At 45.4% G+C, this 64748-nt stretch overlaps 1 protein-coding gene, 1 long non-coding RNA gene and 1 pseudogene across 2 annotated transcripts; 2 read left to right on the top strand and 1 right to left on the bottom strand.

Annotated features, from left to right (window-relative positions):
* Positions 1 to 10641: 10641 nt before the first annotated feature.
* Positions 10642 to 24651, bottom strand: Etv3 (ETS variant transcription factor 3). Its single transcript, XM_038311098.1, has 5 exons — positions 24571 to 24651; positions 22963 to 23018; positions 22179 to 22416; positions 20732 to 20847; positions 10642 to 15286 (listed from the first exon to the last, which is right to left on the bottom strand). The coding sequence occupies exons 2-5, from the start codon at positions 23006 to 23008 to the stop codon at positions 14148 to 14150; spliced, it is 1539 nt and encodes a 512-aa protein (XP_038167026.1). The 5' UTR covers positions 23009 to 23018; positions 24571 to 24651; the 3' UTR covers positions 10642 to 14147.
* Positions 24652 to 24718: 67 nt separating this feature from the next.
* LOC119800814 lies at positions 24719 to 51707 on the top strand. The gene is made up of 3 exons (XR_005283094.1): positions 24719 to 24929; positions 27636 to 27835; positions 51631 to 51707. It is a non-coding gene; the product is annotated as an uncharacterized LOC119800814 (long non-coding RNA).
* On the top strand, positions 41118 to 42532 carry LOC119800813 (annotated as a pseudogene).
* Positions 51708 to 64748: the final 13041 nt, after the last annotated feature.

Genomic DNA, 64748 nt, shown 5'->3' with positions numbered 1-64748 from the left:
ACACAGAGACACATACAGACACATAGAGGCATACACAGACACATACACACAGAAACACACACAGATGCATACACACTGATACACAGAGAGCAACACAACACATACACTCATTGATGCATTCAAACAGACACACACACAGAGGCACACACAGACACATACATACAGAAACACACAGACACACATAGACACAGATACAGACACATACTCAAAGGCACACATAGACAGACACATGGACATACAGACAGACACATTTAGACACACACACATGTAGAGATACACACATACATACACACATGCTGGCATTTGAGCATATATGTATGTAGAAACATACAGTGAAAATAATTTTGAAGTGCTGGATGGGTAGCTCACACTTGTGAACACAGCAGTTGAAAGGCAGAGACAGGAGGTTTGTCCCAAGTTCAAAGCCAGCCTGAGCTACTAAAGAGAGTCTTAGGCCAGTAAAGGTGCCATAGGCAGGCTGTGCCTCAAACAAAACAAATCAATAAAAGTTATACAAAGGAAGTCACACTGTCATTGGAACCTTCGAAGCTGGGGCCAGTTGGCCAGATGGAATGGACAAAACCTGGGCCTTTTGGTGCTCACTGAGTCAGCAGAGAGAGGCCTGTGGGTCAGCAAAGCCACAGGAAGTGGAGAGAGACAGACCATAAGCCTGAAGGAGCCAGGCAGAGAGCTGGATCCTGGATAGTGAGGTCCAGAGTAGGACCCAGGGGCCAGAAGGGCAAGAGAGAGATGAGACCACAGGACAGTCATGGTGACAGCCAGCAGGAGAGACCTCAGAAATCTCAGAGGGCCCAGATATAGAATAGGCTGCTGGTTCCCTCGAGAAAGTTCCCATGATTGGGAACCTCTAATATGCCCCTGGATCTTAGCAGGTAGGATGTGGCAGCTGGGGAGCAGCCAGCTTCCCTTTGCATCTCTCTGTCTCCTTTCCCTTCTGCCCTGGCTGAGGATACTTGGTATCCCCCTCCCTACCTTCTTTGGAAATGACAACTTCTGGGGAGACTCCCTCAACTCTACCCTCATGAGTCTTAGATCTCCACCTAGCCTCTGGTGGCAGCCCCACCCCTGTGGCCCACCCTGTGGCCCACTCATTCTACCCTCTTTAGGGGCAACAGAGTTGAATAAGTTTTGAATTTCAAACTCAGACATCCCATGACAGCTCCCATAGGGTTGATGGGAATGGGTATTTAAAGGTTGACAACAGACAAACAAACAAACAAAAACCCCACCCTCACAGATGCTTAGGAGACTGGGCCATGGCGTGGCTGTCACAGGCTTCAGTCTGGCCCCACCCCTCCTCTGACTTTCTCAGCTGTCTTCAGCCTACTTCTCTCCTCTTTTCCATCCAGCCTTCCTTCCCATGTGTGGCCTCCTCTCGTTGTGCTCTCCTCCTCTGCTCTCTGCTGTCTCTGGTCAACCCCTTCAGTCTTAGCACTCGTCTCTCCTGTGCTGTCTGACCTCGTCCCCTTTCTCACCCCTGCCTCTCAGAGGCTGTTTCTTTTCTACAGCCGCCCCCAGCATGCCTCTCTCCCCAGTGCTTGTCTCAGTCATCATAGCCCCATCGGTTGGGTCCTGGGGAGTCTCCTGAGGACCCCCACCCAATCCTGAAACCCCACCAAGAGCAAGAAATCCCCTGCAGCAGGCACCGAAGGAGCAGCGGGGCATGGCCAGCAGGAGACACAAGTCCGGCAAACAGCTGAGCTGAGTGAGCTGACCACAGCCCTGGGGTTGGGCGTCAGGCCAGCCAAAAAAATCAGGGCAGTAGCAGAGGCAGCAGGCAGCCTCCAGAGCTGAGGTTAGTGACATCTGTGACTCATCCCCTAGCCACCAAGCCCATGCCAACATCCAGTTCAGACCTCCAGCCCAAGATCTCCAGCTCCAAGCTCTTCACCTTCCCTCAGGCCTGCAGGCAGCTCAACTGCTACTGTGCCTGAGTGTCTATGCCCATGAGGCCCCCTGCTCTTGGGCAAAGCAGGGCCCACTCAGAAGGGTTTGGGGTGAGCTCAAGACTTTCTCCTGGCATCCTGCCTGCCTCTCTAACCCACGTCTGTGTTTACTACCATAGGGGTTCTCATACCCCAGGATTCTTAGTCCTAGTTCTTTGGGAAAGGGTCCTTGGGGTCTGAATAAGGAAGAGAGGCAGGTGGATGGGGCAGAATTCTCTTGCCCCAGTAGAGAGAGGCATGCAGACTCAGGAGGAGCACAGCTCCTCTGTCACCATCTTGGCACTCTCTGCTGAGTCTGTGAAACTCCAACTCATCTGCCTCTATCTGCTCCTCTGTGAGCCTCAAGGACTGCTCCCAGTGGCAGCCGTGAGCCGAGATGTGTCTCGTCTGGAGCCCTTGGCTAGCTGGATGAGGAGTTATCAGCTTACCATTTATCCCAGAGTCCGGTCTGTCCCCTACTGGCCCCCACCTGCAGAGAAGAACCCTTGCTACACTGGACTGGTGTGTCTCTGTGCAGTTTTCCCAGATGTCGGGGTGCTCTCTGCCCTGAGTCACAACTCCGGCTCTGTGCCATTCCTCTGGAGAAAGAAAAATCATGCCACTCTTGGGCCTTGGCTCCTCACTTCCCCCTTCCCAACTGCCCCATAATCAGGTGCACAAAGAGGAGCTCCTGTCAGATGCCAGGTCTTCTATGTGCATGCAGTCCATCTCCTTCCAGCTCAGTCATTGCCCTTGCTCAGCATGCCTTAGGGTTAAAAACGAGAGGGATCTCCAAGCTCCTGGGGAGTGGATGTGGTTTGCAGACAGTACCATTAACCCTTCGAGGGCCAGTGGCATGCCCACCCTGGTGCTCCCCCCCCCCCCCCATATACAACTTGCAGCAGAATAGAGCATCTTTCTATGGGCCAGCCAGCTCCTAAAGCACCTGATAGGGAGATTTCCTCTTTTCCGATTCTTCTAAAGGTTGCTGACCCACTGGGAAGTCCAGCCAGTTGTCTCACAGTCTCGTTCTTTCAGCCCCTTGCTTGTGTAGATTTCTGTGGAGATAGTTCAGACCTGAAGACTGACCTTGTACCTCCCAGACTGACCCCTACTGCGGCCTTTTCTCTGGCACACCAGTGACATACTGTCACAATCTTTAACTTTCCTCCTTTGGCTCAAATGAAATGATATAGATAACTTTACTCTTTAGCACTGAGAACATGGCTAGGCAAACCCTTCCATCACTGAGTCCCATCCCCCACATGACTGTCACTCAAGCTCCTTTTCAAAAGGTTTAAAGGCACTGTGACTATTCTCTTACAGTTCTAGAGATTTTTTAAAAAAATTTTTAGACTTTATTAATTTGGCTAGAAGTAAGACAGCAGAAAGAACTTCCAACTAAGGATTAAGCCAGCTAAGACACAGTGACTACAGGGACATCAGACTCCATGAGGAACAAGATAAAGGCTAGGATTCCCAGGACATCCTGGGGAGGAGATACCTAAGAAACAGGCTTTTCAGGACCTGGGGACCAAGTCACCCTGGAGCCTGTTCAGTTTTTCTGCCCTAAGCAGGGAGAGAAGTCTTAGATGATGGATGTAGGTGGACATCAGTATGGTCTCCTGTCTTCACTGACTCCGGGAGGCTATGTCCCCACCCCCAGCACCCCACCTCTTCTGGCTGATGGGAGATGGGATAGAAGGCATGGGATTAGATTCTGGCCTTGTTTTCTGGTTGAACTGACTGAAGCTAATGTGATGGACAGGTGGGAGAGAGAGGCTGATTGATAAAAGACAAGACTTTGGGCTTCAGGGAGGGAGGGTCCTGGGTTGGGGGCTCTTGGGATGGCAGAGCACAGGGATGGGCGAGGGGAGAGGGCTGTCCTGGTCGCAGGAGACTGGCCTGCCCCTTGCTCACCATCACCCACCCAGCTTCCTTCACTGAAGAGTTTAAAGTTTGGGCACAGGGCCTCCTGTCCACCGTGAGCACCCATGGTCAAGAGGCAGGAGACTCCTCTGCGGACCCCAGCTACTCAACCTCTGGGGCAAGGTCCCCTACGGGATCCCGGCCAAGACCAGGGAGTGGCTGGAGGCACTGACTGCTTCTATGTAGTTTCCACCTCTTTTCTCTTGCTCGGTCACCTCACTACCCTGGCATGCTTCCTCTTGCCATCCAGGGCACCTGGGAAGGCAGACCTCCTTGTTGCCGACTTCCAGCTTCCCCACCTTCCTGGCCCATGTTACTGTGCACAGGCTCGTCCAGGAACAGAGCTAGCAGTCAGGAACTGGGCTTGAAGGGATAGCTGTCTCCTCCACAAGATGGAAGCAAAGTGGGTGGAGCCCTGGGGCCATAGGCCCTGATCACTGAACAGGACCCAGGAGGTACCCATACACCTATCATACCCCACACTGAGCACCCAGCTCCTCACATAGCCTTGATACACAAGTTAATTCATTTTTAATTTTTAAGTTCTTGAGATAGGACCTCACTCTAGCTGAGGATCATCCTGCTGGCTTTGAATTCATGGCAACCCTCCTGGCTTCACATCCAGGGAGCAGTGAGATTTCAAGTGTGTACTATCACATCAGCTTAGTCCGGGTTTTGACGTGTTTTAATTTGTGTTGAGTGTGGTGATTTGTGCCTGTGATCCTAGCACTTTGGAAGCTGAGCCAGGAAGATCTCAAGTTCAAGGAAAGCCTGTACCACTTATCAAGATTCCGTCTCAAAATAAAAAAAGTAAAAATATGGCTGGGGTGGAGCCGTAGAGGATTTACCTCTACTACAAAACCTCCAAACTAAACAAGCTAGATCTGGTGGCCCACATTCATTATCATAGTCTTGAGATGACAGGGAGGTAAGTGGATCAGAAGTTCAAGGCCAGTCAAGTCTACATATTGAGTTTAAAGTCAAGCTAGGCTACACGAGAACCTGTCTGAAAAACAAAACAACCCTCCCCCAAACAAACAGTACATCAGTCAAAAGAAGGATGCCCATGTCCATGGCTCTTCAGATCCACTTTCCAGTCTTCTCAGCTGCTCTGGCCTGGTGGTACAACAAAGGCCTGTGCTGATTGCAGGGGTGGTAGAGAAGCCTGCCCTCTGTGTGGGTAAGACACACTCCTTCTGGTTTGAGGCTGGATGGCTCTGGGTGTCTCCCAGAGCCCACCTGGGCACAGGGAGATAAAGTGGATGGGAGAGGCACTTCCCTCCAGCCATGCTGGATCCCAAAGCTTGGAGTCCAAACTCAGGCAATGCAGGTGCACTGTCAGGGACATTCATGCCACCTCTACATGGTTCCAGCACTTCTGCATGTTTGCTTTGTTGTGGGCTTGGTAAAATCACTCCATGGAGGTAAGTCCTACATGGGCCCAGGCCTTAGGCAAGGCTTCTCCAGGGCTTGAGAACAGGGATTCAGGCCACACTTTCCTTCTCTGAGCAGGAAGGAGGCAAGACCCCTCCCCTGGTCTGGTCCAGGGAAGTTCTGAGGACCCATTGGGGCTCCTGAGGGGTTTATCAGGCCAGCCTAGTCATCTCAAAAGACACACAAGCACACCTTGGTCTAGCCATTTGAGAAAGAGGGGACCAGTTCACTGCCTTCTGTCCTGTATTCTGTCCTGTATCCATGATAGGAGACAAGAATGGCTGGAAGGTTGTGGCCTCAATGGATTCAGAGAGGAAGATCGGCTCTTGAAGAAGAATGCAGTCCCTAGGTGGCCAGAAATGGCCAAGGCTGAAGGTGCAGAAGAGAGGAGAGGCTGGGAGGCAAGAAAGGTGGGCAAGAGGGTGAGGGAAGCTGGTGCTGCAGGCCTGAGGTGTCCCAGAGACTGGAGACCCTTCAAGTCCCATTAGCAGCTATAGAAGTTGACAGGTAGGATCGATTCCAATCGAGGCAACATACTCCTAGTAATAAACCTATTTCACAGCACTGAGAGAGGTGGTCTTTCTCTGCTGTCTCAGAGGCTGCTGTGGTCAGGCCCTGCAGCACTGTTGGGGAATCCTATGAGTCTGCCCAGGCCCCTGCCTTCCCAGGGAACAGGGACAGGTCTGGAGTGTGTGGACTGGCTCCCCCTGGGCACAGGTGGATCCTCTTTGTGTTCTTGAGTCCGTAGGAGGAGGGCTAGTTCCAGTGTGGGTGTTTGAATTCAACTGTCTATCTCAGTCAGTCTGTGTCTCTGTGCTGAAACGAGGATACGTTCCTCTGTGGCTCTCTGCCTGGGGCTGATTGTGTGTGGGGGTGTCTGTGTCAGTTTTTGTTTTCAGCATCCGTGTACCTATCTGTCCACTGATGCCTGTTACATGTGGGTGTGTGCACTCCACATAAGCCGTGTGTGAATGAGAGTGTGAGGTCTGGGTTTCGGTGGCTGTCTGCGCGTGCTTTGTTTTGGACTGTGGGTGTTTGTGTAGCCACACGTTTGTGGTTGGCTTGTCTTTGTCTCTTGGACACTAGGGAAATTGCTACTGGTATTTCAGTGCTCACAGGAAAACCAGGTCAGTCGAGCAGAAGCCTGAAGAATACACAACCATTTCATTTTGCCAGGGCTAAGAGCTTCCCCGGTGCAGGATTTTCAGAAATCAGTCTCAGAAAAATCTTGCTACTTTCAGGCCTGGACTCAAGGAAGCTGAAGTGAATGGAAGTGCATGTGCTAGAGAAGGAAGGACAGGAGAGAGAGAGAGGCTAAGAGGGAAGGGAAAAGGCCAACGTGTTTGGAAGAACTGAAAGGCAGCGCAGTTGTACGAACTTCCCTAGGGCAGAGGGAGGAAGCAGAGAGGAGGAAAGTGGGACTGGTTGTCTCCACCCTGGAACACTGTAGATGGAAACTGAGCTGGGTCTCATGGGAGACAATGTCAGAGTGAGCATGCTTGCCTGCCAGTGAGGTGGCAGCAGATCCAGGGCCTGGTTAGGACTCCCACCACCCCCTCCTGCACATCTCACCTGACACTGTGCTCCTAGCCAGGTGTGTGTGGGGGGAGGGGCTGTCAGTTAGTCCACTTTCTGGCGCCTGGCTTCTAGTCTTTCCCCAACCCTGCCTGGCTGTTGGTTTCCTTTCTCAAAGGAGACAGGTCAGGGCCTGGAGGTCCTGAGTGAGGGCAGGGGGATGGAAAGGCGAGGCTCCGAGGAGGCACTGCAGGTTCCTGATCTCCAGGAAGCTTCCTTGAACTAGGAGGGTCTGGGCAGTTGCACTATGTTCCCTATGGACCTCTGGTCCCCACAGCGTCAGTTCCTGGTATGCTGTGGGGCCCAGGGTAGAGCCAGTGCTGTGTCTTGCTCTCCAGCACTTGGGAACCAGATCTCAGCATGTAGGACCAGGAATTTGTGTTCCTCCCACTCCTTGCCTCTTGAGAGCTGAGACTGTAGGCTTGCACCCCTGGCCCTGCTGTCCCAACACTTTCGATGCTGTCTGGGGTGGGGGCAAGAAAGAGGCCTTAGTTCTCTCGCCTTGTCTCTCTGCTCCTCCCCACTCCTTGCTTCTCTAGGACTGTGCTACACCTGGCCTCATGGGGAACAGCACAGGGAGACTGCAGAAGTCTTTGGAAGGCTCAGACAGGAGCGTCCAGCCTCTGCTGTCTCGACTGCAGTGTGTATGCTAGAACCTGAGGCCTCAGCAGAACCCCAGTTCTCAGGTGGGACCATCAGTGTTCCCCTGGGGCATGCAGAGGTGGGTAGGTGTAAGGTGTAAGATCGCCTGCTCCTCTGCATTCTGGGAATGCTTTGATATGTGCTTTTTCTTCATCCTCCAGTCTCCCAGGCTCTAGAGCCTATGGGAGGGAAACCTCCGCAGGTGCTGGCCATTTCAGCAGCATTCTTGCTAAGGCTTCAACTCCAGCCTGGAACACCTGGCCTGACATCTGAAGAAAATTCAAGGCTAGCTTGCCTAGCACATTCTGATTGTTGATTCTTGGCTGATGGGAGGGAGGAAGTGTCTGCAGAAGGTAAAGTGTGACAGTATGAGTTCTGGAGCCAAGAAGCCTTGGCAGGGGTCCTGCCATCACTGTGAATGTGCTATTCATGTGTGTGTGTGCGCGTGTGTGCGTGTTTCACAGTGTATGTGCACATTTCTGTCTGTAAAAAAAGCTGGCACTATCCACCTCCTCTTGAGCAGTGTCAAGCCTACAGCACAAAGCTCCACAGAAGGATCTGTGAGGTCAGGCTGCTCCATTTGAACTCTTGTGCATCCCTTACCATCATAGCACCACTCCGAACAGGGAAAAAGAGGCTCACAGAGCTTGACACTGCCCAAGGTGCCTGAGCTGTTAGGGTGGCAGGGGCAGGAGAGGGTTGGAGGACCCGGGGTAGGGTCTCCTGCACATGCCACTTTTCTCTGCACATGGAGGCAGAGAGGGTGTGAACCAGAAAACCACAAAGGAAGACGAAGCAAATGAGCAGTGCAGACCTGCAGGTGCTGAGGCAGGAGCAAGTTCAGTTCCTATTTTTTTTTCTTGCTTACATTTTTATCTGAATAAATGAAAATCCAGGGATGGGAAATTGGCTTAATCAGCAAACTGTATGCTATGTTGCCACGAGGACCTGAGTTTGGATCTCCAGACCCATATAAAAGTGCCTGCAATCCAGTACCGGGGAGGTGTAGACAGGAATTGCTGGCCAACGGTCTAGTCAAAGGGTTCAGTGAGACCCTATCTCAAAATAAAATTTGGAAGGTGACAAAAATAAATCTGATACTGGCCATACACGGAGGCAGGAGAGGATGGGGAGGGGCATCAATCCAGCAACCATGCTCCATGGAAGGTGGGAACAGGTACAGGTGCAGGAGAGTCAGAAAACAGGCAAAGGAGCACATGAGGGACCTGGAGTAGAAGAAGGTTCTGCTAGAGTGGAAGCCACAAGTCTGAACTTTCATACGGCCTTACTCAAAGGCCTGGAAGTTAGAGCACAGCCATGCCTGCACCCGCTCTGCCTCATCCCTTTGCCTATTTTTGAGTCCTATGCACATCTGTGATTTCTATCCCAACAGTAAAAAATGTCAGTTCATCAGCATTTTGTCAAGCATCCTTAGGTCCTGGTGCTGGGTGCTGGAGACAGGAATATAGATGAATTATAAACCTTGTGTTGGACCTTAGTTTATTAACTGTTCACAGAGAAGCCAGCCAGCCAGCCAGCCAGGCTGAGTACTAAACATGGGCTATGACATGTACAGATGTGCTCCTTACCTGCCTGTGAAGGGCCAGAGCTGAAAATTCTAGAGAAGATACCTGGCCAGAGGTAGGGCAAGAAGGTGCTCAGGTAGGGTGGGCTGTGCAGAGCACCAGCACCCAGGAGCTCTCTGTTGGGACAAAGCTGTCATGGAGACCAAGTTGGCACAGGCAGTCCCTACAGAGATCAGCATGTGCTAAGCGCTTCACTGGCTCTGACGCCTAAGCATTTGGCCTGTGTCTGTGGGCATGGACCATGGAGAAGCCAGGTTAAGATCTTCCAGACTACCCTAAGACTATTACAGACTCCACGGAAGGCTTTCTCCTGGCTGACCAGCCATGAGGGGTCACGATCACTCCCACCTCTTCATTCAGAATCCAGGACTTGCCATCCCATCCTAATGGTAAGCGTAGGCTGACCGAGCGAGTCTGCTGCTTCAGATTCGGATCTCTGTGCAGCTTGTTCCTAAAATGAGTCTCTCTTCTGTCAGCAGTGAGGGAGCTGTGAGGGAGCAGCTCGTTCGCAGCCTCCTGACCTGCCAGTCTATCACCTTCCACTCAGGGTAGCTCCCCAGGCCCAGTGCTCCTCACTCCTAACACACCAAGGCTCCAGCCGGCACCTGGTGTTTGTCTTTTTCACTGCACCTGCCTGCCACTCAACAGCACTTAACACTTGGTTTCTCTCTGTCCCCATGGGCAAAATGAGGTTGTCCGTCATTTTCCTTAAAAGGTTATACGGCATTCAGAAATCAAAATTCCCCTTTCCAATTCTTTTTTTTTTTTTTTTTTTTTTTTTTTTTTTTTCGAGACAGGGTTTCTCTGCAGCTTTTTTTTTTTTTTTTTAGAGCCTGTCCTGGAACTAGCTCTTGTAGACCAGGCTGGCCTCGAACTCACAGAGATCCGCCTGCCTCTGCCTCCCGAGTGCTGGGATTAAAGGTGTGCGCCACCACCGCCCGGCGTCCCCTTTCCAATTCTTGTCTTCCGCTGGGAATTATACTGGCTTGGCATGCACTTAAAAAAAAAAAAAAAAAAAAAAACCCTAGCTGGGCGGTGGTGGCGCACACCGTTAATCCCAGTACTTGGGAGGCAGAGGCAGGTGGATCTCTGTGAGTTTGAAACCAGTCTGATCTACAGAGTGAGCCTACAGGACAGGCTCAAAGAAACCCTGTCTTGGAAAACAAAACAAAACAAAAAAACCCCAAAAAACTAAAGAAACTGTAGGCCATTAGCAGCCACCTCTACTACTCTGGCAATCTATGGATCTGGCTGGCTGACATTTTCCCACAGCCGACCATGTGGTAAAGAATCCTCACTACAACTACAATCAGCGTGCAGGACTTTCTCCCAACCCACTCTCCTTGCTTTAGCGTCTTTTGTTCACTCCCTGCAGGAAACACAGGCTTCAGCACTGTGGATAAGCCTACCCTCACTCTTCTGACCCCTGCAGGAACTGCAGAGTGCGGTGAGCTAGTAGGAAGCCTGCAGACTTTGGCACAGTCTGCAAGGAACAATAAAATCAATGCTCAGAAAACATCTAAGTACTCTTTGTTTTTAAATTTAACTTTAATTTTTGAGGTAAAATACTTTTTTTCTTTCGACTTCCATAACAAAATACAGAGCTATCAGATACCCCTGGAAAAAATATGTATATTATACATATATTTCTGTAACATTACATCATATATATAATATATATGCAAAAATTTGAAGACTTTAGAAAGCAGAACATCTAAAAGGCACTGCACAATGGTGTTCAGGTTCCTTATAATTTATGTACATATACACATCTTATTCTGCTTACACAGATGTCTGGTGAAGTCATCTTCACACGTGAATGTCTCATTCACAAATCCCTGCATTGCAAGTTTATAATTCAAAGAATGCCTAAATATGTTGAAACAAATTAACACATAACTTTTTCCAAGAAGGAACTAATTGGAACAGTTCTTTGAAGATTGAAGTATCTCTAAAGCCACATAAAAACATATGCCTCACTACTGTTTACACAAGAAAAAGCACAAACATAATTATAGAATAAATAAAAAACAAGGACAAACAGCTAAATGACTACCCACTTGGCAGTGGAATATAACTTTTTTCTTTTCTTTTTTTTTTTCTTCTTCTTCTTCTTCTTTTTTTTTTTAATGCTTCTGGAAGTTACCTGGCTTCTGGGTCACTAGGGTTCCCTGTATTGCTGAGCTGGGTTTGCTGCAGAACAGCCTGACACCTAGGGGAGACAGACTATACATGTCTCTGTTTCACTTCAGAAAAAGGCAAGCTCAGCAATGCCGATGCCCCTGAGAATTTGCTACTCTTTTTCTATGGCTAAAAAAGCAAACTGTTTAAATGAACAAGCTCTTGATTAGTGAAATTTCAATAGATTCACACCTACAAAGTTTTACACATTTGGCACAACAAAATTTAGAAGGAAAAAAAATGGGAGAGGAAGTATATCCAGCTTCTAACCCCTTTCTCTCTACTGTTGGACAAGGATGTGCTCACAGAAGGCGACCACCTTCTTTCACACCAGGCTAGAGGCAGGAAGTGCCAGGAGGGGGCTGGGGAGAGAACAAATTCTCATTCCTTTGCTCCAGTAAGTATATCAATGATCGCTCCATTTCCCGAGCAAGCCCAAGTTCTGCTATTTAGACAGACCCTTCCCCAGATCCAAACTCCAACTGTTTGCAGTGCCAACCAACCAACAAATTACGGGTGGAATGGCAATCAAAGGAAACAGCATAGTTTAGTAAAAGTCCAAAAGCATTTTTCATTGAGTTCAACATTTCTGAATGTTTTCAAATGTAAAAGCAGTGAATTTATTCAAATGAAAGCAGCATCTAGGGATTAATTCTGGCACTTGGGTTTTAGGGGATAACAGGTATGCATCATGGATTTTCCTCCTCTCATTTTAAAGGCCCCACGTTTCTATTCCTGAGTTCACACGGACACTTGCTGGCAAGCCCTTCTAGCAGACACTGGTGGCCACCTGGCCTCCCTGATTTGATGGGCAACACCAAGCAGAGAGCCTTCCTCTAGTCGCTGGGCTTGTTTTAGATTCAGAGGTAAGTCAGGGTGAGAGAAGGAAGCAGATCAAACACAGCCACAAGGACAGCAGGAGCGGTGAGTCCTTTGTGGCCTGACCAAAGAAAGCCTGGGTCACCAGAAACCTCTCAGTCCCTTTCCTGGGGAAAGACAGTTGCTCATGTATGGGATCTGGACCAAGCGACAAGACACTCATCAAGAAAGAGCAATGATGGCCTCAAGTCATCCTGAGCCGGCTGCTGTCTCCTGAGCTCCTTTTGTGCATGCGCTTCAGTTAAAGAAAAACCAAACACCCCACCATCAAAAGATAACGCTCAAGTATTACCTGGTATACAGAGTTTTCAACCAGGTTAAGGTGGTGGAATCAGGAATCACTGATGCCCAATGCCATCCCATGCCTCAGCAGATATGGAATGACTTCTCCCCGCTGCCCTGAGCCACCCCAGGCACCAGTGTACACAGAGGACGTTGGCTGCTGCTGCTTTCTCTCTGCCCCTCTGCTAGCATTTCATTTCACAGAAGATCAGTATCTTCCCATTTCTTTGAAATTTTGTAAGGGAATTTCCCACACAGAAATGGCTCCCGTCTGTGACCTGCATTTTGTGAATAGTCAACTGAGCAGAACAGTCTGGGCAATGGGGATCACAAGAATGGTAACACCGCCACAGGGCCTTGTGGCATCTGGTAACTTGTGGTTAACAGGCCCCTGGTTACCACCTTCCTGCCTCTTCCTCCAGTTTCAACACTTGTTCCCAGCTACTCTGCACTTAGTCGTTCCTACAATCCTGCCCTTTGCACCCAGCCTGGTAATGTCAGGGAATAGCTATCAGCTAGGAATTCGACTATGCCTCAACATTCCTGGGCTATCTCAACAGTGTTCATGCCCTTTACAGGTTTATGCTGACAGACCCGTATCATCTTAATGCATGTTCATAGTTAAGGCTTCACTTAAGAAACAGTAAGACAACCAGACACAACAGAAAAGCATCTTCAATGGTACTATCCTGCTCCTCATAAAACTTGTTCAGTTACACTTGGCATGGTTTCCCAAACAAATAATGTAAAAAGAAAAACAAAGACTGACTCTGTCATCTGTTTTGTTTTTAAAGGCATCGGGTTACCTCCTCCTGCCCTCTTCTTTCTTCCCTGATCAAGAGTTTACAACTCCGCATGGCTTTTTAACAGGTGAAGCAGGAGACAGTCAAGGAGCTTGCAGCAGGGCTTCCTCCCACCTCAGCTCTGAAGCTGAGGGGCCAGGTGCTCCTGTGCTCTCCCTGCCCATTTTAACTGCAGTACACTCAAGTCTTGAAAACATTTTCTAAGAAGGGGAAAAAGCCAAATGTGTGAGTGTACGTGTGTGTGTATGTGTGTGTGTGTGGGGGCGTGTGTGTGTGTGTGTGTGTGTGTGTGTGAGAGAGAGAGAGAGAGAGAGAGAGAGAGAGAGAGAGAGAGAGAGAGAGAGAGCACACATACATGTGCTTCAGCAAGGAAAACGGGGAAAGGAGGGAAGAACATCTAAATGTCCCCACTTCTGGAAGACTGCAATTACATTTTCTCTCTCCTGAAATAAATACCTTAGTTAACATGCTGTTAACTGCTCCTTACCACCCAGCATCCCAGCCTTTTCCTTTATTTCTCTCTCTCTCAAAGCAAGATATACCATTATTGGCTTTCTCTATTATAAATAGAAAAAACTCTGGGTCCTGAACTGTAACGGGCTACAAAGTGGGCTCTTATGGAGCTTGTCAGGCAGAAAATGAGTCTTAAATAGGAAACAAGCTCCTTCCCCCACAGTTCAATACCCTCCCTACATCCTACTCACCAAGAAAAAACAGTGTGTTTATACCCCACTTAATGTACAACACAAGATAGTCATCCCCAACAGAAAAGTACAAGTCCATGCCCCAGAATTATCAAACCAGCTTAACCCCGCCTCCCACCCCAGAATCTTGCTACATAAATACGTGTATCTGATTGTAATATGAACAGCTTCCCTTCCACTGTGGTTTTAAGCATCAGCAGCAGCAGTGGCTGCTGCAGCCAGGCCCTGGGGTCCTGCCCCATTCCAGAGGAACTTGCCCGTCTTACTGAGCTCCCAGGCTTCAGGGTCGTCATTCCACCGCCTCTTCAGTCGGAGCTTGGGGGGCATCAGTGCATCTTCTTTCTTCTCAGGAACACTGGGCTCCTTGCCAGACCTGTCCTCATTGTCTTCAGTCCCCTCTAGGGTTTCATCACTGGGGATGCTAACGGGGACAGAGGGCCAGGTGGGTGAGGGGTGGGCGAACACTGTGCCTTTCCCCTCTTCAATGGTCCTGGTCCGCACAGTGTCCACTTCTTGGGAGTGTTCTTTCTTTCCTTGGGTTGACTGCCTGAGGCTCTCGGGATCCTTCTCAGAGGTGGGCTCTACCTTGATTCGAGAGGGACTAGGCGCACTGGTTGGGGCAGAGCCGTGTGTTGACTCCTCATTGTTTTCTACCCTTTCTCGGTTCTTCCGTCCAGCTGGTGGGGGCTGCAGCTTGATCGAGAACTGGGACGACTCCTCAGGATGTATTTGGCACTGCAGCGGTGGAACCATGAGCCCTGGGTAGCGGGGAAAAGTCCGAGGACTCAGATGGTAGTTGAACACAGAACAGGCTTGAGAATGAAGGTAGTGTTTCATTTCCTCTGGGTTGAAAGAGAAGCAACTGGTGCTGGTGAAGGGGCTCAGGCCTGGTGAGGGACTATAGGAGAACACGGTGGGCGTCAGGGACAGGGCTGGTGAAATGGGGACATTTAGGACACCTCCACGGCCAGGAACTGGAGAGACAGCGAAGGGACTGTGGGGGTCAGGGTATACTGCTGGCCGAGTGAAGAGAGGAAGCACTATGTCAGGCTTACGTTTCTGGTGGCCAATCCCTCCTCCACTAAGAGCATTTCGAGAGGGTATAAAATCCATGGCCCGGTGCCAGTCAGAGGCTGCGCCATCTTCTAGGTTCAAAGGCTCCACCTTTCTATCAGTGGTACCACCTGACTCAGGGCCAGAAGCACTTAGGGAGCTAGCAGAGAAGCGCCCTGGCGGCACAGCACTGGGAGAGTGTGTGTCTAGGGGTGGGAAATGGAAGCGGGAGGAGGCTGTTGGCACTGGTGGTGCACTCTGAGGAACCACACCTGTGATGGAAGAAAGATGTCTGTTAGCCACCTGGTCATTCACTATCACAGCATCACTTTACCTACACTAGCTAAGCACACAATGTTAAGTGACAACAGGAAACACACTTATCTAGCCTGAGTCTTTTTAAAACTATTGCTCAGGCTGGGTATAGTGGTACACGCTTGTAATCCCAGCACTCAGAAGGAGGAGGGAGGAGGCCTGACTCTCTAAAGACATCCTATATTGCTCAGCTTTCTCCATTCAGCCTAGCTTCCATGATCCCCTGGCCTCTTACCTTACTGTCCAGGTGGTCCTCCTTCCTACCCGCAATGTCATTCAATATTTGACTTAAAACTATATCCCAACATTTTAGGGGTAAGAGTTAGCAGGTGCCCACTAGATATTAGTTGAAGAACGAATGGGATCTCTTTAGGTTTTTTTTTTTTTTTTTTTTTTTTTTTTACAGCAACTAAGAGTCTATTATTTTATTTTTTTGACTCTTGACTTATTAAGCCTTATCTAACTAAGGGCTCTAAAAATGGCTCAGTGGTTAAGAGCACCTGCTAGTCTTGTAGAAGCCCTGAGTTTGGTTCCCAGCACCCACACTACAGCTCACAACTCCAGTTCCGGGAGATCTAAAACCCTCTTCTGACCTTCACAGATATTAGACACATGTGGTGCATACACACACATACATACATACAAATAAGCAAAACATGTACACATAAAAGTATTTAAAAGAAGTTATTAGTCAAAAGTGAAAAACTGTAATCTGAAATGCAGAATATAATGTAAGGCTAATGTGGAGAGGGAAAAAAAGTCCTATTTCCTATGCAAGTCAGAAATGCTTGCTTAAGTAAATTAGTTTTGTTTCTATTCTTAATAGAGTCTACCACTTTGGCCTTTATCCTAAGGCACACTGCACACCTGTAAAGAGTTATTTCCACATACATTCACACAGGACAAAGAAAGGTAAGACTAGGGCAGTGTACGGAAGGTGGCTGCTGATTCCCTCCCCTTTATATATAATACGTTGAGGTGTCAAATCTAAGGTTCTATTTGAAAAACAAACAAGCAAGCAAGCAAACAAACAAAAAAACCCTGCTGTTAAGTGTCAATATGATTACTTGAAAGAGGAGTGCAGCAATACATGTAACAGAAAATCTAAACCTCAGTCTCGTACCAATCTGCTAACTAGTGTAAGTAACACGCCGAGTTCTTGGTGCTCCCTTTGAAGGACAATGCAAATAAGTTCTCTGCTTAGGTTCAAACCCTAACCCTACCCAAGAGTTTCTGAAAAAGTTACTTTCTGGCCCAGTTTTCATAAGTAGGAAGTAATAAGACCAATCGTAATGTTAGAGAAACAGTTAACATCTGTGAGGCTTTTGGACTAGTAACCGTGCACAGCAGGTCACATATTGTTAGAATAAATTGTGTTTGCTCTTTTTGAGGCAGCATCTTATGGAGTCCTGGTTGGCCTAGAACTTGCTCCTAGGCAGCCCAGGCTGGCTTCAAACTCATGGAGACCCAACTGCCCCTGCCCTCCAAGGGCTTGGTTTATCAGCATGAGCCACTATGCCCTGCTTAATTTTAATGATTAAAAAAAAGTTAAAATTAAAAATTTAAATTAAAAAGCCTTAAGTACTGTTTACATATGGGTCATATTATATTATTAGAGCAGCACTAAACTTTCTGGGTGTGGTAGTGTCATTGCAATTACAGAAAAGAACATCCTTATTCCTGAGAGAAAAGCCATGGTTCCAGCATGTTAATCTCCAGATGCAAAAAAATATCTGTAAATAGAGATGAATTACATGTGGCAATGCTGTGAACCACAGTGAGTCAGGGGAGGACGTACGAGTGCTTGGTATGAGTTCAATCCTTTGTTAGGTCTTGCAAAAGAAGTGTTAAACTCAGGGTGATGGGGGGATGATGTAAGACACAGACTTAGCCTGCCCTTCCCCACCTGCTGAGAGTGAACCATTTTTAACCAGGAATTCTCTATCTTTCTAATGTTTCTTAGACATGTGCATGCGTGCGCGCGCGCGCATACACACACACACACACACACGTATAAAAAAAGAGTATAAAGTGCTTGGGTAATCAGTGTGAGTCACTATTCCTGGCTTATTATTTAAAAATTTATTTATTTTTATTGTACATGCATGGGTGTTTTGCCATGGTCAGGCCCTTTGGAATTGGAGTTCCAGAGAGTTGTGAGCTGCCATGTGGGTGCTGGGAATTGAACCTGGGTCCTCTGGAAGAGCAGTCAGTGCTCTTAACTGCTGAGCCATCTTTCCAGTCCTGCCTGGGTTAATTTTTAATGGTTAAAAAAAAAATCAAAATTATAAAAATTTTAAATTAAAACAGTTTATATGTAGGTCATATTATATATGCTACACACATACACACACACACATAAAAAGATACTGCATATACATATACTTTTTTGAGATATAAACTTACTATGTGGCTAATGTCAGCTACCTTAGCCTTCTACATGCTGGAACTATAGGGGTGCACCATTATGCTTAGTTTCAAGAAGTATTCTACTATTGAGTACTCTACCCTAAAGTGTCTTTTGGGGTTTTGAGACATGGTGTCAGAGTAGCCCAGGTTATCCTTGAAGTCAATACACAGCCCAGGGTGTCCTTGAGCTCCAGACCCTTTGACTGTCTATCTTCCAAGTGCTAGGAAGCCATGCCAAGCTCCACCTTAAACTATTAACAGTGACTAGGAAAAACATGGAGGGAAAAAGCAATATTCACACTTACATGTTTTTATATTTGACATATATTTCTACTTAAAAATACAACACCAGAATAGTTGCATACATTGACCAACCTACAGAGAGAATCTGGCCTCCAGAGTTTAAGTGGGTATTTTCCAGAGCTTTTATTACATCCCACCATACAAACCTAGAATTTCCTTTAAACTTCTATTTTTTTCTCGCATACATTATATTCCAACCTCAGTTTTCCCTCTCTACAACTCCTACCAGTTCCTCCCATCCCCTCTTCCCCAGATCAACTCCTTGTCAAGTCCTCTTAAAAAAATAAATAAATAAAAAAGCAGGCCTCGCACGGCCTAGCAAGACTGGGCACAAACCTCATTATCATGGTTGGATGTGGCAAGCCAGTAGGAGGCAAAGGGTCCCAACATTAAGAGTTTAACTGAGATGAGATTCTAGGTTTGTCACTAGGCAGAGCCGGGGGACCCCGCAGAACAGGGGGAGGAAGGATTGTAGGGGCCAGAGGGGTCGAGGACACCATGAGAACATGGCCCACAGAATCAACCAAGCAGGGTTCACAGGGGCTCCCAGAGACTGAAGTGGCAGACCCTATATGGATCTGAGCTAGGTCCTCAGTTAAACTCTTAAGTTCCTTGAGGAAAAGAACTTCCCCATAATCCTTTGTTTTTCTTTAGGGATTAACACATCTGTTAACACATGGCTGAATCCTAACCAAGAGGAAGACTGCATGATATTTAAAACAAGAGCATGATTTTAAAAGTTGATGGAAGAACTGAACCTACTTCTGTATTTGACTCTGCTCTGTTCATATTTGATTTTGTCAGTTGTAAAACAGAAGTATCAAGATATATATTTACTAGGTTAGAAGCATAGATAAGTCACTAAACCAAACCAAACAGAAGCGCCTTTACTAAGTAGACACTCAATAGTGTTGCTTTCTTTTGTCAACATTATGTTAATCTTAAACACTTGGTCTACGTGCGTTAAAGTTCTCTGTAAACAAATGGCTCTGGTTCTTCGGAGTCATCTACACCAAGGAGCCAACAGCCTAAAAGGATAGTTCAATGTTTTGCTTTTCCTGGGATGGTGATGATGATATGATGATGATTTTGTGTTGAGAGTTGAACCCAGAGCCTTACACATGCTAGACAAGTGCTCTTCTGAGCTATGACTATCCCAGGACTTTTGATTAACATCTTGAACCTATTAAAGATCACCACTGGCTTAACAGCATTTGGTGTAACAGATTTGCAGACCAGGACTTCTACAGAGTGAAGAGTCCCTGGCCTTGGAAAACCGACTACTCTCAGGGGTTGATGGACACTCTATTCAAGTTGTCTAAGTGGTTGAACTTCTGAGCCTTCACTTGATGAAAATGGATCAAAGAACAAGACTGACAGGTTTGGAGGAGTGCAAGTGCATGAAGCCCAACATATTTCTTCAAAATTGACGGCATGCCCATCTGGAGTCCTACACTCTATAGGCGCACAGGGAAAAAGCAAGAGTGAGAAACAGAGGAAGCAAGATTCCAGGGGCTAGAGCAGCTTTGATTTCCTAATGCAGCTCCCTTAGGCACAGGGAAAGAAAACAGGTTGTAATTAGAGGTGCATTCCAACCCCCACCCCCAAATGCATGCCCCAGGGACAGGAAGGCGTGGTCACTGGAGAAGGTGGAACTGCAATGATAGCAGTCAAGCTAAAACTGCCCTGACTTGTTGTGTGCAGTAATTACATACCCACATATCATCTTAGTACTATATTCTCTTAGCCACACCCCTCCTCTAAGTTTTCGAGTTTCTGCCAACCTCTTGAGTATTTTTATTCAAAATCATGATCTCCTTTCTTGGCAATGATAAAACTGGTCAAAATGGTACTTGACACCTGTAATCCTAGCACTTGGATGAGACAGGAAGCCTGCCCTGGGCCAGGCTGACAAGAGTCAAGTTCAAGACTAGCCTGACTACATAGTGAAACCTGTCTTGAATAAAAAAACAAAAAACAAACAAACAAAAAAAACAAAAAAACTGACTCATGAGCGGGGGATAATTTATTATCTTTTAACATCCTTCTCTCCAAACAAACAAAAATCCCCCAAACAAGAAAACTCTAACCTAACTCTAACACCTATATCCGACACTTTTGCAAGTGGATGCGTCTTCATCAAGGAGCAGACCAAAGGCTGCGGGCTGCCGCGGATGCTACCAGACGGCACAGAGGGGAAGCCGGCTGCACTGAGGAGCAGTGCCGAGTGCTGGTGCAGATCAGAGACTTGGTCTTTCACTGCAAACACGACTGAGGGCTGTGGTTTTGATGACATTCACTTGATAAGGGAGAGCTTGTAGTTTCACAGAAAATCGGAAATGTTTGTAGAAACAGGTTCACAGCTATCAAAGAGCCGCTGGGCAAGCTGTTAAAACGGAGTCTTGAATTTAAAATTCAACATAAACTTATGGACTCATTCCCCAAAAGGAGTTGAGTAGTATCCAGGAGTCTGAAAATATTGCATATAGAAGTATCTGAATAAACTAACAAGCCTGCTAGAGCAATGCACGGCTCATTACCCTTTAGATGAATAGGAGGACTCGAAGTAATCTAAGGGATCACGTCACATCAATGTTTCTAAAATCTCCTTACACAGGTCATGTCTCAGATTTGGGTTTTTAAAAGTTCTTTTAAATTCAAAATCCACTCTCCATCACATTGTCTCTTACCACTTGAGCGGATGTTGATGAAAGGGTAGTTGGGCATCGCCAGCTTGCTGAAGTTAAACTTGTAAGTAAACCTTTTCCCTTTTGTTTTATGAAGGATCCTCTTGTTGTAATAGTATCTACAAAAACAAGAACAATGGTATAGCATTTGCTACACTTAGGTAATTACTAAAATCAATTCTGACTCTAAGCATGGCTTACAAAAACCTTCACCATTCCTTTATAGCCTGGCCCTGGATTTGGAATTTGGAGCCCTAAGCACTCACTTTTCTCATCCATTTTAAACTGAGCTATAGTCTTTGCCTAGAGCTTGACACAGACATTATTTTAAGATCCCAAACACCTTCCTCAGTTCTAACCACTCACCTTCTCATTCCTCTATAGTTTCTATCTATGGTCCACTTCCTTCCTGCTTCACTCTAAATAACTGTCTAGTTTCTTTTCGCCTTGCCCAGGGTGGGTCAGACAAGCCTGGGAGAGCTCCTGGGGTCAGCCAGGAGCCTGAGTGCAAAGACTAAACACAGGAAAGGAAGCGGGTTTCATGGGAGCCAGTGAGACAATGGCACGAACAGGAAACAGCAGCCACCCTGGCCCACTTCACCTTCACCGTGGCACAAAAAGGACGTGGGAGGCGCCACCAACACCGCACAGACTTTACACTCAGGCTGCTGAGAATGAAGAGAGACAGGGAACTTCCATTCACCTGGAAGCGCTGGCCTGGCTTCTATAAGTCGCGTATGTCATAAACTACCTGCTGGCCCCCTTAAGAACTAGAGAGCTATAAAAATTAAAAAACTGACAGAGGCCGGGTGGTGGTGGCGCACGCCTTTAATCCCAGCACTAGGGAGGCAGAGGCAGGCGGATCTCTGTGAGCTTGAGACTAACCTGGTCTACAAGAGCTAGTTCCAGGACAGGCTCTAAAGCTGCAGAGAAACCCTGTCTCGAAAAACAAAACAAAACAAAACAAAAAAAGTTGACAGAGAAGAGTGAATGAGAGAACTTCTGGTGATCATCCTTTGGACTGAATGGAGGCTGCAGGTATGGTATGTGAGCACCTGGGTTCAAAACCTCCCTCCTGTACCACTGCACCTTTCCCACTTCTAGGAGAGCCCAAAGAAGAGAGATGACAGGAATTTCCCAATAGGGAAGTCTCCAGTAATCCCCTGGGTTATAAGTAAGCCCTAGCTCATGTTTCGCTGCATGCTCTTACCCACTACAAAGCATGAGCAGCTGTCAGCCAGTGCCAGCCACACTGGAATCCCCTCCTACACCTTCTCACCTCTGTGCCACTCAGATTCAACACCTCTCTGACTCACACTTTGAAGTGTCACATTACTCACTGCAGTGCAGTCTTTCATCACCTGATACCTTTTCAGACAACATCCACAAACCTGCACACTTTCCTTCCAGCTTAGGCAATACCACAAATTTGGGGGATCCTTTCCCTCACCTGAGGGCCCGGCTCAGCTTGTCATAGTTCATCTGTGGTTTGCACTTCCTGCGGCCCCAGAGGCGAGCCACTTCATCTGGATCCTTGATGACAAACTCCCCATACTCTCCCTGCTGCCAGGCGATGACATGGCGGAACTCTTCCTTCTGCAGCAGTTCCAGGATGAAGTGCCACAGCTGGATCTGCCGGGAGCCTGGCGACGACTCTGTTTTGTAGGCCCAGTCTGGAAACTGATACCCTTAGACACGAAGAGGGCAAGATCAAAGTAGTTGGGAGTTAGGTACAAACATGCCAGCACCCCCACCTCCACATTCCATGGCTCGCAATCTCTAGAGTACTTTGCAAACACACCCTTCCAGTCAGCTAGGCTAACCATGAAGAGGAGAGGGAAGGATGGAGAAATTACCCACCCTTGTGGCAATCACTGAAGCTAATACAAATTAGGCAGCAGTACTTAGGCATTCTAATCTATCACTTTTTCATAGATCACCATATAGCAAAAGAAGCAAGATAAACTGATGTTTTAGGAACATATGGCAGAAAACACCTTATCCCCAGTGTGGAATTATTTCTCTAACAGAAAAAGAGGCACGAAAACTTGCAATAAAGATATGTGAGCCACACGAAACAAGCCTACAACTACCCTACCAAGATCTATAGTCATGTGGCTGTCAGTTATGGTCTAGCATTTGTCAACCTAAACCCAAGTGGGAACAGGAACACTAAAGGACAGGAACCACTAGGGACATTCCAGAGCCGTCAGAGATGATCGACCTCTGCTCACCTCCACCTCCTTCTGGCTTTTCCACGATGCTGCAGCCTGCTTTCATTTTCGCCCTCCTGCGGAGAGAAGCAAGTCTCACAGTTACTTTGAGATGCTATGTAGTATCTAACAAAGGTTTTTTGGCACAGCTTCCCCCACCCCAATCCCCCCTTTTGCCTTTTTTTTTCAAAGCCCTTTGTCTTTTAAACATGTCACCTCTAAACTACTAATCCTCAAGCCATCAAATGAAGGTCCTCAGGTCATCAGCTTCAAAAGCCATAATTATCTCTCACCTGACTTTAGCCACAAGTGTAAACACTGTCCTTAATATTTGCTTTCTTTCTTCTGACCAGCCCTCTAACATAAAAAAGGGAACAGTGAAACAAGTCCAAAAGGAAGCAAAAACAAGTCAAACAGTTTGTTTTGTATTACTAAACAAGCCCATATGTTTAGGTACACAAGCCTGAGTTCACCCAGATATACCAATTTAAAGAGTAAAAAAAATCCAAACCCTCTACTCAAGAAGGAACTTCCGATTCCAAATATTTACTGAATTATATGAAATGGAAAACAACATCATCCGATCAGAAATTGTGCTCGTCCTAAAAAAATATTCTGAGATACAGAAAGTAAACGCGCCGTGTGTACAGCCACTCTATCCAAGAAATAGCACAATCCTAAAATTTCATAAAAAATTGCAAAGGCATATATTTAAGAGGGAAATAAAAAGAACAGGGTAGGTATTTGGGGTCTCCTGGCCAGTGGTGGATGGCATCTTGCTAGGATCTGGATTCATTCACGCAGACTTATAGTTCCTCAATAAATCTCCTGTTCCTAGCAGCAGACAGCGTTGTGTCAGTCCTTCAGCAAAGAGGAGGGAAGGGAGAAACTGGCAGAGAATGATGGAGGAAGAGAGGACAGGCTTATCCTTATTCTCTTCATTGCAGGGCGGAGGACAGGTCCTCAGCACCATCAAGAGCAGGTCTGGAGCAAACGCAGGTGCTTCAGAGGCCCCAGGGTGGGGTGGAACAAATTCCTAATCTTGGAAATTTCATCTAACCTAGAATTCCTCTAGATGTTCTGCATTTTCTTTCCCGACATATACATTAAGGAGAACAGTAAGTTTCAGTCCATAAGAACACTAGGGATCAAGGCTCAAGAAAGGAGGCAACAGACAGACACTGGCACACATAGGATATACACGGTAACAAGGCAACAGGGCTAGGCAGAAGCTTCCTCTCCCGTTTCCGTGATGATGGGAGAGAATAAACACCGATTTTCCCAAGGCTCCGGGAAGCTGTCCTGGGTTAACTCCTAGACTGCGTGTCGGATCGCAGGGCCTCTTCCCTGCTCGGGAACACCCTTCAGCCTGGCGCCTGTGGGCTCGCGCTGGGCGACGCCCGAGCCGGATGCCCTCTCGATCCTCCGGCCCCCGACGTGCCCATCAAGCCCCTCGGAGTCCGCAGGCGCGTCTGCAGGTGTTCGTGACTCCCGAGGGTGCTCGGCCCCCCGCCCGGCCTGCGGCGGGAGTCGCCGCTCCCGCCCGTCAGCAGCGGCTCGGATGGCCGCCCGCACCCGTGTCCCTTCCGTCCTGCCCGCTAGGGCCGCGACAGCCGACGCCGGCCTCACCTCTCCGGCGCCGTCCGTCTCTACTAGGGATCCTCCGCGGCAGCTCGAGCTCCTCCTCATCCACCCAGCAGGAAGTGACTCCGCGGCTGCTTTCGTCATTTCCACTCTAAACCGGGTGGGAGGGGGCAATGTCCCGAGCCGACTCCACTTCCGCCGGTAAAAGGTGGCCGGTACCCTTCCGTGGTCAGGAGGCCCTGAGCCTCGAGTCCCGCTTGGAAGGACGGCTCTTCCGCACTTAAGGAAGCCCAGAAACTTCTGCAGTCTTTCTGCGTTGGCCTTTCCTCCCTGCGCACCATAGTGGGTAGGATCGTTCCTCGCCTGTTTTAGACCTAATCCGCCTCATCCATGTTTTGTAAAGTGTACGTCTTTGCCATTCAAACACCGCACCCCCCCCTTGCCTTTTGTTCCTGATTAAGCAATTACAAATTAATACGAAACAAACTGTGAGTTTCCGTAATTCCAAATGGTTCCCAGCCCTAGTTTCACTCCAGAGGTAAAGTTGGGATCAGTAAAATTAAGTGTATGAGAGTAAAAAGTGGGGGAGCGAAGATGACAGGCGGAAGTGAACACCAGTCTTCATCAAATGCATATGGAATACGTACAACGTTTCCCACCTGTGAACCACGCAGCACATGGAAATATTGCCATTAGCTGTTAAAAAGAAAAAGGGTTGGCTTCTAGTGTTGGACACGCCTCTTAGCCTTCCCCAGGCTGGTCATGGTTTTGTGATTGTCCTGTGTTGTGCTGGGAGTGTAGAACTGTATCACCACATCTGCTTTTTGTTTATTTGGAGACGGGACTTTACCACATAACCCCTGGCTGCCTTGGAACACGCTATGTAGACCAGGCTGGCCTCAAACACGCAGAGATCTGCTTGCCTCTGCCTCCCAATTGCTGGGATTGAAGGTGTGAGCCCCTATACGAGGCTAATAACTGGTTGTCCTTGAGTCATTGGTGAGTTCACTACTAAGTGTGGCCTAAAGTTGCCTTACCTGTTTGAAAAAGAAGGAATAATAGTGTTGGTCCCCACCCTTTCTGGTTAGGAAGTCTTACTATTAAAGTAAACACAATGGATAAGATTTAAATGCCAATATGAGGATTGCCAATATGAGCACTTTTAGTGTAGAAATGTTTTATAATGGTCCCCATCTTCTGTACAGTCTAGAAACCATCTTCTGTATTAGGCTGAACAGAACAAAATGCTAGGGGTTACCTAAATCAGTGGTTGAAAACTGTGGGTTGTGACCCCTTTGGCAAATCTCTGTCTTCAGAAATAGTTATATTACAATTCATTACGGTAGCAAAATTAGTTATAAAGTAGCAATGAAAATAACTTTATGGTTGGGGTCACCACAGTGTGAGGAACTGTACTAAAGGGCCACAGCATTGGAAAGGCTGAGAACCACTGAGCTAAATGAACATTACATTTCAGTCCTCTTGCCTTCAATGATTGGCTTTGCTGCCTTTGTTGAATACTCACTATCAGTCAGTTCCTCATCTGTTTGAGCATGGTATTTGTGGAGTATTCTGTGGACTCCTATTGTTTTGCAGTATTGAACTGTGAAGGAATAGTAAAGGTATTTCACTGTTACGTTTGATGTGCTAACACATGTACAGCACATGGAGAGACGGTGACAAAATGATCTTAGGACTGATGAGAGTCCTCAGGCTTTCACACCGTTCATGCAGATCTTAGTCATCCTTAGCTCAGGAGCCAGGGCGATGAGAAGGAGTGGTTTCTTCAGAAACCCTGAGGTTACCAGCCTTGAGCTCATGGCTTAGATGAGCATGGTTAGAGCTAGCGCTGATGAAGAACCGGTAGCCAGAGCATGGGGACTCTTTCTGTAGGTGTTTTTACTCACTCCTCTAGACTACTGGCTTTCTGTGGCTATTTCTCTAACTAACTGGGGCCACAGAGAGTGAGTGAATGCGATTTACAGAGATGAACAAGTCTCAGTACTTGGCTTGAATCTGAACTGATATTTGGAGAAGTGTTTACAGCATGGCAGATCTTAACAGAGTTCATATTTTGAGAATCTAGTTTATCACCTGCCTGAAGCTCAGCAGGTGAATTTAGCTTGGATAAAGCAAACTGGACAATGTGAGGGTCTACGTAAGCCAAGTGTGCACTGGAAACCTTAACTGTGGTGGTGGAATCTGGGAGGGGTGGGTGGGGAAGATTGGGACTACTAGGGACTTCCTGCCCAGTTACCTATCTTCCATATTCACCACTACATGGCTGCCTTCAGCATCTGTTGCAAACAGGCTTTTACAAGTTGAAGATTCCTTGTGCTCTTGAACAAGGAGAGCATGTACCTTCTACAAGTACAGGCGTGGAAAGACTTAGATATAGCCTAGTAGTCAAGCTATCTTGCAATCACTCTTGAATTTCCAGTTGCTCAAAGCAACGTTGACACTGCTTTCCTCCCCCTCCCCACCCTTGTTTGCATTGTCCCACATCTAGGATAAGGTTCAGTTCTAAGATGTGTACTCTCAAAAGCCCATTCTTAACAAGATATAGCTACTTTCTGATTCCTAAATTAAAAAAAGAATGGTTGGCTATAGTGGCACATACCTGTAATTCCAGCCCTGGTGAGATAGAGGAGGATCAGGAGTTTAAGGCGAGCATCCATATTAGAGAATTTGAGGATGGTCTGGTTTACAGGAGACCTTATCTCAAAAAACAAACAAACAAACAAACAAACAAACAAGCAAGCAAGCAACCACACCAAACCAAAATGAAGTAAAACAAAGAGGAAATCCCCCCAAATGTATTTTTCTACTGGATTGCTCTCCCATCCCTACTTCCAGCTTTGTTATTTAATTATTCCTATTTTCATTTATGCACTTATAGGTTTCCACACCCTACCCTTACCTGGACATGTGCATGATAAAATCCTTGCTTGTCTACTCTTGCAATAGGTTACTGTTTATATTCCATCGACATGTGTAATGGACATATCTATTCTTCCTAGAGAGTTTGTCTTAGGTTGCTAGGCCCCCGCAGAGGCTCTGTTTCTTCACTGGAAGTACCTGCTGATGCCAGTGCTTCTCTGTTGTCGTAGGTGGTGCTGGTGAATGTTGCTTCACCCATTTCTTGGTTACCTCTAGAATGCAGGAAGCTTCTCTCCTCTAAAATGTATCTTCGTTGAACTTGGACTTCAAAGACCCAGTCCCTGTTGTGTGTCTACCTGTTCTCTGACCTTATTAGCTTCGCTGAGTTTTCTTGTCCTCCTACTAGGAGGGGACGCTGTTGATGCTCTTGGTAAGTACAGAATAATTTCTAAACTCTGGACCATGATTACTTTTGCTGCCATCCCTCATGCTACACTACTTTTGGTATCAAGAGCTCAAACTCGACAGTGGTTACCACATAATTTTACAAATTTTGAGTAGATTCAATGTTTTAAGCCTGTTTAAAAATCTAATTTTTAAAAATGTTCCCAGAATTTGGGCTGTTGGGTTTCTAACTTAAGCACTATTTTCTGAGGCCTAGCCTCAGCTGATAAGTGTTAATCACTCTCTGTTTCAGTTTCTCTGTGAAGTGATCATGCTAAGATTTTCTGGGGAGAGGGGGCTGGGATGCACTCAGTTGGTAGAGTGCACCTAGCACACCTAGTCCACACAGAACTCCAGGCTGGATTCCCAGCATCATACGAACCAGTGTGCTGGCTCACACTTAGAATCCCAGCACTTGGGAGGTAGAAGTAGGGGATCGAAGTTCAAGACCTCATTCCTCTACATACTGAATTTGAGGACAGTCTGGAATACATGAGACCTTTGAAATGACAGGAAGAAAAAAATACTAAACCATCACTGACATCGATAAAATCCCAGATAGAAAGGCTGATATGAAATTGGTGTGTTTAAACCTCTAATACCTTGGTTTACTCCTCAGTAAAGTAAAGATAAATTATAAAATGAACTTGGACTAGATGTTATTTGCATTTACCACATTGGACTAGAATAGCTTGTAAAATCTTTGGTTTGTTTTTCCCGTCAACCTAAGGTCATTGTAGGGATAGAGGAATTAATGTCGTCGGTATCATGATTGGGGATCCCCAGATGAAAGGTTAAGTGGGTCCAAAGCAGAAGTGACTTTGCTCCCAGTTACAGCTAAGCCAGAAGGAGCAGAGAGCTTGGCTATTTATTTGCAGTGACTTGGGGACTCAAGGACTCTCCGGGATTCTACATCCATCATAGTCCACAAAACCCCTGCCTCTCATTTCCCCTTTTTGTGTCTTAGTTCCCGTTCAGATGAGCACAGCGAAGAGGGTGGTGAGAGATCATGAAGAGCAGAACAGGAGAACAGGATCTATAGGAGGAAATGGCCACTCAGGCTAGTTTGGCTTTGTTTTATTCCTGGCAGCTCAGGAGAAACCTGCCCAAATGTTTGGTTGTCAGTCTATATATTTCTAATGCTAGCTTCTTCCAGGAATCATGGAAGTTAGTGGAGCAGAGGGCTAGCCATGGGTGGAACCCATTTAGTCTCTAAGACCTGGCATTTGTTTCCCACTCTTACCTTGACCTGCTCACTGCATGAACTTTTTAACTTTATATTTATTCTCTGTTATATCTGCTCTCATTCTCTTCTTCTTATTACTATCAATGTAATTTGGAGAGGGCAGAAACTGTGTTTATCTTTCTCCTGTGTAACAGCCTATAAAACGATGGCCATTGCAATAGAGACATGGGGTCATAGTCTAGTAAACACCAGCAATGTTCATGTTGAGCCTGCCACAAGTGAGGCCTCCCATGAAGTTAATTAAAGGCTGTTGCCTTAATGCTTTAGGAGAGCTTTGCTGTAAGAATTGCCCATGAGCTGGACAGTGGTGGCACACGCCTCTAATCCCAGTGCTCAGGGGCAGAGACAGGTGGATCCCTGTGAGTTCAAGGCCAACTTGATCTACAAAGTTAGTTCCAGGACGGCTAGGGCAATTACGCAAAGAAGCCCTATCTTGAAAAACAAAAGCAATAACAACAAAAACCAAAACTAAACAAAAACTTGTCCAGGAATGTCCCAAGATTTTGAAGCCTAGTGAGCATTGGAAGTCATCTCTCTACCCTTTCATCCACAGCCACCAGCTTCCTTTTGAACCCTCATAATGATGTGGAATTTGCCCCTTAACTCACAACCCAGTCAATGGTTTTCATTGTAAAATATATCATACCTACAAAAGAGAGCATGAGAATGTATGGCGGTCCGTGGAGAAACCATGGTACAATAAAAGATTTAAGCTCCTACCACAGGGCAAAGAATAGAATTCTTTACTGTGTCCTAGAAGTCTCCTGCCCAAGTCCTGGCCTCTGCTCAAGTTCACTGAAGTCTAATATTTTGATCACCATAAACATTGTAAAAAGTCTTATCTCATGTGGAGCTGGCATGTGTTCCTTGGACATTTCTAATCATTGATGTTTAGTTCTGGGCTCTGGTACTACATGGTTAAATGTAGTGTTTCTTTTGTTTGATACCCCTCAGCTATGTGAAGACAGCTATTATGTTGGAGTTGCCAAAAGAAACATCCTTAGTTCCTTTTCCTTTCAAATGTGTCCTTCATAACAAAGCAGTCCTCCTTAGACCTGGCCTGACTAGCTAGGCACACAATGAAACTGTTCCTTTTTTTATTTGGACACTTTAAAAACAATAATAAACAGATGGCCTTGGATAAAACTGACTGTTTCAGTGTCACCAAACATGGCTGAGTTGCTAGCCAATATCCCCCTGGCTTTCTTAGAGTGAGTGTTAACTCAGGGTTCTTCTGTTAAGTAGCCTTTAACCTACACGACAAAGTATGAATTAGTTACATTAATTCCTACCCATTTATTTTGTTTATTTATTTTGTATTCATTCCAGCTTGTCCACATCATCTTGATTTGTTAGGATGTATTATTTTGTATTTTATTAATATACTTGGAGTGACATGGAAACAACATCTACAGAATCCATTCAGATATTAATGTTAAACTTTTTTTAATATACTGAGATATTTTCTAAATGGCTCAAAAGTCACTGTATGATTTTGGAATGTCTCATCAGCCCTTGTGCCTTTGATCTGAGGGATGCCAATTAGCAGCATTCCAGGTAAGGGGATTCCAGATAGTGGAATGAGAATTGCCAGAGACAAAGTCATGATAGAAAGCCATGATTAAGCAGTGTGTGGTGGTATACACCGATAATCCCAGCACTCGGTGGGAGTAGGCACAAACTCCTTTATTTCTAGGTCATTCTTGACAACGTGAGAGTTTGGAAACTAGCCTCGGCTATATAAGACCCTGTCTCAGGAAAGAAGGAGAGAGGGGGGAGGGAAGGAGAGAGAGAAGGGAGAGAGAGAGAGAGAGAGAGAGAGAGAGAGAGAGAGAGAGAGAGAGAGAGAAAGAGAAAGGCAAAACAAAAAAGCAGAGAACATCAAAGTAAAGTTAGTGATTATATTGGCAGCAGGCAGAGGGGAGCAATTCATGCACAGCAGTGGGACATCATAGGGAACTGGGAATCTATCAGGCTTTGGCAGCAATTTAGAAGGCAGAATTCTAGACACATGCATTGCCAGGATATTTTTCTCTCAACAAGAGTTTATTATAATAGTCTTGGCTAATGTGCTTACAATAATGTGTTAAGACCTAGTTTATTAGTACAATTGAAAATATATCATTATAGTAACAGGTTGTTATTTTTTCTTTTTCTTGTTTCCCCAGCAAAATTCTGGGCTACCAATATTTTAAAGAAAGAGGAAAAAGTCACAACTTGTTAGGAAAACACCCTAGCATGGCAATTCCTTCTCTTGGCTGTTAGGAAAGCCCTTGGGGCCCAGGGAGCAGGCACGGTCAAAGCACAGATACACACAAGTACTATCTTGTCCAGCTCTTCTGAGATACAGTTGTTGGTTGCAAACCAAGTTGTCTCCTGCCCCTGTATGCTACCATACTGGTCCAGAACAGTCCAGTTTGTCTTCCTTTACTCGCAGAAAATATTCTGCCCTGACAGCCTCCAAAGCCCTAGCACACTAATTGAACCTGAATGTTTTAATTGAACCTCATTATTTGAGCTGTGTGAGAGAGAAAGAGCCCTTTGGGTCTGAAATAGGGTGAGAGGAGACGCAGCTCTCAGGTGCAAAGTGTGTCTCATGGTGCCAAAATGCACTGCCCTGGGAACTGGTTACTTGCAGTGACTCTGAGTTTCTGCCTCCGTGGCTCCCCATTTATCTGCATGGTTTGCACCTCAACTGTGAGCCCTGTCACTTTGATACAAATGACTTTTCTGGAAATCAGGAGTTTTTCTAACACTGGGGGGCAGATGGTCAGAATTTGGGAACCACCATCAAATCAGTCACCCCCACAATTAATGCTGCTCATTAGTGAGGTGCTTTGATCCTCTGCTCTGCAGAACACCAAAAATTAAATATGTGGGGTTTTGTGGAGCAAAGGTGATGCATGCTAGACAGAACCCAGCAGTCCTCTGAGTACTTGTTATATCCTGTTTCTCCGCTGAGCCAAACTCACATATCCATGTCCAGTAACTTCACTTCTGTTGAATTGCTCTTAGCATGACAGCCTTCAGCCTCTTTGCCACAGTCATCTAGATCCTTCTTTATGACAAATGGATACTTTATGGCACCCACCTCTGTGAGCTCTGGCTAGACAGATGCCAGTTCTTGAAGACGGTGTTTTCTAGAAACCATAACTTCTTAGCTCCTATTACTCAACCCACTTTTACATTTTAAGTATTCATTTATCCATTATCAGTTCAACAAAAATTCATGCAGCCACATAGATTTGGGGGAGACAGAGCTCACAGATCTTAATTGTAATAGTAGTTTCATAGTAATACACCCTACAATTATTTAAAGGTATGATCCACAGGCTATGCAAGCCAAACATATGAACAAGATTTAATGCTGTGATCAAATACAATGAAAACAGGTTCATCTAGTTCATTAAATTCTATTTGTTTATTTCTTTAGCAAGTAATGGTTGAACACTCATGTTGAACAAGGTGCTGTCCCAGCCATGAGGGGCACTCTTGGCTGAAGTGCTCAGCTCTGGTGCAGGAAGCTAGTAGCAGAGGTGCACATGCCTTGTGAGCGAGCAGACAGCTCTGCCGGGGTGGGGTGGGAGCACAGTCTGGCAGCTCACTCTGTGACCCTTCCCACTGTTCTTTTAGGATCCAGCAACACCCCATCTCCATTTCCCAGTTTGGAAAAGCTCTCCTAGGGAAAGAAGCAGGTTATTAGGTCCTGTCCTGCCAGTCTACTGGAAGGTTCTAGGAAATACCCTTTACCTGAAAAGACAACCCAGAGAAGGCTCCTATTATAGAATCTTTGTTATGGCTGTATCATGTGACCCCCAAGTTTATATATTTAAGTCCCAAGTGGCAGCACCTCAGAATAAGACTAAATTTGAGAGTAGGATATTCAAGGAGGTAATTAGGTTAAGTGAGGCTATTAGGGTAGGCCCTGAGCCAATTGTAACTGGATTTTTACAAGAAGAGGGCAGAGAGAGAGAGAGAGAGAGAGAGAGAGAGAGAGAGAGAGAGAGAGAGAGAGACAGACAGACAGAAAGAGAGTTGTCTATGAGATGACGAGTGAAGCCTCAGAAGAAACCAGCCCTGCCAGCACCCTGGTTTTGGACTTCTAGCCTTCATACTGAGATACACTCTTGTTGCTTGAGCTTCCTGGTCAGCGGTACTTTGTTGTGGTAGCCTTATGAGCTAATACACTATTTTGACCTTAAATGCTGTCATGTGAGCTTGGAGGTACTACAGACATCTTGCAGAGGGCCAGGAAAATGTGTGAGACGCTAACCTAGAGCTGTGGCATCGCCACACCAACCCTGGCTCCATCTACCTCCAGACAACAACAGCCCTGCTGTTTCCAGCCGCTCTGCTCTTGTAGTGATAACGTGAATGTCCTGGTGATGCAGGGCAAGCAGAGAAGCACAGCAGTGTTATGAGGGCACCACGAAGGCGTGCTCAAATGAAAAAATGTCCAAGTCTTTAGAGATGTACTGAGATTAAAGGGCTAGCTAAAGAGGGTTTTAGCCAGTGACTGCTACACACGTGGGAGAAGCTTCCAAGCTCTGGCACTGTAGACGCCCCTGTGTAGAAGGTGTGGCTGGGTGGAGCTGAGGAGGTGCCAGAAGTTGGGTAGTGAAGTGTGGTCTTGTGGCTGTAGGAGAGCTGGGCTGATTGCTCACACTGATGTGAGTTGAGAGGGTGAGCGGTGAGAAGAGAGTCGGGGCAGCAGAGTGGAGATGGAGATGCTGGCAGAGCCCGGGATGCCCTTGCTGTGCCCACACATCAGTGCCATGTCAGTACTATGGCAGTTGGGGGTAGAGGTGGGAATTGATAAAATACCTGATCCCAGAAAGCTGAATTTTACCCGAAACGCCAAACTTGACTTTCTATTCTTAGTGTGAAAACTATTAACTACTTCTTTATCTTTTTTTAATAGTTTGCTAGACAGAGACTAATCTTTTCTTGATGACTCAAGATCACCATTATGAAAAGGTAGATACTGTGGAGTAAAGGGTCAAGGCATAGTACAGGGAACAACATAAGTAGCTTTGCTGGACATCTTAAGAGCAGGGTTATTCCCAGCTCCAGATTCACTAATCTGTGTGGTCATGGCAAAGCCATGAAGCCTCTGAGTGTTTGCTTTTTGCCTGGCTACCTACTTCCCAGCTTCCTGTAGAGATGTGATGATGTAATGTGTGCGTGGACTTGATAAAGCACCAGTCACTGTACAATGAGGTATTTTAATATTTCCCATAGTGGAGTGACAGACAGTGTCTGTCTAATCTCACCGTCCTTAGTGGCAAGGTTCCTTGCTGTTCTCTCTAGGAAACTTTTGCCTGCTGTGCTTTGCTCTTGAGGCCCTTGACTAGACCACAGGTCAAACCTCTGAAGTGTTCTCTTCAGTACAGTCCTGCTGGGCCCTTGCAGAGCCCTGAGGACCTGGCTTTGATTCTATCTTTGTCAGCTATTTTTGGATTTCAAAGGTCCTTTTCACTTCCGGATTTGCTGCTGCATTCCAGAGAACTGAAATTGTCAGAGCCTGACTTCCAGTTAAGGGGGGGTGGTGATGATGCTTTTGCATTGTCCCAAGAACGGGGCGGTTCTCACTCCTGTGTAAGCAGTGTTCAATAATACCACATGTTGATTTATCCTCACCGCTCAGCTAACCTGCACACCACACATAGATGAACAAAAACCCTTGGCTGTAACCTTTTCTTTTGTGATGCTGGGGACTTACCCTGGACCTTCCTGCATGTTAAACAAGTACTTTACTACCAACCTATAACTCCAGCCCTTATAAACTTTTAAAAATTGGAGAAAAGATCTTACTAAGTTGTTTAGATTGGCTTTGAACTTGTGATCCTCCTCCTTATTCTTGTGGGTAGCCAACTTTTGTGACAGAGGAGATTTCTGACATTTCCTTTCTTTAAGGACTTAGGGTTACTGGTTTCCTTCTCCCCTTTTCTGCTCTCTGAAGAGGTTATTGACAACATTCTGAGACTATCCAGCCCCCCTCTCCCTGCTGATGCCTGTAAGGTGCAGCCATGTACTCTATGTAGCTTGTACATGGTAGTAAGTGCGTGAGATGTCTGGTGTAGGGCTGGAAGCCGTTTGGGCTGGGCTTTTGGAGCTCGAGTGTGCTTCATTAGTCCCACAGATCTGTTTCCTCACCTAGAGTACAGTACAGCTCCTGCTGGAGGAGGCAGTCCTGACAGGTAGGACGATGGAGGGATAAGGATAGTAGAGGGTCTAGGAGAGAGTCAGGTGTTGAGTAGAGTGTGTTCTAGACCACAGGCTAGATTTCGAAATAGTGAGGGTAATACCTGAGATCCAGTCAGGCCGAGCTAAGTTTGGAATATACAGAGATGTCTGGGAGCTGGGTAGGGTGGAGTGGGGTACAATGTTTGGTTCCTTCTTGAGGAACCTTAGACAAGTACAAAACTTCAATCTTCACCTCAGGAAATCCTCCCTGGCTTTCTCTATCCCAGGGATGACACCTTCTTTTTTGCTTGTGGGACTACTACGTATGATGGATTCAAGATATGTTTCTTTTGGTAGGAGGAGTCTACTTTCTAACTTTTGGTTGACCTATGACTGAGCTGACAAAAAGAATGCAGGACTGTGCAGGTCTGGGCCTCTGGGGTAACTCGCAGCTTCCACCCTGAGCTGACAGTTAAGAAGCCCGGAATCCCTGTTGGAGAAAGCACACTGAAAGATCTCCAGACTACCACATGGGAAGGAAAAGTTACCAAGCTGATTCAAGTCTTTCTTTCATCTCAGGCAGAATGTGGGTCTATTAACGTCCTTTTCAGTTGTCCGTATCACTTGGACTGCAAGCTAGACATCCCCGGGCAACCTCAGCCAATGCCACCGCTTGTTTCTGCTGCATTTGTTTCACTATGTAAGATGTGTCGCGTTTGTTTTACCATGCCTGCTAAGGCACCTGATTGGTCTAATAAAAAAACAAATGGCCAATAGCTAGGCAGTAGAGGGATAAGCGTGGCTGGTGGCAGAGAATAAATAGGAGAAGGAATCTGGGCTCGAGAGAAGAGAGAAGGAGGGAGAAAGAGAAGGAGACACTAGGAACCAGATGGTTAGGCAGCTGCCGGCCAGCCAGACACGGGGGGAAGCAGGAAAGTAGGACAGACAGAATGAAAGAAAGGTAAACAGTAGATGAAGAGAAACAGGTTAAATTAAGTTAACAGAGCTAGTGGGACAAGCATAAGATAAGGCTGGGCATTCTTAACTAATAATAAGTCTCTGTGTCATGATTTAGGGGCTGGCAGTCCTGAGAGCCTGCTATGCTTAGCCGAACCCTATCCAAATACCAGACTTACAAAGTGATGAGATATAATCAACTGTTAATTGTTTTTAGCCCTATTGTAACACAGTAGGTAACAGACCAAAATAGAGAAAGAAGTCAAGTTTCTCACAGTATTTTATGTGGGTGCAGGGAACTTCAGGAACAAGGAGAGCTTCCTCTGCTCCCTATCAAACACTCTCCATTAGTGACTCGAGTAGGGTCACTCACATTGTACTGATGAAAGGCTCGGGGCTCAACAGACTTGAGAAAGATAAGTAACTAAACACATTCCATCCCTGTAAGAGTAGATGCTGCTGTGTGGCTCATTGCACAATTATCATGGCAATACAGGGGAGAAGAGACCTCTGTTCTTCTCCCACTGCATATGAATGGACTTGGATGGGATTTGAGGTGAAAGAACTGTAAGGATGGCAGAAGAAACTTGAGAATGTGTCAGCTTGCACAGGTCTCACTCAACTTCAATAGGAAGTAGACAAATGAAAGATATCTTGATGGGAGGCAAATCTGATCAAAATACACTGTGTACATGTATGTAAGTATAAAAATAGTAACACTTCAGTCTGGGAGAGGTGGCTTGGGGGTTAAGAGCATCTATATTTCATGGAGAGGTCTGAGTTCAATTCCCAGAACCCATGTTGGGCAGATCACAACTGCCTGTAACTCCAACTCCAAGGGACTGACATCTCTGGCCTCCAAAGGAACCTGACTCATGTGTACAACCCTTCTTCTCAAACACATGATTTAAAAATATTAAAAAACATTGTGTACATGAAAGAAATTGTAATGAAAACAAGCCATGTTGTATACACGTATACAGTTGTAAAACAAAGGAGAGTTTGGAGGTGTCACTGTATGATGGCCTAGTGTTTCAAGACCATATCCAACACTGAGTTCAGGGAAAGTCAGAGAAACTGAGTCACATACGTGGGCTCCTATCAGCTATGGAGCTTGCAGTTCTGACACTGCTCTGAGCGAGTGATCACATCTATTCTGGAGGGCAGAGCACATGTAAGCCAGAGCATTCTGTAGCTCCCTGGAAGCCCAGTGTCCAGCAACTCAGCCTTTGAATCTGACTAGTCACCTTCTAGCATATTCTCTGAGGAGAGGAGAATCATGCTGTTCTGCTGTCTGAACACAGAGAAGGGGTTGACAAGTAGTTCACAGTCAGAAGAAGGCTTTCTGATGTGGTGGGGAGACTTCCAAAGAGGTCAGGTGTCTGGCCTTCAGTGCTTACACGCATAGAGGTAGGGCAGCTGCTTCCTCTAAGTGGGTGGGGAAAGTCAGCAAGCCATGACTAAGCAAGGTCCTGAGCAATTGCAATGTGATGCTGCGTCATTAAAAAAGGAGCCAAGGACAAAGTACCACTGGTCAAGGAAGGCTTCTGGGAGGAGGTGACAGCCATGGGGAGAGGAGAGGGAGAACAGAATCTGGTGTTTCAGGCATAGAGACAGGTGATGAGAAAAGATAAGACAGGATAAGAGAGTTGCCTGCGAAGAAGCCCAGGCAGGAGAGGTAGGAGCACAGGGCCACTATCATGGAAGAAGCTTGTATTCTCAGCACCCTTTCCTTTTCTGCATCTCTGGACCACCTCCAGCCTGCAGCACTGGGTTATTCTCTGGTTTCAAGGCAGCGTTCCCAGCATTTCCCAGTCCTATCTACCTTTGCAACTGCTCCGTACAAACTGACCTCAGTACTAAATCATACCAGCACTCCTGATAGCCACAATTACCATATGACACTTCGTGTGCGTTTTCCCTTCTGTCTCCCTGGAAATACTGAGGAAACAGAAGTGAAAAGGTGGGCCTTTTGTTAACAAATACTAAAATTTTGAAGACATGCCATGTAGGTTACCAGCCTTGGAGGGAAGGCCTGGTGCTTGGGCTATTTCCGGGACAGCAAGGGTCAGAAACAAGGGCTTCAGTGCTATTGGCAGCCCCAAGTGTATGCACTCCCTGTAGCATCATTTACCCTTTCTTTCCTGCTGGTTAATGTTTCAGCTGCTCATTTAGGAAGAAGGCATTGTGGAGGGGAGAGTAAAGCTGCCCTTGGGTTGATCTCTCCTCTGAGGGCATTAACTCCCAGGATTCCTGACTCCAGATGGGGCTGAATCTGCTATGTTGGAATTAGCACAGGCATAGACAGGAGGTGTGAGCAGATGGAGTAACTTAGGGCTTTTGGCTCTTACTCCTCTGCTCACCTACTTTGTGCGGGTACTCTCCTGTCTGAAGAGGGGCATGGGCAGAGTGGGTAAAGGGAATCTCAAGATTCTGGCCCTTAAGGAATTTTGCATTCTGGTGAGAGATAAATTTTTAAGAAGGAAGGAAAAGAAAAATATATATGATTATATTGTCAAATATTATCAAGTCTCAAAATAGATGTGATCCCTATTACTTGGCTTTATATTGTCAGGAGAGAAAGCCAGGGATGGATTGAATGGGTTCACTTGCTAGGGCTCACTAGACAATGCGTCTGGTGTACTTTGGTAGGGCATTAAATAGCGGCTAGGAATTGGAACAAATCAAAAGGGACACATGAAGAAGGACTGAGAGTCTGAAAAGTGGCCTGAGTGCTGAGTGTGGGTAGGTGATCACAGACATGAAGACTCAAGTGTTGGCCTGTCTCCAAAGAGGACAATCTGTAGGATGCTGAGCACTTCATAACCTTCAGAGGCTTGTTTTCCCTCAGTGTTTGTAGCTAAGGTTCAGGATTGTTTAAAGGCATAGATGTAAGAAAAGCAAAATTAGCATTGGTGAGCAAGTATAGAGTGTTGAGTTCTAGTCTAGTATGGGCTACATGAGATCCTGAAAAAAAAAAATAAAATAGGGGCTAGAAATAAGACTCATCAGTTAAGAGCATTGTCTGTCCTTTCTGAGGACCCAGGTTTGATTCCCCACATCCGTATGGCCACTTACAACCATTTTTACTCTAGTCCCAGGGGATTCGATACCCTCTTCCAGCCTCTATGAGCACCAAGCATGTATGTTTGCACAGACATACATGAGTAGGCAAAATACTCATATATACAAAATAAAACAGAGCTAGAGTTAGCTACTATTGCACTTATTTTGAAGATTAAGTTGCATGGGGATGGAGCATAGTTTTGTATCAACTCTGTCTTCAGTCCTTACAGCTAGACCAACTTGGACAATTTATTTACCCTCTCATGCTTCAGTTTCGTCTTCTGAAAATAGAACTGATGATGCCGTCTCCCTTGCTGTAGAATTTGCTAGGATGAAATGGCACAGTCCATATGAGGCTCTTAGGGCAGGGTTTGGTACATAATGAGAGCTAATAGAGATGGCGATGATAGCTAATTCTCCCTAACCTTGCAGGATGGGGACTTGTGCAAGACTGCTCAACCAGCACCCAGAGAGTCAGGAAGGACAGATAGAAACAGTGCAGAGGCTGCTCAGCCCCGAGTTAGAGCTATGGCTCTCACTGCTGAACCTTTGCTCTTCCAGCAGAGTGTCTGCCTGCCTGTGCTGTGGCAACTCCCTTGGAGGACAAGGCTGGCATCAAACTCATCTCCCCAGAACTGACACCTGCTACCAGCTGAGCCCTGGAAGGTGTGGGGAGGAGTGTCTAGTGGTAAGGCTATAGGAGTCAGAGAATGGGGGGATGGGTTCAGTGAGGGAGAGGGGACTAGAATTCCAGACTGTGAAAGAAAGTTCCGTAATCCTTACCTATGAACTGGCTTATGACCTAAGGTCCAGGTCCCTGTCCAGCTTGTCATGGGAGAGGCTTGAGATACCCAGGCAGTCACAGTTCATAGAACACTTGCATTCCCTGTGAATGCCGGGTTGTGGTGGTGAGGATGAGGAAGTGGGGAGGGGTCAGGCCAGGAGGAATCTTGGAAGAGAAGGCCAAGAGGAGCAGTACCTGCAAAGCAGGGGGCCAGGACAGAAGACTGACACATCTAAGGAGCATGGGAGGAAGCCTGTCACAGCTGCTGTGAGGGCCAGAACAAGATCTGGGGGTAAAGGAAAAAGAATAGTCTTTCTCATGCCCAGGGCATTGCCCAGCCCAAGGCCTCTGCTGTGGGGCTTCAATGTCTGCCATGTGGAGGACACTCATGCCCCCTCCTTCCTCCTCCAGTGTGGAGGAGGGACCAGCCCCCTAGGGGGAGGAGCAAGGGAGCTCCCTCATCTCAGCCAGTCTGGATATCTTTTTTTCTCAGCAGGCATCACTTTCTCATCAGAGTCCCATCAGCCTCCCTTGGGTTTCCCAGTCACCTTCCTCCTCCACTGGCCCATAGAAGCTCTCATGGTCTCCCCTGAGCCATCCCACAGTGATAAAAACCCTGATCAGAGAGTCTGGAGTGAGGAAGGCCTGCTTTCTTCATCTTGGGCTTCCTTTTCTCTGGTTCCTACAATGCCCAGAATCCATTTCTCCCAATGTCCTTCCCCAAGAAACTGGCTGCCCCAACCCTCCCCACCTTCAGGACTTGGGCTCTGGGTGGGGAGGCACAGCTCAGCTTCTGGGATTTCCCCAGCAGGCAGTAGCAGGAAGTCTGAGCTGGAGAGGGAAAGTCTGACTCTTGGCGGCTGTCCAGTCACTAAGCAAGACCAAAGTTCAGGGGAACTGGTTCCCTGGTCAACTGGGGACACAACACTGACCTCTGCTCATCTGGATTTCGGGACTTGGGTCTCTGAGGCTGGAGAGCAAGGCCAAGTTAAGGGGAAGGAAATAGAGGAAGATGGGGCTGGAGAACAACGGGAGCAACTGTTTCTCTCCTACCTCCCCAGGCCTTGCTTTTGATGTTCCTGCTCCTTGTTCATGCCATGATGTAGGTGAGATCCTGGGACTGATAAGGAGACAGGAGCATCCCACCCTCCACATTTACAGAAATCCCACTTTGATCCTAGATAAGCTAGGTTTGTGGGCACAGTCCACATGTGGCCCAATTATTAGAGACAGGAAGGAGGGCATCTTGAAACTGTTTTTTTCCTGGTGTTTTGTCTCCCCCTTCCTTGGTGAGGCTACATTTGAAGAAATGACCCTATTAATCGGGGAGTAGAGGAAGATTAATCTCTCAGTCTCCTCTGTTCTTACCCATGACTCCCTTAGTTCTCCGGCTCCAAATGAGCCCTTGGGGAACTTCAGCAGCAAACACAACAGGGCAGAGCAGCCAGTGAAAGCCCTTGGGGAAGACAGAGCAGAAAACACTGGTGACGGTGCACATTCCTGTCCCATCAGCCAGTCCTGTCACCTACGCCCTCTAGGCCTCCTAACTCTCAATCTCTTCTTAGGGGCTAGACTTTCCTTCCCATCACCTGTTCCAGAGCAGAGGTAAGAATCATGCAATGGGCGAGGGTGAGCCAGTGGGGGTCAAACTCTAGGACAAACAAACAAATGGCAGAAGGTGATTGATGTGCTTTAAAAGGAAAGCAGAGATTGTAGTACATTGAGCTCCATAGAGACAGCGCCGGGGCAAGCGATAGCCGGACGGGCACTGGGCGACTCTGTGCCTCGCGGACAAAAATCAACTAAACATGGGCAAAGGAGATCCTAAGAAGCCGAGAGGCAAAATGTCCTTGTATGCATTCTTTGTGCAAACTTGCTGGGAGGAACACAAGAAGAAGCACCTGGATGCTTCTGTCAACTTCTCAGAGTTCTCCAAGAAGTGCTCAGAAAGGTGGAAGACCATGTCTGCTAAAGAAAAGGGGAAATTTGAAGACATGGCCAAGGCTGACAAGGCTCGTTATGAAAGAGAAATGAAAACCTACATCCCCCCAAAGGGGAGACCAAAAAGAAGTTCAAGGACCCCAATGCACCCAAGAGGCCTCCTTCGGCCTTCTTGTTCTGTTCTGATATCGCCCCCAAATCAAAGGAGAACACCCTGGCTTATCCATTGGTGATGCTGCAAAGAACCCGGGAGAGATGTGGAACTACACCGCTGCACATGACAAGCAGCCCTACGGAAAGACGGCTGCCAAGCTGAAGGAGGAGTACGAACAGGATATCGCTGCCTACAGAGCTAAAGGAAAACCCGATGCAGCGAAGAAGGGGGGGTCAAGGTGGAAAAGAGCAAGAAAAAGAAGGAAGAGGAAGATGATGAGGAGGACGAAGAGGATGAGGAGGAGGAGGAAGAAGAGGAAGATGAGGAAGAAGATGATGATGATGAATAAGTTGGTTCTAGTGCACTTGTCTATAAAGCATTTAACCCCTCTGTACACAACTCACTCCTTTTAAAGAAAAAAATTGAAATGTAAAAAAAAAAAGGAAAACAGACAGCCAGGTGGTGGTGGCGCACGCCTTTAATCCCAGTACTTGGAGGCAGAGGCAGGTGGGTGTCTGTGAGTTTGAGGCCAGTCTGGTTTACAGAGCGAGTTCCAGGACAGCTAGAGCTATGTAGAGAAGCCGTGTCTGAAAAACAAACAAACAAAAAAACCAAACCAAACCAAACAACCAAACAAACAAAAAACCCAACAAACAAAATAAAACAAAAGCAAGCAAGCATATGCCTGAGCCACTACCACCCCCTGGTGGAACATTCTGCGTGCTGGGTTCCTAGCCCAATGGCTGGGAAGTGGCCTATCCTTCCTGGAGTGTGGAGTGTGGACAGTGGAGATATCCAGTGATATGTGTAGGTCACTTACAAGCAGAAGATGTGGCCAGGAATGCTCCATCTTACTAGCAATCACTGAAGTGATTCAACAGTGAGACACACTGTTGTCTCTGTCACATAAGGAGGACTCTTCAGTGGACACCTGGGGATATACCTAGAAATGTCCTAAGGAAAAAGTTTAAAATCTCAGAAACACACCCTACTTATCCACAGTCTTAAATTTTAAAGGCCTTCTGGATTGTGAACAGTAATACAGGGCAAGAGACTAAAGGCGCATCTTAGCTTCATGAATGCAAATGGTTAATCCATCAGACACACAGTCAGGACACAGCTCTGCCACAGCCAGGGCTGCACGTCCTTTATAAGCTTCACCCCAACAACCACTTTTCTAGAGTTCGATCCTCTCAGAGTGCAACCACAAACATGAGAGCTTAGTTTGGTCTGATGTTGGAGTCTATACATGGTTTGCCATTAGTTTTGTGTCCCTTGCTCGCTTCACTCAGTGGCACTGGAAGTCGAGCACTGTAACAGACCTGGCAGAAAGGAAGACACTCTACAGTGACATGTGTGTCTCTCAGTCTGGCTGTTCTATCAGAGGACTGAGACAATGAACCCCAAAGCAGTGGGAGTTTCCCAGGCATCTCATGAAGTTGTTGGAGGAACTCATCTCTCAGAAAGAATTCCCACAGTTGTAACAAACTAGCTAGGCCATCTCACAGGGTCAGCGATGGACAAGACCACCTTGATTGAACTGCATTGCTGGGCATATCTTTGACTCTATTTACAATTTAGTTTTATTTCATGATCCTGAAGACAGACTTCAGAGGGTTCCCTGGATCTCTTTGTCCCTCTTTCCAATGTGATCATATTGAATAAATCTCCCATTCCCCTCTTTTAGTTGACTTATTGAGGTTATATTCCTAAATATAACCCCAGCAGCACAGACACTGAGAGAAACAATTAATAAATGGGACCTCCTGAAACTGAGAAGCTTCTGTAAAGCAAAGGACACGGTCAACAAGACAAAACGACAGCCTACAGAATGGGAAAAGCTCTTCACTAACCCCACATCAGACAGAGGTCTGATCTCCAAAATATACAAAGAACTCAAGAAACTGGACACCAAAAGATCACATAATCCAATAAAAAAAATAGAGTACAGACCTAAACAGAGAACTCTCAACAGAGGAATCTAAAATGGCTGGAAGACAATTAAGGAGATTTTCAACATCCTTAGTCATCAGAGAAATGCAAATCAAAACAACTCTGAGATTCCATCTTACACCTGTAAGAATGGCCAAGATCAAAAACACTGATGATAACTTAAGCTGGAGAGGTTGTGATGAAAAGGGAACACTTCTGCATTGCTGGTGGGAGTGCAAGCTGGTACAGCCCCTTTGGATGTCAGTGTGGTGATTTCTCAGAAAATTAGGAAACAACCTTCCTCAAGACACAGTAATCCCACTTTTGGGTATATATCCAAAGGATGCTCAATCATGCCACAAGGACGTGTGCTCAGCTATGTTCATAGCAGCTTTGTTTGTCATAGTCAGAAACTGGAAACAACCTAAATGCCCCTCCACCGAAGAATGGATAAGGAAAATGTGGTAACATTTACACAATGAAGTACTACATAGCAGAAAAGGTAACAACAGCTTGAATTTTACAGGAAAATGGATGGAGCTAGAAAACATTATTTTGAGTGAGGTAACCCAGACCCAGAAAGACAATTATCACATGTATTTGCTCATAGGTGGTTTTTAAACATAAAGCAAAGAAAACCAGCCTACAAACCATAATCCCAGAGAATTTAGACAACCATGAGAACACTAAGGGAGACTTATATAGATCTAATCTACATGGGAAGTAGAAAGTAGAAAAAGATAAGATCTCAGTAAATTGGGAGCATGGGGACCTTGAGGGAGGGTTGAAGGGGGAGGGGAGAGGCAGGGAGGGGAGCTGAGAAAAATGTAGAGCTCAATAAATATCAATAAAAAATGTAAAAAAAAAAGAATTGGCTTGGTTATGGTTTCTCTTCATAGCAATAGAACAGTGACTAAGACACTCACCAAGTCAGGAGATGAGTTTGTGTGCTCAGATTTGAGGAACACACCAGGGCATGTGACCCATGGTGCCTGTCAGTTCCCACTTGGCATCTGGTTTCTCTCTGCAGTAGTCCGAGGAGGAGCTGTGGTGGGTGGGAGCCATATTCCTCTAAGGCTCAGACTGAGCAGAAGTCAGGATTTGGAGTTGGAGGTTTGTGGGACCTTGGGGTCTGGGAGGCCAGGCTGCAGACAGGAACGTCTGTGAGGACACTGGTGTGGAATCTTCCTGGGAAAAGAGCTGCCTGAGAACTCGCGCCTTCACCCGCGGGAGGCCTCCTAGGTGGAATCCCTCTTGGAAGCCTGGTCTCTAGAGGACATCTGTCTTAATTCTATAGCTTTTTAGGGGGAGCTGTTTTGCTTTTTCTACTTAGTTTTAAGACTGTTGCCTTGGCCAGTCTGCCCCAGCCCTCAGGAACTCTTGTCCCACCCAGATGAGGCCAGCTCCTTCAGTCTCTGCTGTCTGGCCTAATCAGGAGCAGAGATCTGACCTCAAGGCTACATTTACACTCTTCCCCTGAGGTGTGAGCTGCACCTGTCCTTTGCAGTCACCTGCTACCCTCCAGGACACTTCCCTGGTCTGTCCTGCTCTGTCTCCCTGCCTGTGAGTAATGCCTCTAGGGGCCTCTGACTACCTGAAATGGCCTTCTGCTTCGCCTCCCACTAGCTTGAAGCTTCTTCTTCTTCTTTTTTTTTTTTTAACTAATATATGTTGACTTTCACCATTTCAGTTTTTTTTAAGATTTATTTATTTATTATGTATACAATATCCTCAATGCTCTGCCTGCAGGCCAGAAGAGGGCAGCAGATCTCATTACAGATGGTTGTGAGCCACCATGTGGTTGCTGGGAATTGAACTCAGGACCTTTGGAAGAGCAGGCGGTGCTCTTAACCACTGAGCCATCTCTCCAGCCCCCTAGCTTGAAGCTTCTTAATGCAATGATCTTGCTCAGTCTTTGTACCCAAAGAGACTGGCACAAGCAGACACTTGTTACAGGTTTGTCCAGCAGTAGCCTGAGGTGGTGAAGATGTCCTCTCACGGATGCACCACTGATAACTTGGTTATTAGCCCTCAGATGGTGAATGTGCCCAGGGCCTGGCTGTAGTGCTGCCGGCGACTATGGCAACGATTGGCATGGCTACCTTGGCCCCAGGTGTGTGTGTGTGTGTGTGTGTGGATAGTGTCTCCTGTCTCTTTGAGAGTGATCTAAGGTATGTCAAGACTAAGACTGGTCAGATCCTGAGAAACTAGGGAGGGGAGGCAAATCCCAGAACGATTAGCCATAATTTTCTTCTGTTATTGGAGATAGAGGTGGTCCATGGCTTCCTCCACACCCTTTAGCCTCTCAGGGGACTTCTTCCCATCGCAGACAAGCTCCACTACTTTTCAAAAGAGTTCTGGCTTCTTTTCAATAGACCTTTCCCTTGTACAAGACCTTCTGGCCTTTTCCACTGTCAGTAATCCAGGAACTGCCCTTCTGGTGTTCAGCGTTCGAGGTAGGGTCTGAAGTTGTTCTCCAACATGGAGTAGCTGGAAGCTCCCAGTAACTGTGGTCAGGACTGTGTGTTCTTGGTTGAGACTCCCTTTCTTTGTGGCCATCAAAGTCCTGCCTCATTCCCACCGATTCTCTGTCTATCCACTCTCTCATACAAAACGAGGCATCTCATCACAAGGAAAGCTTTTTCAAATTTCTCACACAACTGTGGTTTTTATAGACAATAGTATTAATGGAATTGTTAAGGCCAAAATCTGGGTCCCAACACTAGCCAAGGTAGGTCACATGTCCTCAAAAGATTGATTAAAGAGACAAAGTATGTACAGAACACCAGGACCAAGAAGCTGGATGGCCCAGAGACCTAGGGTAGAACCGAACATGACTGGAGAAAAAGAAGTCAAAGTAATGATGCTTAATGATATTCTGCTATACTCATAGATTGGTGCCTAGCCCAATCATTAGAGTGACTTCATTTGGCAACTGGTGGAAACAGATGCAGAGACTCACAGTCAAACATTAGACCAAGCTCCAGGAATTCTGCCTCTTTAAGAGGAAGGATTGTAGGAGCCAGAGGGGTCAAGAACATTGCAAGAAAACCCACAGCATCAACTAACTGCTCATAGGGGCTCACAGAGACTGTATCAACAACCTGGGAACCTGCATGGGACTGACGTAGGCCCTCTGCACGTATGTGACAGTTGTGTAGCTTGGTCTTCTTGTGGGACTCCTAACAGAGAGAGCAGGGGCTGTCTCTGACTCTGTTGACTGCTTTTAGGGCCCTTTCCTCCTATCAGCTAGAAGAGGATGTGCCTAGTTTCACTGAAGTGTGTTACTCCATGTTTGGTTGATATGCATGGGAGGCCTGTCCTTTTCTGAAGAGAATTGGAGGAGGAGTGAATGGGGGTGGTGAAGAAAGGAGACAGGGATAGTGGGGTCTGGGAGGAGAGAACGGAGGGAACACTGGTCAGGATGTAAAATTTAAAAAAAAGATGATTTACTTGTGATTTAAAATCTAAAATGTGATATTTAATAAAATTTTATTTATATTACTTACTAGAAATAAAATGCCTACCTTCCCAAGGGTGGAGAAAAAAGAGATAAAGTACTAGAGAAAAGCAGAAAAAGAGGTTTCTTTAATGTAGCCACACTGGGAAGAGAAAGGAAGGTCTCCAGTGGCTTTCTAAGTCTGTATGCCAGGTCCTAACATGAGGGTTAGGTTAGGTAGAAGGCAAGAGGTATATGTAACTTGTCATCTTCGTGCCAGCTCCAGTCTACTGAACGCTATCTGACAAGCCATCAGAACTGTGGGAAAGCTCTTTTCTGGGAGACTGTTGGCCAGATTCTAGTCTTTTCTTCCTTTCATTATGAAGTTCCTGGGGAAATTTCAATCCTTTGGGTTTCTTCATTTCAGTAGGGAAAGGGAGGGGCACAAAGGTGTCTTAATTCCTGTCGGGAAGTTTACCACAGGGGCCTGGTAGTCCCTTGGGGAATAATAGCTGTTTAGAACTGGGAAGTTGTCCTGCCTGATAGTCTACTCACATCAATAGGTCCCTGCTGCCTGTCCCTGCCCTATAGTCACAGATGAGTTGGAGTGATAGTCTACCCACACCGGTATGCACTATAGTCCCTATAGTAAGATGAGTTAGAGCCCTTTAAGGCCCTGGTGGGGATAGCAAGCTCTAAACACAGGAAGAGAACATATTAGACAAGTGTGGCATGTATTAGTAATGGGTCCTTAGAAGCTGCTTTGCACTTGGGCCCACAAAGTCACTAAAGGCAAGATGAAAGTCTGGCTTCTGAACAGTTTACATCTGTTTCCTTTGCCTTGGGTCACCCTGTCACCTCTGCATGTAGGCATGTTAATCACTTAAGGGGAATCTGTCCTGAGCTGGGAATACTTGCTGTTTTTCAAGGTTCAAAATAAAGGTAAGAGGAACAGGCCTCTTCTTACCTGCCATTACGACACTCTGTTGTAGCTATCCAGTGGTATCTGAAAGTCTCCAGGTAATGACCTAAACAGCCACGGATTCTGGGAACAGTAGAGTCTCACAGGGAGGACAAGCCCTTGGGTGAGGCCAATTATCTCTGATAGTGAGGCTGTTCTGGGCCACCTGAAAACCAGATGTCCTGTCAAGCAGCAGAGCTTTCCCAGGATCATCTTGACTGGCCGTGCCGAGACAGTGATGGGCCGGACTGCACCTTGACTGGCCAAGCTGAGCTCTTCATGCACAGTCTCTTCTCAGTTCTTTCCCAACATAGAGCTCATGACAGTGCTCTGGAAACACCCCTTTCTCCAGTGTGCACACTGATTAAATCTTGCTTTCTGCCCTTTATCACTACCCAGTTCTTTAATTGGTGTGTGGGGCTGGGTGGCCAAGCCTAACTCTTTGGTACCAGGACTCCAGGAACTGGGTCTTTTGTCCAGAACTCTATTTACGTTTCTAACACACAGGGCAGGCAGATAGCTGATTTCCATAATATATGAAGAGTTTTTACAATAAAGAAAACAACAACACCAGTGAATAGAGGAGTGGAAAAAGACGCATGTCAGCAGTAGAAATGACCACTTAACAAGTAATAGCATTTGAAAATTCGCTGATTGGTATAAATTGTTTAGGGAGCTGGAGAGATGGCTCGGTGGTTAAGAGCACTGCATGCTCTCCCAAAGGTTCTGAGTTCAATTCCCAGCAACCACATGGTGGCTCACAACCATCTGTAATGAGATCTGGTGTCCTCTTGAGGAAGAGGCCTGGTCAGTTGTCCTTATCAACTTAGACCATGAAACCCAATATGGACAAGTTCATCAGAACCGCTGCATGTGGACTGCCCATGCATGCTTCAGTATTGCCAGGGCATTTTAAAAAAGTTGTTTAACCCCTCTCCCATACTCATAACATGAAACATGATCTCCAGTGTGGAGGTCATTGGAAGTGGGCCCTCTAGGGTGTGAAGTCACATTTGGCTAGAGGCTTCATGAGTGGGATTAGTACTTATGATGTTTTGTTTTGGCATCAACTTAACAGGGTCTAAAATCACCCTAGAGACCCACCCTGGGCATGTCTAGGAGGGATTTTGTAAGTTCAGTTCATTGAGGTGGGATGGACTCCCTTAAATGTGGGTGGCGCTGTTTCATGGGCTGTGAATTGAGCATCAACACTCCCTGCTCAGCCTCCTGACTGTGGACACAGGGTGATCAGCTGCCCCAAGTTCCTGCCACCATGCCTTCCCTGCCCTGATGGTGCTGGAACTGAGACCCAAAATGCAGCCTCTCCACCCTTAAGTTATTTTGTGAAGTATTCTGTCACTACAAGAAAAGTAATAAGCACAGGACTTGTCACAGGAATCTGGGAAGACCTGGACCTGCAGCTGTGTCAGAACGCAGTGAGGGGGTTGTCCAGGAAACAGAATCCGTACACTGTCTTCTGATGCTTTTGATGGGTTCCTCCTGGAAGTTGCCCAGAAGATGTGACATGCATGGAGCTGTCCTCTTATCATTTGAGAATCAGAGATGAGTCGGGGAGGCAGGTTGGTCCAAGAAAGGAGATGAAATGAATGAGCTTGGTTAGAGAGAAAGCCTGGTCCACGCTTCTGTCTATGATCCAGTCAGGAAGCGGTAGAGCGTTTGAATTCTCAGATCATCCTAGAGGCAGCATAAAGGGCCCGGCTGCCTCCACCATCTGCTCTATCCCATCACGATTGTCTTCCAAGCTCCTATGAGAAAGGCTTGCTAAGCTCTGTTGAGAGTAGTCAACCACTCTTCTCGTCCAGACTTCCCAAGTCTTCCACATTCCTCCCAACACAGTGGTTAAGTTCTCCACAGCAGTACCCACTCTTTCTACTGGTGATTTCTGTGTTAGATATTTTTCTGTTGCTTAGATAAAAATGCCATAATCAGAAGCAACTTAGGGAGGAAAATGCTGATTTTGACTTTTGGTTCCTAAGGAAGAGTCCATAATGGAGCAGGAGGCAGAGGTAGTCAGTAGCTGGAGCAGGAAGCCGAGTCCTCAACCTCAAACAGAAAGCAAAGAGTGAGCTATAAGTGGGGCAAGGCAACACCCTCAAAGCCTATCTCAAGGGACTGGCTTTCTCCAGCAAGGTTCTACATCTCAGAGGTCCCATAACCTCCCCAAACAGTGCTAGCAACTGGGACCAAGAGTTCAAATCCACTAGCCTGGAACTCATTCATGTAAGGTGGCTTCTGACCTGAGTGGGAGTCCTCTCTGATTGCTGGAGGACTCACTGTCTCACGAAAACCTGCCACAGATCTGAGGCCAGGACAACTTCCTTTACCTTTTGAGAAGTCTGTTTGCGCTCTGCCTGCCACTGGATCCGTGTTTGGGCTGGCCATTTTCCATGTGTTACCTGTCTTTTCCTCTGAACTTTTCAGGTATTTTAACACCATCTTGGTGCATTTTAAAACTCTGTCTCTTTCTCTTCAGAAATGTCGATTTTTCCTATTATGTCTCTTCTGAAGATCGCATAGAGACATTTTCTAGTCTGCCATTTTACTTGAGGGTTCTTGACTTAAATTTGTCTGGAGAATGCAACCAAATCTGTTACTAAATAATAGGAAATTTAAGAGGTTTGAACCTGAGGTACCAAGAGGTTGGAAACTGAGAATCTTCTTTTAAGAGATGTAGGGTACTGGGGCATCTTTCATAGCTCCCCTGAAAATTGAGACGATGTGGCCAGAATTCCTGAGGGGTGCAGGAGTCTGGAAAGTGTCACCTACTGGGATCTGGGAAAGGGAAGTGGGGTTAAGAATGATGTGAAGGGCAGCTGACACCTCACAAGTGTTCTGTAAATGCTGTGGGAACCATTACCTTCACTGTACAGTGGAGGAAATTGGTATTTAGATCATTTTGTCTCTGGGGTCAAACAGCTGATAATTGTCAAAACAAGAAAACAAATCAGTTTTACAGTGGTTGATAGGGGTCAATCTCTATCTTTGATATGGTTTGATTTCTCATAAGTCAGACTTTTGATTCTTATAACTCCAGACTGCATTCCCACACCCCAAATAGCTCCTTGTAGACTGCCTAACAATGTTTGCCTTTTAGGCAATTCTGAGAGAAGCCACAAGATGGCAACATTGCATGCCTATGGCTCAGCACATCTGGTCCTGGAAAATGGAAAGGTAGGTGCTACATTGTTGCATGTTGAGTAGTGGTAGCTGCTGTTTCGCCTTACTTCCTGCATCTGCCCAGCAGACCTTCAAAGGAACTCGTTTCCAAACTCATTTCCCATCAAAGACCTGTTTAGGCTACAGAGTTGAGTAGTAGGAGTGGAAAGTGAATTAAGTCGTTGGGATCCAAGTGCCTTGAGACTAAACTCCTCAGGGGAGGCAGACAGTGGAGAACTAACATGGGTAAATCTTGGGGCATGAAGGAGAAAGTAGTGCATTAGAAATATCTTCCGTTGCAATATTGTAACCCTAACCTTAGCCCTACCCCGAGAAACCTTGGTTAGTATCTAATTCTTTCCCAAGGCCACTGAAAGGAAGAGTAAAGCATTGCAGGTAGAAATGAATGCAGTTAAACTTAATACTTGAGAATTCCACAATGGTGCTGTTGTATGGAAAGCAAGTACTCTCTTAGCCTGTATTTCCTTCTGCTTTAGAACAGATTGACTTTCCCTCCTATAACATAGGTACATTTTGTAGGAGGAAATTCCTATCTGTACCTATGAATTAGTGCAGCTCTCATACCTCATCAGACTGCAGTGTAACAGTGATCAGTGCAGACACTCACAACTGATGGGCAAGGAGTAAGTGTCTGTGGCATGCTCAGCAAATGCTAATAGGACACCTATACCCCTACCTCAACGTTCAAGAATCATCGGAAAAGATGGAACAGAAAGATTATAAGGGCCGGACATCAGGGAGGAGCAGAGAAAAGCAATGTCTTCTGGATACGACCGGACTATGGCATGCACCAACTGTGGTGGCTTGCACAGCAACTGTACAAGATGAAGCTCATAAATAACCCAGCACAAAGTAAGGAGGGGCTCCTGAGCCCCCACCCCTAGCTGGGGAGCTATTGATAGCTGATGGCTGCTGGGGAGGGAGAGTCAGCTGATGTCTTTCAGGATGTGTGGGCCCTGGTAGCATGAGACCATGCCTTAGTGAATGGTCCCATCTGTGAGTATGTGGACAGCACAGTATATGGAGTCCCCTGGCAGAGAGAGAGAAGCACCTAATAATACACCAAAGCCACAGTTGCATCAAAGTCCAACTCAGTAAGCCAGAGAGTTTTTATTGGGGTTACTGACAGCAATTTTGCAGCTCCATTATCCAAAGTCCCACCCCAAAGTGGGTGGTGACTGAGGAAAACTGCATTCCTGCAGCTGCCTGCACAACTTGCAAGCAGCTTTACGGGTCCTTTCAGCAGCTCAGCTATCAGTCTCCTCCGCCAGCTGTGCTGACTGCTTCTGTCCCTCTGTCCAGGGCCTCCTGTAAATCTTGGGGGTTTCAGTCATCCCAGACAGAGGAAGTGTGTCTACTTCCTGAGTCTCACCATCCTGGAAGGACCCTTTCAATTCAGAGGAAACTGATATATAACAAGCATTTGTGCAGTAATAGGTAATAGACATTTTCTCAAGACAGGACAAATGAACGGTCCTTTTGAAATTCTTTTGAAGGGGCGTGGTTGATCGGCAGTTATAATTAATCAGACTAGCTTTAATATATAATATTCAGCTTTAATAAAGGAAATAAAAGGGAACTTACAAAAGCCAAGGTTCCAGCGAGGAGCGCAGGAAAACAAAGAGAAGGCGGGCTGCAGACCCACAAGATTTTATAAGTAAATATTAGCCTAAGGGGGACACGCCTCACAAACAAGGTGATTGGCTGGGCTTCCCCTTCATTCTTTATGCATTTTAAGTGTATTTTTTTCTAAAAAAATTGAATTTGTGTATTTATTTTGGTTGCATTGCCATCTAAACATCATTAAATCTCTCAATTCATGTATTAGTGAGGGTTCTCTAGAGCAACAGCACTGATAGAAATCTGTCATCTATCTATCTATCTATCTATCTATCTATCTATCTATCTATCTATCATCTGTCTATCTATCATCTATCTGTCTATCTATCTATCAATCTATCTATCTATCTATCTATCTATCTATCTATCTATCTATCTATCTATCTATCTATCTCTATCTGGGTTTTATTGGAGTAGTTTACAGGCTGTGGTCCAGCTAGTTGAATAATGGCTGTCTGCCAACTGAAAGTCCATGAATCCAGTAGTTGCTCAGTCCATGAGGCTGGATGTCTCAGCTGGTATTCAGTAGACACTGGAATCCTGAAGAAGTGGCTCTCATGCCAGGGATGAATTGAGCAGCTGGTAAGGACAAGCAGGCAAAGAGCAAGCTTCTTCTCCCATGTCCTTTACACAGGCTACCAGATTCAAGGTGGATCTTCCCACTTCAAGAGATCTGGATTAAAGATGGGTGTTCCCACTTCAAATGATTTCATTAAGAAAAAAAATCCGTCATAGGTGTGTTCAGCCATTTGGGTTTCAATTAATTCCAGATATGATCAAGCTGGCAACCAAGAATAGCCTCATGGTCCACTATTATAAAATTTTAAAGGCTTTTCCATTTTTCCTTTTAACATTTCATTGTAACTTTAGTGTTCCAGTCTTTCATTGCTTTGTTTAAGTTTATTCTTTTGTGATTTCATGGTAATGTCATTGTTTACTTTATTTCTTTTTCATATAAACTTTAGACTATAGGAAAAACTGGTCAGCCTTCAGCACAGCAGGCAGCATGGCAGTCTCATAGAAACAACTGATTTTTGCCAGCTAATTTTTTATTTTGCAACTTTTCTAAATTCATTGATTACTTGTAGTAGAATATTTTAAAATGCAAGTATTAGTATTTTCTACACACAAAAGAGTGTCATGTGCAAAACCAGATAATTACACCCATTCTTTTCAGTTTGAATGCATATTATGTTTCTTGCCTGATTGCACATACATTATACCCAGGGAATGATTAACAGAAAGGGGAAACAACAACAACAACAACAACAACAACAACAACAAGACTTCTTGAAATTTAGATATCTTTAGTCGACATTGAACTAGAAAGGGCATTAGAATTCCAGACCAGGCAAAAATACGACCAGAGAAGACCATCTCCATGTGTGCTGTAATTAGGATGCCAAAACAACAAAACAAAGAAAGAATGTAAGAGAAAAATGCCAATTCTTCTATAAGGGCGGTTCATCAGAATAACATCAGAGGTTTCTAAAATCTAGGAAAGCTTGGGATAATATATTTAAAGTCTTGAAAGTAAATAATCATTAAGTTAGATTGCTATATTCAGAAAAACTGTCTTTAAAAATTGGTGAAGTGAGGACTTTTAAAACAAGCACAAATAAAACCATTCATGACCACTAAGGATCACTATAGAAAATGTGTCAGAATCTTACGCACAGAGGAGAAAGGAAGATAACCTCAACCATGAGAGCACAGATGGACAAAGCAGATCTAATAAAGAATTCAGCATCTCAAACATTATTCAGTCAGTCCTTAACACTAATAATGGAGAGAAGGAAAGAATAAACAAAAATAAAACCAATCAGAAAAATCATGAATAAAATGATAGAAATTAATATCTCTCAAAAATAACCTTAAATGTAAATAATCTCAGCTAAGCAATAAGGAGACTGTGTTAAACAACAGACCCACTGTCTGTCTTCTAGAAATAGCCCGCATCAGTAAAGACACCGAGACTGACAGTCAAAGGACGGACATCAACCTGCCCAGAACACAGAAGGCAGCAAATGAGCTGGCATGAGTCTTCTCATGTTAAAAAAGTAGCCTGCAACCCACATTAGTCTGAAGAAACAAAGAATGCTCCTAATATTAATGATAGGAACTATCAATTAGAAAGTTATAGCAGTCATATAATTATATATTATGTACTTTATATTATATAACATATTATATATCATATATTATAATTTAAATATGATTGTATATATGATTGCTATAGCTTTCTGACATATTCTAATTAAAAATTTTATTTTTCATTTTACATAACAACCCAGTTCCTTCACCCTTCCTTTCTATCACCCCTCCACCTCTCCCCTTCCCACCTCCCATCTGCTCCTCGGAAGGGGTAAAGGCTTTCTTTGGGAGTCAGCAAAGTCCGGCATACCAACTTGAGGCAAGACTGAGCCCCTCCCTGCTGTATCAAGGCTGAACAAGGCATCCCACCATAGAGAATGAGCTCCAAAAAGCTAGTTCATGCACCTGGGATGGTTCTGGTGCTACTGCCAGGTTCCTCCACAACAGATTAGTCTCATAACTGTCACCCACTTTCAGAGGGGCTAGTTTGCATGCAGGTTCTCCAGCTGTCAGTCCATAGTCCGTGAGCTCTCACTAGCTCAGGCCAGCTGCCTCTGTGGTTTTCCTCATCATGATCTTGACCCCTCTTTGTTCATATGATCCTTCCCTCCCTTCAGCTGAACTCCAGGAGCTCAGCCCAGTGCTTGGCTGTGGGTCACTGCATCTGCTTCCATCAGTTACTGGATGTAGGTTCTAAGATGACAGTTGGTAGTCACTAATCTGAATACAGAAGGCCAGTTCAGGCACCCTCTCCTCTATTGCTAGGAGTCTTAGTTGGGGTCATCCTTGTGGATTCCTGAGAATTTCTCTAGCACCGGGTTTCTCCCTAGCCCCATAATAGCTCCCTCTATCAAGATATCTCCTTCATTGCTACCCCCCTGCTCCATCTCTCCCCCAAGTCAGTCTTCTTGATCCCTCATGTTCCCATCCCCCATCCCTCTCCTTCTACCCCTTCCCAGTTTACTCAGGAGATCTTATCTATTTTCCCTTCCTGGGGCCCTCCCTATGTGTGTATCCCTCTTAGGACCCCCTTTTTACCCTAGCGTCTCTGGAGTTGTGGATTGTAGCCTGGTTACCTTTTACTTTACATCTAATATCCACTTATGAGTAAGTACATACCATGTTTGTCTTTCTGGGTCTGGGTTACCTCACTCATTATGTTTTTTTCTAGTTCCATCTATTTGCCTGCAACTTTCAAGATGCCATTTTATTCCACTGAGTAATACTCCATTGTATAAATGTACCACATTTTCTTTACCCATTCTTTGGTTGAGGAGCATCTAGGTTGTTTCCAGGTTCTGGCTATTACAATTAATACTGCTATTAACATAACTGAGCTTTTATGTCTCTCAACCTTATAAACTTTATATCTCTTTTATAAATATATTTCTGAATTTGGCAGCATAGAGTATGGTATAACTGTCTAGTCTTCAACCCTATCAGAGGAAATGCAGAACAAACAGCTTCCAAAACTGTAGAAATGACAGAAACAGCTGGCTGACTGGACAGTCATCCAAGGTTCCTCTGCAACATTGGGGCAAACATCTTTGACTTATACGCCTAGACTATCTGACAGACTTTTTTGTGAAGCAAGAATTTTGAAGAACAGCAAATTGTCAATAGTCAAGGCAAGAGCACTTTCTTGCCAATTTGCCAGCTTTCTCACAAATGAAAGCAAACTCCATATGGAGGTTCTTTGATGCCCACCATACTTTCTGAAGTAGACTGATGCTGTCAGGAGCAGACATATCTGTTTTTTATGACAATGAGACATGTCATAATGTCAATGAGACATGTCAGAAAAACCTAGACCTGGCTTTTGTTGTTGTTATATCTGCAGTGTTTCTCTGACCAAATGAGCCAAACCAAAACCAGCTATGCTACCCGCTGCACATCTATGCACATGACACTGGCAGCTGGCTCCACTCCACTTGATTCATGAGAGCCTAGCCTCATGCCCCTATGAGCAGCAGCCAACTGTTGTAAGTGCTCATGGAGAGACCCAGGTGGTAACTGCAGCATCCGGCTAGCCGGTGTGACTTCTCTATCTGTGTGGTCATGCAACACATTGGAGTATCAAATGTAGGAAGTCTTTCTCATCGGACTGTCTTTGGAGAGCCAGCCCCCAAATAATGACATGGATACTTATTTATGAAAGCTTAGCCTTTATCTTAGGCTTGTTTCCAACTAGCTCTTATAACTTAAATTAACCTGTTTCTATTAATCTACATTCTGCCATGTGGTTAGTTACCTATCCTCCATTATGTATGTCTGGCTTTCTCAGTTTCTTACTGGCATCTCTTGCATACCTAGATTCTAATCCTGAGTTCCCCTCTCCCTCAAGAAGTTCTGCCTAACCTCTCCTGCCTACATATTGGCTGTTCAACTTTTTATTAAACCAATCACAATGACATATCTTCACACAGTCTAAGCAAATATCCTGAAATCCTTCTTTTAACAATAGGAAATGGAATATACTTATATTTCCATCTATTGATGATTGATAATAAAAATATGATACATCTATGCAATTTTTTAACTTGTAAAGATGAATGACATCATGGCATTTTCAGGTAAATGGGTGAAATAAAAACTGTTATACTAAGGAAAGTATTCCAAGTCCATCAACACAAGCACCACAAACTCTCTATGTGGACCTCATCTTCAAATTTTTGGATTGTATTTTACTTTGGAATGTCATTACAGGTCAAGACTCTAGAAAGGGCCTTTCATATGGGGAGAAGAAATCTTAAGGGGTGAGAGGAAACTGTAGAATATATGTCATATGAAAGTAGATGGGGGTTAAACATTTAAGTGAAGATTGAATTTGAGGAACAGGTGGGGAGTGGTTTCACGAAATCTTATTTTTTTATTGGCATTTATTGAGCTCTACATTTTTCTCTGCTCCCCTCCCTGCCTTTCCCCTCCCCCTTCAACCCTCCCTCAAGGTCCCCATGCTCCCAATTTACTCAGGAGATCTTGTCTTTTTCTACTTTCTACTTCTCATGTAGATTAGATCTATGTAAGTCTCTCTTAGTGTTCTCATGTTTGTCTAAGTTCTTTGGGATTATGGTTTGTAGGCTCTTACAGGTGTAAGATGGAATCTCAGAGTTGTTTTGATTTGCATTTCTCTGATGACTAAGGATGTTGAAAATTTCCTTAATTGTCTTCCAGCCATTTTAGATTCCTCTGTTGAGAGTTCTCTGTTTAGGTCTGTACTCTATTTTTTTTATTGGATTATGTGATCTTTTGGTGTCCAATTTCTTGAGTTCTTTGTATATTTTGGAGATCAGACCTCTGTCTGATGTGAGGTTAGTGAAGATCTTTTCCCATTCTGTAGGTTGTCATTTTGTCTTGTTGACCATGTCCTTTGCTTTACAGAAGCTTCTCAGTTTCAGGATGTCCCATTTATTAATTGTTTCTCTCAGTGTCTGGCTGCTGGGGTTATATTCAGGAAGTGGTTCCCTGTGCCAACACGTTCTAGTTTCTCTTCTATAAGTTTCAATGTGGCTGGCTTTATTTTGAGGTCTTTGGTCCATTTGGATTTGAGTTTTGTTCATGGTAATAGATATGGGTCTAGTTTCATTCTTCTACATGTTGATATCCAGTTTGCCAGCACCACTTGTTAAATATGCTTTCTTTTTTCCATTTGATACTTTTTGCTTCTTTGTCAAAAATCAGGTGTTCGATGATGTGTGGATTGATATACAAGTTTTTTATTGGTTCCATCAGTCCTCCTCTCTGTTCTTATGCCAATACCAGGCTGTTTTCAGTACTGTAGCTCTGTAGTAGAGTTTGAAGTCAGGGATTGTGATGCCTCCAGAAGTTCTTTTATGGTACAAGATTGTTTTGGCTATCATGGTTTTCTTTTGTTTTTCCATATGAAGATGAGTACCGTTCTTTCGAGGTCTGTGAAGAATTTTTCTGGGATTTTGATGGGCATTGTGTTGAATCTGTAGATTGCTTTTGGTAAGATTGTCATTTTTACTATGTTCATTCTGCCTACCCAAGAGCATGGGAGATCTTTCCACTTTCTGGTGTCTTCTTCAATTTCTTTCTTCAAAGATTTAAAGTTCTAAAAAAAACGATTTAAAGTTCTTGTCATACAAGTCTTCCACTTGTTTGGTTAGAGTTACTCCAAGATATTTTATGCTATTTGTGGCTATTGTGAAGGGTGTTGATTTTCTGATTTCTTCTCCAGCCCTTTTATCATATGTGTACAGGAGGGCTACTGATTTTTTTGAGTTAATCTTGTATCCTGCTACTCTACTGAAAGTGTTTATGAGTTGTAGAAGTTCCTTGTTAGAATTTTAGGATTGCTTATGCAAACTATCATATCATCAGCAAACAGTGAGAGTTTGACTTCTTTTCCAATTTGCATCCTCTTGATCTCCCTTTGGTGGTCTAGCTAGGACCTCAAGAACTATACTGAATAGATATGGAGAAAATGAGCAACCTTGTTATGTTCCTGATTTCAGTGGAATCACTGGGAGTTTCTCTCCATTTAGTTTGATGTTGGCTGTTGGCTTGCTGTATATTGCCTTTATTATGTTTAGGTATGTTCCTTGTATCCCTGCTCTCTCCAAGACCTTTATCATGAAGTCATTTTGTATTTTGTCAAAAGCTTTTTTGGCATCTAGTGAGATGATCATGTGGTTTTTATTTTTCAGCTTGTTTATATGGTGGGTTACATTGACAGATCATATGTTAAACTATCCCTGCATCTGTGGGATGAAGCCAGCTTGGTTATGGTGGATGATGGTTCTGATGTGTTCTTAGATTTGATTTGCCAGTATTTTATTTAGTATTTTTGCATCAATGTTCACGAGTGAGACTGGTCTGCAATTCTCCTTCTTAGTAATGTCTTTATGTGGTTTTCACCAAAACTTATGTATGTGTAAAATACCCTTCAGAAACAAACTACTTTGTAAACTAATTAAAAGTTACATTAAAAAGAATAAGAGTTTAGCTGGGCAGTGGTGGCGCACGCCTTTAATCCCAGCACTTGGGAGGCGGATCTCTGAGTTCGAGGCCAGCCTGGTCTACAAGAGCTAGTTCCAGGACAGGCTCTAGAAACTACAGGGAAACCTTGTCTCGAAAAACCAAAAAAAAAAAAAAAAAAAAAGAATAAGAGTTTAAGGATAGGTATCCTGTATGAGTAGATAATTCTTCTTTTTGAGAGACATAAAGGAAAATCTCAATGACAAGAATAGGATACCTCTCTGTGAGTTATTTGGGTTAGAGACATCCTGAATAATGCAGGCTATTGTCATTTCTCTTGGCTTCCCACTATACTAGATGTAAGATCCTATTGCTGAAGACACATTACGTTTTAGTTGCAAGATGAGAAATCAAACCATAACTCGTGAAAATTTCTCCCTGCTAGTAGCTTTTATAGTACTAGAAGACACTGGGGAAGAAAAGCAGTCAATGGTATTACCCAGGAGTGAACCCTTAATGTTACAACATTGCCACAGCAGGTGAGATGTGCCCACTGGAGCAAGGAGTGGCATGAATGTTATAGAGGTAACCAAAAGCTTTCTAGTTTGGCTTGAAACCTGCTCCAAAGAAGATGATTCATGCCCAGGACTAGAAACATGGTCAAATCTCATGACTTTGGAGGTCATAGGCCATAGTGACAAACTTATTATTATTGCTTTGTTAAATGAATATGTTATTAAACTATCTTCTATACATAGAAGATAGTTTATGTCATAGATTAGTGCTGTTATTAACCTTGGCCAGAGGAGCTTCTGCAGTGGGCAGTAGTTAATGAAGAAACTCATAATGGTTAAAGTGCGGAGAATAAGTAATTGCTGAGTGCTTGTCCCTAAATGGGGATCTATATGTTCCTTCCCCACAAGGCTCAGAATTATCATTGTAGAGGGGGGGCAGAAAGAGTATAAGAGCTGGAGGATTGGGAGGAGGCTGTGACACACCATGGCCATTGAATTAATTCATGAGCTCACTGCATCTATGGTTAGCCACACAGGATCAAGCCAACAAGACCAGTCAACATTATACCAGGCAGCATTAATTGGACTCAGTATGTTACCCAACCCCCAAAAGAAGAAGCCATGAAGGTGGGAGGGGGTGTGTTGGAAAAGGTGTCTGTAGGGAATGAGGACTTGGGAATGGACATTGTATAAAAGTATGCAATTGTCAACAAATAAAAATATTCTTTACAAAAAGAGAATGATCCAAGAATAGCCAAAGACATTCTATAAGAAAAAAGGAATCAATGGTAAAGGCATCACAATACCTTATCTCAAATAATGTTACAGAAATAAAGTAACAAAACAAGCATGAATCTGGCACAAAACATACATATAAACAGCCTTATTATTTTTATTGCTATGGTAAAATCAACCTCCTCAACTTGAGGAGGAAAGGGTCTATTCAATCGTATAGCCTATAGTCCATTGTTCAGGGAACTCAAGGCAAGGACTGAAGCAGAAGCCATGGACTTTCTCCTTCTGGTTTGCTCAGTTTGTGTTCTTAAACACCTCAGAACCACTTACCCATGGGTGGCACCAGCCACAGTGGGTTAGGCCCTCTTCCATCAATCATCAATTGAGAAAATGCCTGCCTAGAGGACATTTTCTCCACTGAAGTTCCCACCCTCCAAATGACTCTATCTTGTGGCAAGTTGACAGAAAACACATAAACCAAGCATACAGACTAGTGTGCCCAGAAATGCTCTCTCTCTTTCTTTCATCTTTTTTTTTTTTTGACAGGGTTTCTCTGTAGCTTTGGGCCCTGTGCTGGAACTCACTCTGTAGACAAGGCTGGCCTAGAACTCACAGAGATTCACCTTCTTTTGCCTCCCGAGTGCTGGGATTAAAGGCCTGTGCTACCACCACCTGATCTGATAGTCACCTAATTTTTGACAGACTGCTTCATATCTGCTGGTCAGGCTTTCGGCCACAAAGTGTAACCCAGCATGCTAATGCTACACAACTGCCTGTTCCTCTGCTACTTCCTCTTCTTCCTTCTCCAGCTTTTCCTTTCCTCCTCCCCCCCCCCCATTCTCTTTTATACCCCCCTCAGATTCCGTTTTGATCACTTTTCTGGACAGCCAAAACACATGATTCCCACATGTTTATTCCCACTGTGCTTCTAAGAAACCACTCTCACATGGTGTTACTTTACTTCTTGAATGGGCACTTTACTTCTTGAATGGGCAAGTGTCATCATGTCTCTAAAATGGTTTAGGGCCAGGTGACCTGACTCCTTAGGGGCAGGGCCAGGGCCAGTCATGCAGACCCAAGGTTGGGATGCGCTGATTGGGCAGCCTTGTAAGAAGGGGAAGGCTCATTGCTCAGAGTTAGAATGGTATGCTGCCTCTCCAGGTTTCTCGTGGGATGTCCAGGTGGGAAGGAAGAGCCAGAGTCTGGGCCTGTGCCTCACCTCAGCCAAGGTGGGGAGCCCGAGTCGACCTTCCTGCAGCCAGGAGTGCTGTGACTTTGTGTGGCCCTCTGAGCAGGAGGATGGAGCTGGCAGTAGTCCATAGGGTGGCTGCCAGTTCTGGGACTGTCAGGAGCCTCTTCGTGTTGACCTGAGCCTACACAGAGGATCGTTAACGTCATTGTCATGAAATACTTTAGCTGTAGATTAACATTATATTGCCTATAAAGAGCCCCTCCCACCACAGCTTCCTCTTCAACTTTTTTCTTAACTCGGTTGATATTTCTGGAAAATCAGAAAAAGAAACTGTCATGTTGAATGAAGTAGGGTCAGGGAAAGTTACAACTCATTAGGGTTTTGCCCAGTGGGCTGAAAGGCTCTGTGCTTAACCACAGGCTGGCTGAGCAGCAGAGGTCCTGGAGAAGAGTGGCTACCCCAGGGGAGCAGGGGAGGAGGGACAGGTACAGAGATTAGGCTAAGTTACAGCTCTTTATGCTCCCATGCCAGGCTGCTTGTCCATCTTCTGCAGTTCTTTTGGCAGCTGTTCTGTGTACTGGATAACAGGGAAGAACAGAATACTTCCTGCCCTCCCTTCTTTCCCCACAATTGCTTGTATTGGAGGCCTTCTAGCAGAGACCCTTTCCTTCCTCTCTTAGGCTGTTTTGGTGATGTTTCCTCTGCATCTGAACAGCAGAAGGCAGCTGGGATGAGCTTTTACTACAGAGATCCCCACCTCTCCTGGGATTCTGGGTTCTTGGGTATCATCAGCTTCCTTAGTGAGCTGCTTGGCTCCTTGGAAGGGAAGACAGTGGGAGAGTTGGACCATTCATCCTGGAAGGGTTGGTAGTACTGACATCTTTGGGAAACTGAAAGAAAGAGCCCACATTCTTTTATAATTTTCAAATTCAGGATGAGGGGAGAGAGACAACTAGCTTATGGTGAAGAGGAGGCTGAGGATCCAATCTAGGACACTCTAGACTGCAAAAGGGATTCACCAATAGGCCCTTGTGCTATCTCAACAGGACTAGGGCTAAAGGGGAAAGGGATGGAGACAGATGTGGAAACTTGTCCTGGAGCAGAGGCATGAGGACATGGCACCCACACCTGGGGCGCAGGAGATCACACTGCCTCTGAAGCTATACCATGGAAGAGGGTCCAGCTAGACTTCTGCAGTCTGCGTTGGAGGGAGTTGCACTGGCCTGGGTTTCTGCACTGAGAAAGGAGAGCTGGTAGTGTGTGCTCCTCTTCTGGGCAGGGGGCTCCTTTCCAAGCAAATCACCACTAAGCAGAGGCCCCTGGAGGTCCTGCGTGCCTTAAAACCATGCATGGAACTTTATCACCAGTTTTCTTTGAAAATATGGAAAAAGTTGGCCTTCTGATGAGAGGAATAGTGTAGGGAAAACTCTTTATCATTCATGGGCATTTCCTGAGATGCTACCTGGCCCAGAGGACCTCAGGTGAAACCTTGTTCCATAATGGTTCTTGGCAGAACCCTAGAAAAAAGAGGAGGTGACCACCAATCTGGAGTGTTGAACCAGTGCAGGAGTGAGTATGTTGTGGAGTAAGATGCATCTTTTAAAGAAACAAATTTGACTGCTGTATGGGAGGAGTTTTAAACTCCAAGTCAACTAAGAGTCTCATCAGCTAGACTCAGGAAACTGAATGAAGTCCTTATCTTTAAAAAGGGCAGTTTCTAGACCTAAAAGAGCCTATGCAAATACAATGTGGTTATGTTAAGTATTTGACAAGCTCTGTATCACTAAACCATATTCCTAGCTACATGTTACATTTATAGAGCCTGGAAGAAGACCACAACCTGATGAACAAATGGCCTAATTAAATGATATGAGATGGTTCTCAAAAGAAGAAATGTAAATGGCCAATATACATATTAAAATCAGTCAACCTCAGTAA

The sequence above is a fragment of the Arvicola amphibius genome, chromosome 14 (assembly GCF_903992535.2).
Source record: "Arvicola amphibius chromosome 14, mArvAmp1.2, whole genome shotgun sequence".
Lineage (NCBI taxonomy): Eukaryota > Metazoa > Chordata > Mammalia > Rodentia > Cricetidae > Arvicola > Arvicola amphibius.
The sequence above is the reverse complement of the archived record's forward strand: the minus strand, read 5'-3'. Positions and strand labels throughout refer to the sequence as shown.

Coding starts and splice junctions, on each gene's coding strand:
- Etv3 (XM_038311098.1), bottom strand. CDS start 23,008: ATGAAAGCAGGCTGCAGCATCGTGGAAAAGCCAGAAGGAGGTGGAG. Junction 22,417..22,962: donor AAAGCCAGAAGGAGGTGGAG/GTGAGCAGAGGT, acceptor TTCGTGTCTAAG/GGTATCAGTTTCCAGACTGG. Junction 15,287..20,731: donor CATCAACATCCGCTCAAGTG/GTAAGAGACAAT, acceptor CTTCCATCACAG/GTGTGGTTCCTCAGAGTGCA.